General features: G+C 46.6%; 1 protein-coding gene and 1 long non-coding RNA gene across 2 annotated transcripts in view; one reads left to right on the forward strand and one right to left on the reverse strand.

The window, feature by feature from the left end:
• LOC310666249 overlaps positions 1–3,873 on the reverse strand; it is a 69,090-nt gene extending 65,217 nt beyond the window's left edge. The window contains exons 1-2 of the long non-coding RNA XR_014505806.1: positions 3,758–3,873; positions 1–51 (exon numbers count right to left, since the gene is read on the reverse strand). The exon at positions 1–51 is cut by the window's left edge and continues 956 nt beyond it. This is a non-coding gene — a long non-coding RNA (uncharacterized lncRNA). The remainder of the gene's footprint in view (positions 52–3,757) is intronic.
• Positions 3,874–48,679: 44,806 nt separating this feature from the next.
• LOC310666117 (uncharacterized protein) lies at positions 48,680–54,044 on the forward strand. The gene is made up of 2 exons (XM_083416738.1): positions 48,680–48,821; positions 51,762–54,044. The coding sequence occupies exon 2, from the start codon at positions 51,784–51,786 to the stop codon at positions 52,861–52,863; it is 1,080 nt and encodes a 359-aa protein (XP_083272864.1). The 5' UTR covers positions 48,680–48,821; positions 51,762–51,783; the 3' UTR covers positions 52,864–54,044.
• The last annotated feature ends 18,045 nt before the right edge of the window (positions 54,045–72,089 follow it).

A 72,089-nucleotide genomic window follows, 5' to 3' on the forward strand; every position in this document is an offset into this window, starting at 1 on the left:
GCTGCTCGTAGCAATACATCTTGGGGGGCTGGTGGTTCAACAACAGGCAACCTGGGAGAGAGAAAACAGGAGACGGTCAGAACATACAGTTGCAATTGGAATTATGCCCATTGCAAATCAGACTTATTATTAAAACGGGTGGACTTCTAGCTATTTGCAATGAGCAAATCAAACAAAAGCAATTGAAATAGCTCAACGCAATGGATGCTTCAAGTGGTTCCCTTGAGCTACATGCTTTGAGGCAATAATGATTCTAACTACCAGTTTCTGGTAGTTAGAAACTACCAGAATGGTAGTGGAGGAGAATGGTGCTGGAGGAGACTCTTGAGAGTCCCATGGACTGCAAGAAGATCCAACCTCTCCATTTTGAAGGAAATCAGCCCTGAGTGCTCACTGGAAGGACAGATCCTGAAGCTGAGGCTCCAAGACTTTGGCCACCTCATGAGAAGAGAAGACTCCCTGGGAAAGACCCTGATGTTGGGAAAGATGGAGGGCACAAGGAGAAGGGGACGACAGAGGACGAGATGGTGGGACAGTGTTCTTGAAGTTCCTAGCATGAGTTTGACCAAACTGCGGGAGGCAGTGGAAGACAGGAGTGCCTGGTGTGCTCTGGTCCAGGGGGTCGCGAAGAGGCGGACACGACTAAACGACTAAACAACAACAGGTCCCCAACCCCCCAGTGACTTCCCTCAACTTCCTTTTCTGTTTTTTTTTTTTTTATGAATTATCTCTCCCTGCTTATTGGTTATTTCTTATCCTTTAAGATTTTAAAAATAATTATTATTCTCTTATCATTCTAACATCATATTTCTATTTCTAGATTTGTTTTGTTAATTGCAAATCAAACCCTGAAAGTGAGTCCATTTCTTTACATTGATTCTGTAGATATATAACATAAATGGTTCCCAGTCTTTCTTAAAATCTCTATTGTCTTTATCTCAAAGCCTTTCCATTAATTTTGCTATTTCAGCGTATTCCATCAGTTTTCTTTGCCATTCTTCCTTAGTTGGTATTTCTGTACTCTTCCATCTTTGTCCTAGCAGAATCCTAGCCGCAGTTTTATGTTCTTATGAAGATTCCAGCTCAGTCCTCCTCTCAGCTTTGGGCAATGCTCCAACCATTGCAGCACACTTCTTCCTTTCCCTCTCTTCCTGTGTGGATTTCCACTTTTCCTCCATATCTGCATATATTCGCTTCCCTGTAGGGTTGGTGTGTACACCCCCTGCCTCTGCGAAGTGGAAGAAGTTGAACAAAGCCATGTGCATCACCGGCATGACAGTTCAGATGCTGAAACCCATTGTTCTATTGTTCTGGGAATGGGTGTCAAACCCTGCAAAGGAATGCAAAATGCCCACTCGTCCTATATCCTGTTTTGCTGACCCAGGCAAGCACTGAAGCTGGAGATTTGTGGCCTTAGTTTGCCTACCCATGGCTTAATGATTTGGAGATTCTCAGAAAGCATGAATAACTCTCCAATTTCTCCAAACCAGGTACATCCACAACCCTGCACCCTTAGCTGTCCTTTGAAAGACAGTGGGAAGAAAGTACAGTGGTACCTCGGGTTAAGTACTTAATTCATTCCGGAGGTCAGTTCTTAACCTGAAACTGTTCTTAACCTGAAGCACCACTTTAGCTAATGGGGCCTCCTGCTGCCGCTGCGCCGCCGCTGCACAATTTTTGTTCTCATCCTGAAGCAAAGTTGTTAACCTGAGGTACTATTTCTGGGTTAGCAGAGTCTGTAACTTGAAGCGTATGTAACCCGAGGTACCACTGTACAGTGGTCCCCTGGTTCTCAAACGCCTTGGTACTCAAACAACTTGGAAGCCAAACACTGCAAACCCAGAAGTGTTCCAGTTTGCAAACTTTTTTCAGAAGCTGAACGTGCTCCATTTTGAATGTTAAGCTTCCGATTCGAATGCCACACTTCCGATTTGAGTGTTATGCTGAGGTCTGTCTGTTTTTGCTATTTATTTTGCATTTTTGTGGCTCTCTTTTCTGTTGTTTTTGTGACTGTGTGGAACCCATTTCAGCTACCGATGGATTGTGTGACTGCAGTACATTGTTCATTGCTTTCATTAAAAGATCAATGGTTTCGTTAGATAGTAAAATTCATGTTAAATTGCTGTTTCGGGGGTTGTTTATAAAAGTCTGGAATGGCTTAATCCATTTTGCATTACTTTCTATGGAAATGTGCGCCCTGGTTTTGGAATGCTTTGGTTTTGGAGCGGACCTCCGGAACAGATTAAGTTTGGGAACCAAGGTGCCACTGTAGAATGATTAAAGATCTTCTAAGCTAGGAGCTATCCACCACATGGTGGCAAATTCCTATATTATTTTAATTTAAAGTTCTCTCTCTGCACCTTAATGGGGTTTCCGCCCCTAATATCCTCCATCAACTCTTTCCCAACCCACAAAACCCATCTGCCATTAAGTGGGGAAGGGCCACAGCTCAGTGGTAGAGGATCTGTCTTGCATGCAGAAGGTCCTAGGGTCAACCCCTCTCATGTCCAGGAAGGGCCAGGAGAGACTACCTGTCTGAAACCCTGAAGCGCTGCAACAGACAATGCAGAGGATGGTGATATAATAGCACAATGCAAAGTCACAGGAAAATATATCACCATGGACCACAATAAGCAGTATAGATAAGCAGACAAATATAGACATAGTCTTTTTCTTTACAATCTCTCGTGTATTTCATAGAAGGAACATCAACTTGTAAGTCAAGAACCTGGACGCTGTTCTAATAAACTCAGCATTTATTCCCACAAAGGGGCTTAAAAATCAAGTCTAAGCAGTAAACAAGCAATAGCTTAGAAAACTGGACCAATCTGTCTCTATATTAATATTTCCCAAGGGAAGAACAGAAAGAGGCTCTTCAGTCTTCCTAACAAATAGAGAGAGCCTTGAACGCCTTGGCTCCCAAACAAATTGGCTCCCAAACAATTGAAACCCAGAAGGGAGTGTTCCAGTTTTTGAACGATTTTCAGAAACTGAACGTCCAGCGTGGCTTCCGCGGCTTCCGATTGGCTGCAGGATGCTCCTGCAGCCAATCAGAAGCCACACTTGGGTTCTGTTCGAGAACAGAGGTACGACTGTATTTCAAATCTACCCTGAGAATTGCTTGATGGATAACACCCTAAATCATGAAGAAATATATTAATATAATTCCATTGGTTGGGTTAAATATATTATATGCTGGAGGGCAAGCATGAACGAGAGAGAGAGAGAGAGAGAGAGAGAACTATCAACATTCTGTCACACACCTATGTGACCAAGAAGCAAAACTCAGGCTATGTAGATGAAAGAGGAGATGCCATTTTTAATGCCTGAAGACGCCAAGGCCAGGGAGAAAACTTATTCCATCACCACCCATCCCCAAGATCATTTTGCAGCATCCAGCCCTTACACCAAACTCACCCTATTGACTTATCTATCTTATATATTTTCCAGGGTTTATATACAATCCATTATCATAAAAACTCAATTCGGTTTACAAGAACTTTTTGCCACTACCAATGCATAATCGGTTGGACAAGCTCATTTGCCTTGGGGCTACTCTCAGAGGAAGGAACCTCTGTCTAAGGCATGAGTGTGCATAAGGAAGCAGACCCATCTGATTGTGGCTCTCATTGCAACTCCAGACAGACATTACAAAGTCAAATGGAGCAGAAATATCATTTGGGCGGCTCCACGCCTGCATTCAACAGTCTGCCTGGCGCAGAAGAGCAATTAAGAGTAGAGGAAAGATCACACTTACCCTGCTCAGTGGAGAGAAAAGGAGGAGAGGAGAGCAGGACACACAGACCAGAACAGAGGAGCAAGGTGAAGGGGCAGAGAATTTATGCAGTTTCCTGCAACGGTCTTGTGGCCACGAGGCAGAGATGATTGCATGTGCAAATGGGATTCCTCTCAGCCTTACACAGACATTTTTACCTGCTGCTGTAGACCCAGTGACTCGCCAAGAGAGAACGTGGAGCCCAACTTGTGTTGTCGTTAATTATCATGTTACGGCTAATTGGCAGGTGCTGCGGAGGTCACACCCTGCAGCTGTTTAGCAAGAGGCAGGAGATCAAAGGCTTCCAGACAATGGGACTCCATAAACAGCCCAGACAAACATTGGCGGTTAATTTACTCATTTATCTATCAGAATTGATTGCTTTCATAGAATCATAGAATCATAGAGTTGGAAGAGACCACAAGGGCCATCGAGTCCAACCCCCTGCCAAGCAGGAAACACCATCAGAGCACTCCTGACATATGGTTGTCAAGCCTCTGCTTAAAGACCTCCAAAGAAGGAGACTCCACCACACTCCTTGGCAGCAAATTCCACTGTCGAACAGCTCTTACTGTCAGGAAGTTCTTCCTAATGTTTAGGTGGAATCTTCTTTCTTGTAGATTGGATCCATTGCTCCGTGTCCGCTTCTCTGGAGCAGCAGAAAACAACCTTTCTCCCTCCTCCATGTGACATCCTTTGATATATTTGAACATGGCTATCATATCAGCCCTTAACCTCCTCTTCTCCAGGCTAAACATGCCCAGCTCCCTTAGCCGTTCTTCATAAGGCATCTGCTTTCTGTAAGTCCTACTCAGAACAGACCCACTGGCATCAACGACCTTAAATTAGGGATGCCCATGGGTTTGACTGGGGTCAAACCTGAGTAGGACTTAACTGGAAAATATAACCCTAGAGGTGGTCTAGAGGTGGACACCAACCCTAGAGATAACCCTAGAGGTGGTCACCAACTTGGATGGCTTTAGAAAGAGGATAAGATAAATGCAAGAAAGATGGGGCAATCCATGGCTACTAATCCTGATAGCTAAGTTTTGCCTCCGCTGTCAGAGGCAGTAAGCTCCTGAATGCCCATTGCTGTGAAACACAGATGGGGAAAGCTTCTGTTGTACCCAAGTCATTCTTGTGGGCTTCCCATCAGCACCTGGTTCGCCACTATGAAAACAGGATGCTGGACTCAATGGGCCACTGGCCTGATCAAGCAGGAGTGTTGTTATTGTAAAAGGTAAAGGGACCCCTGACCATTAGGTCCAGTCATGGATGACTCTGGGGTTGCGGCGCTCATCTCGCTTTATTGGCCAAGGGAGCCGGCGTACAGCCTCCGGGTCACGTGGCCAGCAGGACTAAGCCGCTTCTGGCGAACCAGAGCAGCGCACGAAAACGCCATTTACCTTCCTGCTGGAGCGGTACCTATTTATCTACTGGCACATGACGTGCTTTCAAACTGCTAGGTTGGTAGGAGCAGGGACCGAGCAACGGGAGCTCACCCCGTCACAGGGATTCGAACTGCTGACCTTCTGATCAGCAAGCCCTAGGCTCTGTGATTTAACCCACAGCGCCATCTGTGTCCACTGTTATTGTAGACCTGATGAAATCAATGGACCTTTGTTTACTATGTTGATTGATTCCAGTGTGCCTACTTTGAGTAGATACAACCACTATGATGTGGTTGCAAGGGCCAGTGGGCAAATTTGGGGGGCAGTGGGCATATTTTGAGAAACTGCTCTGACCACCAGTGACAAAATAGCTCCCATGGGAGTGTAGTTGCCCAAGAGACTGCCTTATCCTTTATACACCCTGTAGATCACCGCTGTCTGCAAGAGAGCATCTCCTGCAGTTTCCAAAGATTTCAGAAGCCCGGTATGCAACAACTCACAGCAGGGCTTTTAGTGTGGCTGCCCCTGTTCTATGGAACAGCGTCCCTGTCAAGAGATAGCAGGCACTGACTATCTTTGTTTTCTGGAAATGATTAGAGATATTTTCTGTTACGACGGGCTTTCCCAGATGGATTAACAGAACTTAGAAGAAAGAGCAAACTGTCTCTCGTGCTATTTCCTGTGACCTTTCCCAGGACATTCTAGTGGGCACCTTGACTCCCATAGCTGACACATTGTCAACCCCTGGTTTATTGTGTTGCTGTTTTTTTTTAAAAAAAGTAGTTTAATTTGATAGATACCTTTGAATGGTTTGTATCCTGAAAGGCAGGATATTTGGTATTCTCACAACAGGGTAAATTTACAAGAAACATGTGCAAGCAAAAAGAGGGCATTCTTCTTCTTCTTCTTCTTCTTCTTCTTCTTCTTCTTCTTCTTCTTCTTCTTCTTCTTCTTCTTCTTCTTCTCCTCCTCTTCTTCTTCTTCCTCTTCTTCCTCTTCTTCTTCTTTGAATTTATATACCGCCCTATACCCAGAAGTCTCAGGATGGTTCATAGAATAAAATCAAAATATAAAACCACAAAATACAGTGGTGCCTCGCAAGACGAAATTAATTCGTTCTGCGAGTTTTTTCGACTTGTGAATTTTTTCGTCATGCGAAGCACCACTGTGCATTGACGGTTTCCCATAGGAATGCATTGGCAGTTTAAAAAAAAAAAGGCGCAAGACGTTTGCGTCTTGCGAAGCAAGCCCATAGGGAAATCCGTCTTGCGAAGCAACTCAGAAAACGAAAAACCCTTTCGTCTTGCGAGTTTTTTGTCTTCCGAGGCATTCGTCTTGCGAGGTACCACTGTACACAATCAAAATAAAATCAATAACCCAATAACCTCCTGTGCAAGAAAACCAACAACCCACATTTTAAAAGGGCCTAGGATGTCAATCAAATCAAGTAAAGGAACGTTGTTGCCTGGCACCTAAAGGTGTATAATGAAGGCGCCAGGCAGACTTCCCAGGGGAGTTCCCTACATAGAACACATTGCAATAAGCTAACCTTGAGGTTACCAGAGCATAGGCAACAGTAGTTAGGCTGCTCTCTTGTGCCACCTTGAAGAGACATTATTCCGTATGCTAAATTGGGGTTACAACTTGAGTTTCATGCCCTGGCAATTATGCGGGGACATCAATTTGTTGTGCTGCTGTGTGCCAACCATTTTTGGCACATTTCGCATTCAGATGTGAAGCAATTTTTCCAAGAAGGGGAATGAAAGCATGCTTGGCTTGCCGCCATCATTCCTTTGCTTCCCTGGAAAATTCCAGTCCACTGGGATCGTTTTGTGAAGTCTGCTGGGTTGATCAATGGCAGACTATGCCAAACCAATCCAGTAGCTGCCCTTTGTGCATCAAAGAGCAAGAAGTTTCAGAACTGTTATTTTGGTTGTAATACACTATAATGATAATAATAATAACCTAGAGCTTATTCACAATTTGAGGGTAGAGGGACTGTATTCCTTGTTGAGTGAGGGATGGCAAAGGCATCTGGATAATCCGACAGTTAAACGGCGTTGAAGTAAGTCATTGAGGAATGTGTTTGCTCTGGTCTTCTCCACATCTATATAGCATGGTTAGCCAACATGGTGATCTCCAGAAGTTAATGTAACATAAGAAAAGAGCTTGCTGGAACCGGTCCAATGACCCATCTAGTCCAGCGTCCTGGCCAAGCAGGAATGGGAAACTCTTGTGGTAAGAATTTTAAGGTCTTAGATGGATAATAAAGGTAAAGGTAAAGGTACCCCTGCCCGTACGGGCCAGTCTTGACAGACTCTAGGGTTGTGCGCCCATCTCACTCAAAGAGGCCGGGGGCCAGCGCTGTCCGAAGACACTTCCGGGTCACGTGGCCAGTGTGACATTGCTGCTCTGGCGAGCCAGAGCCGCACATGGAAACGCCGTTTACCTTCCCGCTAGTACACGGTCCCTATTTATCTACTTGCACCCAGGGGTGCTTTCGAACTGCTACGTTGGCAGGCGCTGGGACCGAACGATGGGAGCGCACCCCGCCCCGGGGATTCGAACCGCCGACCTTTCGATCGGCAAGCCCTAGGCGCTGAGGCTTTAACCCACAGCGCCACCCGCGTCCCCAGATGGATAATAGATGTTCATAAATGTACCAACCAAGCACGTACATAGATCAGCACAGGAAGACCGACCTGAAACCATTTTTGATTCCCAAACTGACCAAATGTTTTCTCCACAATGAGGGAGGGGGGTTAGGGAGCCTTCCCATTGTATCAGGAATTGAGTAATCAGCATTTTAATGGGTGAAAGACTATCAGGAAAGGCAATCAGGAAAGGCAGTCAGATAACCTGGCAAACAGGAAAAACAACATTCAAATTTCTGTTTTAGACCACCTTTTCTGCGATGTAGGTATGATGTTTGTTGGGGGGGGGTATTGGGTTACACCCCTTCTGTGTTGTATGTATGATGTATGGAGGGGTGGTCTTAAGCTCCAATGCAGGTAATTTAAAATGTCTATATAAGGGCAGGCACACCTTGGTTCTGGGTTCCTCCTCCCTCCTGCGTGTGGTGAGTGAGGACCCTGTTGCAACACATCAATAAAGATCAGGCTTACTAGTTGCTTTGCTTCTCAATAGTCTCTGCTTGGCCTCTGTTATTTTCTCCTACCAATAGGGAACCTACATAAGGACTCAATATGGGCTCTTGGATACCCCATAAGGGGAAAAGGGCAGATTTTTGTTTACAACACTCTCAAGCAGGACTCAAGCACAAAGGCACTCTGTCCCCTCCTGGTATTCCAGCCTGGACACCGAAGTTCAGCTCCGAGGGCCTTCTGGTGGTTCCCTCACTACGAGACATGAAGCTACAGGGGTCCGGCAGAGGGCCTTCTGGGTACTGGTGCCCACCCTGTGGAACGCCCTCCCATCAGACATCAAGGAGACAAACAACTATCTGACTTTTAGAGGACGTCTGAAGGCAGCCCTGCTCAGGGAAGTTTTTAATGGTTGGTGTTTTGTTATGTTTTTAATATTTTCTAGAGAGCCGTCCAGAGTGGCTGCGGCAACCCAGTCAAATGGGTGGCTTATTATTATTACAGTCGTACCTTGGAAGCCAAACAGAAGCCGTTCCAGAAATCTGTTCGACTTCCAAAACGTTCGACTTCCAAGGCACGGCTTCCGATTGGCTGCAGGAGCTTCCTGTAGCCAATTGGAAGCCGCGGAAGCCCCACCGGATGTTCGCTTCCAAAAGAACGTTTGCAAATGGGAACACTCACTTCCGGGTTTGTGGCATTCGGGAGCCAAAATGCTCAACTGCTAAGGCGTTCGTCAACCAAGGTACGACTGTATTATTATTATTATTAAGCATTACTGCCTCCAACCATGGAAGCAGAGTGTAGTCATTGTGACTGCTTGCCGTTGAAAGCCTAATCCTCCATGGATTTGCCTAATTACCTTTTAAAGTTGCTGGCCATCACTGCTTTCTGTGCGAATGAGTTCCATAGCTTAACGATGTGCTGCATGAAGGAGTACATTCTTCGTTTGACTGCAACTCCCAACATCCCTTACTTTTGACCACTTTGGATGTGGCTGATAGGAGTTCTAGTTCAACAACATCTGGCAGTCCAGAGGCTGCACTTTCATGCATTAGCGTCTGCCATGGGGCTGTTGTTGTACACCAGCCTGAAATCTTTTGATAAGGGAAAGTATAGAAATTGAAATAATAATAATAATAATAATAATAATAATAATAATAATAATGTCAGTGGCTGACTGAACTAGGCCAACACTACTATCTCTTAGAGGGGACGCGGGTGGTGCTGTGGGTTAAACCACAGAGCCTAGGACTTGCCGATCAGAAGGTCGGCGGTTGGAATCCCCGCGACGGGGTGAGCTCCCATTGCTCAGTCCCTGCTCCTGCCAACCTAGCAGTTCGAAAGCACGTCAAAGTGCAAGTAGATAAATAGGTACTGCTCCGGCGGGAAGGTAAACGGCGTTTCCGTGCGCTGCTCTGGTTCGCCAGAAGCGGCTCAGTCCTGCTGGCCACATGACCCGAAAGCTGTACGCCGGCTCCCTCGGCCAGTAAAGCGAGATCAGCCCCGCAACCCCAGAGTCAGTCATGACTGGACCTAATGGTCAGGAGTCCCTTTACCTTTGCTATCTCTTAGGAAATTCTACCACTCATCTCAAAAAAGGAATTTATAGTCCAGAACACATGTGGGGAGACCTTTGCTGCCCCCCACCGTCCAATGTTTTGGGTCCAACAAGCAACACCCCTGACCTTTGTCCATACTGACTGGAGCTGAAGGCATCCAACAACATCTGCAGGGCACTACTTAGACCACCACTGCTTTTACATGTGCAGGTGGAGGTGAGATCTGAAGAAGAACAGGAAGGAAGTGCTTGGCTGTTGACCCACAACCAACAGGCCGCTTCCTCCCTCCTCTTATTGATGCTATCTGAGTGGTATGGTTGCCATGTCCGTATGGCTTCATCCCAAGATGCTCTGGTTTGGAATGCAAGGGCCACGTGGCTCAGGAGCTGCCATTATCTCATGTCACGACGTGAGGCGCAAACCAAATCATTAGGTTGCATCAGCCGAGATTACAACACTGGCACATGGAGTATATTGCCAGTTAAGATCTGCAGCTCTTACACCAGCCTACTGATGAACCTGAGGGACATCTGGAGTTTGAGCCAGGAGCTGTTTCCCTTGTGTCCTGCTTGAGGGCTTCCAAAAGACATCTGGTTGGCCACTGTGGGAACAGGATGCTGGACTAAACAGGTCCTCTTTGACCTGAACCAGTGAGACTCTTCTGATGTTTTTAGGTGACAACAAAGGGATGGGATGGAGAGAACAAGAGAGAAGCAAAATAATGTGCAATTCCATTCAGTTCCACACATTTCAGCTTCTTGCCAGTAGATGACAAGGACACTGAAACAAAAAAAATGACTTTGGGCTCATCCAGAGTTCCTTTTCTGTTGCATTTCTAGACACAGATCCAAGCTTCAAAGCACTGTGACTGAGCACTCCCCACGCCAACACTTTCCCCATGGAAACCTGCTCTTTACTGGTGAATCAGAGCAAATTGCAAACTGCAGTAAACCGGAATTGCCATTTGTTCTGATCCAGTGTTAAACAGCAGGATTTTGCAGGGAAAGTGTTGTGGCAAAAAAGGGGGGGAGCACTTGGACACAGTGCTTTGCCTAGAATTGCAGTATACAAGGTAAGTGTAGATGAGCCCTCTGTTTGAGAGTTTCTTAGAGGCATCTGGTTGGTCACTGTAAGAACAGGATGGTGGATTAGATGGGCCATCAGCATGATCCACCAGTTTTCCCTTATGTTTTGATGGGTCTGTGACTTCTGTACACTGTGGAATGTGTACCACGCCCCAGCACCCTCTTCAGACACAAAAAGGGACAGAGATGTGAGAGACCAGCCCATGGGACAGGCAGATGGTGAGAGCTGCAGCTGCTGTGATCACTAGGAACATAGTCATGTAAAAGTTCAGGCCATTTATCCATATTGCCCAATTGCTTTTTCTTTCTCCGACTGAAAATTCATAGGAACATAGGAGGCTGCCTTAGTGAGTCAAACAACTGGTCCATCTAGCTCAGAGCTGTTGACACACTTGGAACACTGTGTCCAGTACTGGGCACCACAATTTAAGAAGGGTATTGGCAAGCTGGAACTTTTTGCAGAGGAGGGGGACCAAGATGACCAAGCGTCTAGAAACCAAGACTTATGAGGAACGGTTGAGGGAGCTGGGTATGTTCGGCTGGAAAAGAGGCGACTGAGAGGAGATATGATAGACATCTTCAAATAGCTAAAGGGCTGTCACATGGAAGATGGAGCCAGCTTCTTTTTTCCTGCCCTGGAGGCTAGAACATGAAACAATGGAAAGGAAGAACTTTCTGACAGTGAGAGCTGTCTGACAGTGGGAGATTGTGGACTCTCCTTCCTTGGAGGTGTTTAAGCAGAGGTTGGATGGCCATCTTTTATGTATGATTTAGCTAAGATTCCCGCATTGTAGGGGGTTGGACTTAGGTGACCCGTGGGGTCACTTCCAACTCTACAATTCTTTGGGTCTATGTTTCTATAAGTCTATGATTCCATGACGCTGACTTGCAGCTGCTTTCCAAGGTTCCAGAAGCAGTCCTAACCAGCCCTACCAGCCCGGGATTTTGGGATCTTCTGCATATAAAGAAGATGCTGTGCCACTGAGTGACAGCTCATGCCTGCAAATGTTTGCTTACACTGTGCCATTGCTAAATAAATTGCTCTATCCTTGATATGCCTGTTGTCTTTGTCCATGGAGTTTTCTTGGCAGGGATACTGGAGTGGCTTGCCGGTTCCTGCTCCAGGTGGATCACGTTTGGTCAAAACACTCCACTATGACCTGTCCATCTTGGGTGGCCCTGCAGTGCATAGCTCATAGCTTCTCTGAGTTACTCAAGCCCCTTCGCCACCACTGTTCAACCATCTCGTCCTCTGTCGTCCCTTTCTCCTTGTGCCCTGAATCTTTCCCAACATTAGGGTCTTTTCCAAGGAGTCTTCTCTTCTCATGAGGTGGCCAAAGTCTTGGAGCCTCAGCTTCAGGATCTGTCCTTCAGGACCTAAGTGCTCACTGGAAGGACAGATCCTGAAGCTGAGGCTCCAATACTTTGGCCAACTCATGAGAAGACTCCCTGGAAAAGACCCTGATGTTGGGAAAGATGGAGGGCACAAGCAGAAGGGGACGACAGACAATGAGATGGTGGGACAGTGTTCTCGAAGCTACCAGCATGAGTTTGACCAAACTGTGGGAGGCAGTGGAAGATAGGAGTGCCTGGTGTGCTCTGGTCCAGGGGGTCACAAAGAGTTGGACACGACTAAATGACTAAACAACAACAACAACAATCCTTGATATGCCACCCTTTCTGAACATAGCCACCTTACACCAAGTCAGACCAATGGTTCATCTAGCTGAGTGCTGCCTACACTGGTTGGGAGTGGCTCTCCAGGATTTCAGACAGAAAGCCTCTCCCAACCCTACCTGGAGATGGGAAGGATAGCACCTGAGACCTTCTGCATATAAAGCAAATCTCTACCACACAGCCACTCTCCACATCCAACCAGAAGTCTGCTTCATGTTTGGTCAGCAGTGTTGGCTATTTTTCTGAGTCATGCAAAGTAGTGATGCAGCAGTTTCACCCTCAAAGCCCTAGAGATGAAGTAGGCTCCACACACAAGATGTCGACGATGGCCCTTTACCTGCAGGATGGCAAACAGTATTATTTGTGCATATCAAGTCCGATGCAATGCGTTTCTCTCCCTTGAGCCCAAGAGAGGGTTTTCCTGCTTCTTGCTTCCAAAACTTCTTCAAAGCAGTCCATAAATTATAGCTTGTCTGTCCTCACCAACTACTCTGGGCAGCGTGTTGGAGTCGCCACACTCAGCAAAACAATGGCAAAAGAGAGCCAGTGTGGTGTAATGGTTAAGAGCGGTGGAGTCGTAATCTGGTGAACCGGGTTCATTTCCCCGCTCCTCCAAATTCTTCTTCTTTTTCTTCAAAAGAACAACCAGCCAACGTCTAACTCCCACCCCTCTTACCACTACCTATGACACATGCATGCTCACTTTTAAGAGAGCAAGCAAACTGACAATGCAATGATTCAGACTTTCTGTGTCCTTAATTAGAGTAACAAGATTTGCAGCTGTTACGTTACATAGGTTCTCTTTTACCCAGTACACTTTATTCTTTGCAAAGTACATTTTCTAACAAATACATTACCAGTACAAATACTAAGAAGCACGTTTCTACCAGCTGGGTAACTTGCAAAAGATTTGCTTCCAGCTCAAGATACCATCTGCAGTAACCCTACTGAGCATTAGGGACCACAGCTGTGGAGGCAGGAAGAAGGATGGAGTCCTGCAAGTCTTGGAGGTTGGAGTTCAGTGGTATGACATCTGCACAGCATGCAGAGGGTCAGAGGTTTAATTCCCAGCATCTCCAGGTATTCGCTACACTCAGTGGCACAGCCTCTCAAGGATTTCAGCCAGAGGTTTCTCCCAGCTCTATTTAGGGATGCCAGGATTGAGCCGGGGACATTCTTCACGGAAAGCGAAGGCTTTACTACTGAGCTTTGACCCTTCCCCATAGAGGGAACAATCCCTGTGCATTTTGTAGTTTTGTGGCATCTTTTTTTTGTGGCTGTGTGGAACCTGGCATGTTGAGATTTAGCCAGCAGTCACGAAATTAAAAGACAGCTGCTTCTTGGGAGAAAAGCAATGACAAACCTAGACAGCATCTTAAAAAGCAGAGACATCACCTTGCCGACAAAGGTCCGTATAGTTAAAGCTCTGGTTTTCCCAGTAGTGATGTATGGAAGTGAGCGCTGGACCATAAAGAAGGCTGATTGCTGAAGAATTGATGCTTTTGAATTATGGTGCTGGAGGAGACTCTTGAGAGTCCCATGGACTGCAAGAAGATCAAACCTCTCCATTCTGAAGGAAATCAGCTCTGAGTGCTCACTGGAAGGACAGATCCTGAAGCTGAGGATCCAAGACTTTGGCCACCTCATGAGAAGAGAAGACTCCATGGAAAAGACCCTGATGTTGGGAAAGACTGAGAGCACAAGGAGAAGGGGACGGTGGAGGATGAGATTGTGGGACAGTCTTCTCAAAGCTACCAGCATGAGGGAGGCAGTGGAAGACAGGAGTGCCTGGCGTGCTCTGGTCCAGGGGGTCATGAAGAGTCGGAAACAACTAAACGACTCAACAACAACAACAAGAGAAAAGGAGATCAGCCAGTGTAAGGCAGTTCAAAGCACAGCTGAGCTTCTGAGCAAACCATGAGAAGCAGAACTGTGAAAACGCCCCTGAGAGGGGAGTGACAGAAGGTGATGAGATGTCCTTCAAGATCTGAGAACATCAGCTGCCACCGCCCTTTTAATTGAGAAAAAGGGATCAGCAACTTTGGAGTAATTGAAAATTATGATGCAACCTCATAACCTTGGGAATCCGGATATCCCAGTCTGGCATCAACTACCAGGTCTGGAGAGAAGGTGGAGCCAAAGAACTTCAGTATTTAAAAAGTTCTTGTTCTTGTATTTGTTTAAAAACCAAATTTAAAAATGCAGTGTTTTTTTAAAAAAGATAAAAACAAGTAAGGATCCCAGCTCTGTGGTCCAATGGGAGTTGTTGGTTTAGACAAAAAGTAGGAGTTGATATGGTGGAAGATTATAAAAGTGATCCCTAGCCTGGAGAAAGTTCATAAATAAAAGGTTTTCTCCCTCTCCCACAACAATAAAATTTCTGGACATCCAATGAAGTTGAATGCTGGAAGATTTGAGACATATAAAAGAAAGGACTATGGAACTCACTGCCACAGCAGGTAGTAGTGGCCACAAACTTGGGATTAAAAAGAAAATTAGACAAATTCATGGCGAAAGCTATCAATAGCTACTGGCCATGATGACTATGATCTGCCTCCATGGTTGGAGGCAGTAAAGGTAAAAGGTAAAGGATGCCTGGACAGTCAAGTCCATCCAAAGGGGACTATGGGGTTGTGGTGGTCATCTCGCTTTCAGGCCAAGGGAGCTGGCATTTGTCCAGAAGACAGCTTTCCAGGTCATATGGCCAGCAGGACTGAACCACTTCTCATGCAACAGGACACCATGACAGAAGCCAGAATGCACGGAAACATGACAGAAGCCAGCATGACTAAGCCGCTTCTGGTGAACCAGAGCAGCGCACAGAAACGCTGTTTACCTTCCCGCCGGAGTGGCACCTATTTATCTACTTGCACTTTGACGTGCTTTTGAACTGCTAGGTTGGCAGGATCTGGGACAGAGCAACGGGAGCTCATCCCGTCGCGGGGATTCGAACCGCTGACCTTCCGATCGGCAAGCCCAAGAGGCAGTAATGCTTCTGAATACTAGTTGTTGGAAACCACAGGAGGGAAGAGTGCGCTTATGATCAGGTCTTGCTTGTAGGTTTCCCACAGGTATATATAATAATAATTTATTATAATAATTATAATAATAATTGGGTTTCCCCAGTCACACTGGGCGGCTTCCAAGGAAAGATTAAAAATACAATAAAACATCAGACATTAAAAACTTCCCTGTACAGGGCTGCCTTCAGATGTTTTCTAAAAGTCAGATAGTTGTTAATTTCCTTGACATCTAATGGGAGGGCGTTCCACAGGCAAGGCGCCACCACCAAGAAGGCCCTCTGCCTGGTTCCCTGTAACTTCACTTCTCGCAGGGAGGGAACTGCCAGAAGGCCCTCAGAGCTGGACCTCAGTGTCTGGGCAGAATGATGGGAGTGGAGACGCTCCTTCAGGTATACAGGACCGAGGCCGTTTAGGGCTTTAAAGGTCAGCACCAACACTTTGAATTGTGCTCGGAAACGTACTGGCAGCCAATGCAGATCTCTCAGAACCCGTGTTATGCGGTCTCGGCAGCCGCTCCCAGTCACCAGTCTAGCTGCCGCATTCTGGATTAGTTGTAGTTTCCGGGTCACCTTCAAAGGTAGCCCCACTTAGAGCGCATTGCAGTAGTCCAAGCGGGAGATAACCAGAGCATGCACCACTCTGGTGAGACAGTCTGCGGGCAGGTGGGGTCTCAGCCTGCGTACCAGATGGAGCTGGTAAACAGCTGCCCTGGACACAGAATGGGTGGGCACAGTAAGAATAGGATACTGGGTTAGCATGGCACCAGGTGACCAAGCAGACCTTTATCTCCTGATGCTCAAATGAAGCTGCCCCTGGGTATCGTCTCAGTTTGTGGGAGGGGAACATGAGCAAAACTGCCCCTTGAGTCCCAAGCTTTTGGCATGACCATGGCTTACAAAGCAATGACGTGCATCCAAAGAGAGACAGAAACAAAGTGATACTCTGATTTATTGATCATTCTTTCAGAAGGAAGGGTAGATTAAATTACAGAGTTTATGATTACGCTTATTGGAAGCAATAAATAACACTGGATGGGGGGAAAAGATGAAGGCACTGATGTAGTCATCATGTGTTCATCCTGAGATAACTTAGTAGAGTCGAGATACATCTGCAGACGGAACATCAGGGGTGGGTCAGAGTTGCGGTACTGAATTTTATGGAGGCAAGAATGATGCTAAAGTTCTCTATAGATCTCAGTGGAGCTAAATGGGGTCCACCTTGCGGATTGAACTTTCATCTGGGGGGAGGTGGACGGTTCAATCAGGCGTCATCTGAACCAGGAGTCACTGGAGGAGCGTGGGGGGAGCGCACCGCCCCAGGGACCATGATCCCAGTGGGCTGCCATTGCGGCTGCCCCCCCACCCACGCTGGATGCTCCGCCCCACAGGCAGCACACCACACCCTCAGGATGCATACCAGCCCTGCCCCACCTGCTCTCCACCCTCCGGTGCCAGCCCCCGCCACAGCCAGGAGTGTGTTGCTTCTTTGAGTATGGGGATTTGGGGTCTGTAGGAGTCAAAACCTTTCACCTGCATATTCCCTGCCCCATCAATGCTCCCCTTGTATGCTCACAACAGCCTACTTCATAAGTGAGTCTTTAAATCCTTCAGTTGCATCCAATTGGCTCTCCCACTGCACCTGGTTCCCAGGACCAAAAAGACTTGTGGGCTGCTGGATGGAATGGATTGTAGTTCCTTCCTCTGACCAGCAGGTAGAGCCAGGAGGACGTTCTCCTTGAAGTACAGGTTCCTCTGAGCACTTATTCCCAGTGTGTTGTGGGAGACAGAGAACTTACCTCATGGAAGTCTCTCCCATGTCACAATGGCGGTCTTTGGATCTAGCCAATGAGGGTGGTTGAAAATGGGGGTTCTACTAAGCATGTGAATGGATTTGGTCACCCGTGCAGATCAAAGATCACCTCCAAGCAACCACCAATCACACAGGCCACCAATGAAGGTGCGAGTGGATGAGCCACTAAATGATTTGTGGGACCAGTACCTTCAGGGAGTAGTTGCAAATTTGGGTTATATATCTACTGCTTCGTCTCAGGGCATTCCTATCTGTGAAGCAGGGATTCTTCTAGACCTGTGGTCCTCCAGATGTTGCTAGACTCCAGCTCCCATCTTCAGCTCCACCTGCTGATCAGAGGAGCAAAGGACAGCTGCTGCTCTGGGCTCCTTTGGGATATACATGTAATTAAAAAACAAATCTCCAAGAGTTGGCCAATCTGTCTGGGGCTGTTTGAGTCCAACAATAACTGCAGAGCCACAGAATTTCCTGTCCCCATTGTAGACCACACTTAGGATCATGAACCAGCATTTGCTAGGCCTCACTCTGGATCAATGGATTAATGGAGAGGATCTGGTGTGTGGCCTCTGTATTATGGGGGGTGGGGAGCTGGAGGAAGATGGTAGAGGGTGTTTTATGAAATTCTAAGAATCTGCTTGCTCCAGTTTAACAATTTGAAGCACTCTCTTATCATTGGCACTATCCATCAGTCTCAAGGAAGATGGGAGACATAGAGCAGAACCCTCTGGAGGCCCCTGGGCAAGTTTTCCAAAGGAATCCAGTTAGCCACCATGAGAAAAGGATGCCAGACTAAACGGGCCATTGGTTTCATCTGATGTTCTGATGCTCTGTCTCCCCTCCTGCACAGTGCAGAGTCTCGTGACAGGGAGGAGAAGGTGGCTACAGAGCTGGGGGAATAGGGGCAGGACACAGCCTGGTGCAACCTTTGTAGGTGAGATCAGATGCATCCGTCCAGATGGAGTGCATGTGTGTGTGTGTGTGTGTGTGTGTGTGTGTGTAGCAAGACCATAAGGCAAGAGAGTGAGCTCACCCTCAAAAACCTGGCTGGAGGGCTGTGTCAACTTGTTGGGACGTCTTCATAGCTTCTTTGCGGTGATGGACCTCTTGCCCTGCTCATGTTCCCTGGAATCTTGACTTCTGCATCTTGCACTTGCTGCTGATCCCATACTCCTATTAACCTGAAGATCTCTTCCTTACTTTCCAATTAAGAGTCATTGTGTGTTGAGAAAGGAGTGTGGCAGTTGATGGCACCAGAGCCAATGGCAGGCAGGGCCAACTAACTGTAGTTTTCCCCCCATCCTGCTCCTTTCCTCAGTGCTGAGTTCTGCCAAGGGCAACACTGAAACTACAGAGGAGGAAGGTGAGCAGCAGTGCCACCTCCTGGACTGGATGCAAGGCAGGAGGCAGGCAAGTGGGGTCTGGATGAGGGCAGACTGAGATTTGTGGGGCAGTGCCCCATTTGTCCTAACAGATCAGTCTCTGCTATACCCTCCAAATCATGGAGAGCTATTGCAACAGGAGTGAGGCAAAGCTAGCATGCTTGTACATCCCTCACACATTTATTTAATGCCTGGCAAGGGCTAAAGTCTATTCAATTTATATGCAAAGTTCAAGTACGTAACAGAGAAGCATAGCAGCCAATTGCAACAGCTGTAATTTGTGATAACAGATGTTTTCACTATTATTATTTTTTAATGTTATCACCACTGCTACTGCTACATTTGTAGTGTAACACCCCATAGAAGACATTCCTGATCTTGACTGAGTCCTAAAAATGAAACTTATTTAGGCCACAATTAAGAGTGGGAGGGGGGGGGACTGGTCTTGACCGAGCTCAAAATGAACACAATAAGTTATTTCCAGGCCACCACTGATCTGTCAGTCTTTCAGGTGCCCCAATACATTTGCTTGAATGGGATAAGTTTCAACAAGTAGATTCTGCTAATACAAATTTATCCACCATGGACACTAGAGGGAGATAACGCATCACACTCTGAACTGAACATCAGTGAGGTCAAGTCACACCTTGTTCATAGGTCTCTTCAAAATAGACTTACTTTGGTTGTTGGGTAGCCAGGTAGCAAAGCAATATCGGACTAGTTTTGGTGTAAAGTTTCCCTACTCAAGGAGTGTTTTGGAGAAGATCCTGTGAAAGAGCCCATTATGAGAGCTTTTGTAGTGTAGGAGAGGCAGTGTGGTGCAGGGGTTAGAGTGTTGAGACAAGGACCTGGGAGATCAGGGTTGAAATCCCCACTTGGCTACATGACGCCACCTGAGTAACCTTGGACCAGGCCCTGCCTCTCACTCTAACCTACCTCACAGGTTGTTGTGGGGGTTTAAATGAGGAAGGGAAAAACCATGTATACCACCTTGGGCACTTTGGGGAAAAAAGTGGGGGGGGGGGAGAAGAAGAAGTCATCAAATAGAGGGGGAGAATGTTCTCCACTTTGCTATGCCAAAGGTGGAATCTTGCATTTAGTATCAGATTCACACAACCCACTGGCTTGCATGGGTTTTCCTATGAGTCTCCTGCACTGGACAGCTCCATGAATGGTCTGTCCATGGAATCTCTTTCCCCATCCCCAGCTTCCAGAAATCCCACCCCACAGCACTGCCTTAAGAAGATGGCAATAACAGAAAAACAGTTGAAGGAACACCTAAGGAGAGGCAATCAACCATATCAGAAATCATAATGTGTGCATTGGATCTCTGTTGACTTTCCCTTGTAGGAGAACTACTTTGGGGGCCACTGGGATGCCTGCTTCTTCTGCTGGTGCTGGTGCTGGTGCTGTTCCACAGGAGGAGGAGGCTGGGTGTAGAGGTGGCCTTCAGCTTCTTTAGGAGAAGGGAGAGGAGGATGTGTTGGCTTCAGGGACTCTTGGCTCAGAGCACGGGGCAAAGCTGGAGTATCCTTGTGCTCCTGCTGAGTCTGGGGTGGAGCCTCCTTCTCCTTTCCTGATGGAGGTCCCTGCTTGGACTCTGGATTATCTTCCTTGACCATGTCAGATGTTGGAGGCTTGTCAGATGGCTCCTTCCTTTCTTGGGGCTCCTTCTCTCCCTGGAGCAGATCTTCTGGTTCTTTGGTTTCTGGGGGGTCACGTTCCTGGTCTTCTTCAGGTTTGTGGAGCAGTTCTGGTTCTAGGGTGGGTTCTGGAACCATCTTGCTCAGGGCACGGGGCAGGGCAGGGCTCTGCTTCCGCTGCTGATGACTTTGCTCTGCCGACATCTTCCAACTCTTATTTCAGCCTGGAAGAGGCAGCAACAACATTTCATAAATACTGGTAGTAAAAAATCTTGCCACAATGAGCAAGCAGGGCAGTGCAAATCATGGATAGCTGCACCAAATATTTTCCAAATCTGTTTTTTGAGGGGCTAAAAACTTGAAATATCAACATGGTGGTTTAGTTAGTTTAGTTTATTAAATGTGGACATCACTCCCACCATCGGCAACATACCCACAAAACATCTCTAAGTGATTTGCAACCAAGTGAAAATGCAATAATAAAATGACATCAGGATTGTTCTAAAAAAAGTATTTGAGCCTATTTCTTGCTTATCGTTTAATTTTTATTTATTTTTATTTTTTACTTACTAAATTTGTATATCACCCTATACCCGTAGATCAGTTGTGTTCTAGTACACACACACACACACACACTATAGTGTTGGGTTTCTTTTATACTCGGTTTCAATTTTTTATTTGATTTTATAAGTCACTTGGAGTCATGCCCCATGAAAAAGCAATTAAATAAAGTAAAAATAATAATGATAGATCTAATACAATGCTAGTCCCAGTTGGAGCTGATTGACTGAAATTAACAGACATGAATAATAGGTCAATTAGTTTTTATGCACACACTCCGAGTGGGATATGAAAGAATTAACAATTAGTAATCAATCATTAATAATGAATGGTTAATAATACTAAATGTCACAATACAACAACATGTCGTTGGTGCTGCCCACAAATCCTAGAAAGCAGAAATCTTTTTGCCCAGAGTCAAAATGACAAGCATGTCATGAGTGTGTGTGAACATGTGCTACTAACAGAGACTGTATCTCCTAACAAAATAACACACACATACATTTCTTTTATTTTTGTTTCCTTATATTTCTATCCTGCCCTTCTTCCATGCAAGTGCTTCCCAGGTGGTCTCCCATCCAGGCACTGACCAGACCCAGCCCAGTTTAACTTCAGCAAGAGGATAACCCCATCTGCCTTCAGACCAATACCTTAAGATATCTGAATATCCACCTGCCCACCCCTGAACCACCTCATCGGCCAAGTTGTTGAAACACTACATCTTCCTCTTTCCTAAATTAGTCACTTAAGTGATACCAACCAGTCAGGGATCCTAGAGCGAACAGGGTGATGTCACAGTGCCGTGCAACCAACTGGTTCGGCAGAGCAATGACATATCTAGAGGCGCTCAATCTGGATCAGCCCAAGCTGATCTCAGTTCCCCGTAAGAAGCTGATTTAACTGAGTCAGACTTTGGAAGGTGGTTCTGAAACTTAAGTTGCTGAGAAGCAGAGCTACCTGGATTATGGTTACCAGACGTCCCCATTTCCCGGGGAAAGTTCCCAGATTTACAAATCTGCCCCTGTACAAAATCCGTCCCCAGAAGGTCCCCAGATTTCATTTAATGTCCCCGGATTTATATTTTAAGTGTTGTAGATTTATTAGCAGGGAATGAATGTTGTGTGATTGGGTCAATGGCACAAGACACATTATATGGGGACTTCTGGTGAGGCAAAATGGGGGGTGCCACAGCAGTGGGCAGCTCCTGAAGCCAGCCAGAACCACCTGCGCTACCAGACTGGCTCCGGGCTGCTGAGACTGCTGCTTCTGAGGGGGAACCAGGGACGCCCAGCGCATCAACTGGGGGAACCACTGACAAACCCCCATGACCCAAATTGAGCTGGGAGCGAGAGCGCCCAGCCACCTGGCCGACTGCCCAGCGGCACTCCAGGGCCAGTAAAAACCCCGGAGCTGATGCAGGGAGAAGGAGGAAAGGAGAAGGAGAAGGAAGAGAGGAAGAGGAAGGAGAAAAAAGAGGGGAGCCCCGACCTTGCCACCACCACCGCTGAGGAAGAGAGGTAGGAGAGCACTGGGAGAGCAAGGACACGTGGCCAAGCCCAGGCCCACTCCACGGCAGATAGCGCTCCAAGAGATCGGGCCGGGACCCAGAGGAAGGCCGCGCGACAGAGGAGACCCAGAACAGAAGATATTACTTCTTAATTTTTTAAGGAAAAAAAATTAATAACTTTCCCCCCTCTTTTTCTCTCACACTTGTGCAGAACCGATTTCCAGTGTCACGGACATGAGAAGAAGCGATTTCTGGAGAAAAAATGGAATCAGAACCATGTGGTGATTTCTGGACCGTCCGCGGGCCGGATCCAGAACCCATTCAGGCCAGAACCGGCCCACGGGCCTTAGGTTGCCGACCTCTGCTCTAGCCCACCTCTCCAGAACCTGGTGTGCTCCTCACTGGACTACAACTCCCATCATCCCCAGCTATTCTAGTCAATGGTCAGGGATGGTGGGAGCTGTAGTCCATCATCATTTGGGGGACCCAAAGTTGAAGAGCGCTAGTCTAGTCCACCTTTCCACAACCCGCTGCCTTCCGAATGTCACTGGTCTACAACTCCCAGAATCTCTGAGTGTTGGACCGCTGGCAGGGGCTGGTGGAAGTCAAAGTCCAAGAATATATGGAAGGCACCAGGCTGCAATGACACACTGTTGGATTGCTCCCTTCTCCTCCCCATTTGGTTGTCCAAAGTTGACCTTAGAATAAATGGCAAAAGGTAGTATATAGCATCATACTTACCCAAACCCTCAAGTCAAACTGGGAGTCCTTTGTCGCTGCAAAGCTGTTTCTGGAGGGGAAGATAAGAGACTGGTCCTTTTTATATAGTTTGGGGTTTGGGGTGCCGTTGCAGTGAGTCAAACATACCCTTTTGCTTCGGAATGCATTGCAGCCCCATCAGCTCATTCAAATTATCAGTTTGGGCCATTCCAAGGACAGAAAACTCCCAAGTGTGGCATGTTTAGAAAACTTAAGTCTCTGAGTTGCACCTTTGAAAAACCTGCCTCGCCCCACCCAGTAGTTCCCCCACCACCACTAAAACAAAAACCACCACCCAACAGTCCTAGGTCTTCTTTGAAAACACACACATATTTTTAATTATTCAAAGAGGCTGGAAGGAATAAACAGTATAAAAATAAGTTGAGATTCTTGTCATGAGAACATCAGAGGAACACCCGCCACTCAAAGGTTTGCAGAGGTAGACCATCTCTAGCCATGGAGGTTCCATTTAACTAACATGACTTGCTTGTTTGTTTCATAAAGTTATTATACCATTGTTTTCCCAGTAGTGATGTATGTAAGCGAGAGCTGTACCATAAAGAAGACTGATTGCTGAAGAATGGATGCTTTTGAATTCTGGTTCTGGAGGAGACTCTTGAGAGTCCCATGCACTGCAAGAAGATCAAACCTCTCCGTTCTGAAGGAAATCAGCCCTAAGTGCTCACTGGAAGGACAGATCCTGAAGCTGAGGCTCCAATACTTTGGTCACCTCATGAAAGGGGAGGACTCCCTGGAAAAGACCCTGATACTGGGAAAGATGGAGGGTGCAAGGAGAAGGGGATGACAGAGGAGGAGATGGCTGGACAGTGTTCTCGAAGCTACCAGCATGAGGGAGGCAGTGGAAGACAGGAGTGCCTGGCGTGCTCTGGTTCATGGGGTCACAAAGAGTCGGACACGACTAAACAACTAAACAACAACAACACCATTGTAGAAAAAATGGGGAGGGACCTCAGTGGCAGTCCATGTAGCAGCCTCCAGATGTTGTTAACCTCCAACTTCCAACATGCTGGCTGGTGTTGATGGAAGTTGGAGTCTAAGAACAACATTTGGATGGCACCACATTGGCCACCTCTGGGGTAGACAGAGCGGAGTGGGGTGGTCCTGTGGACCAAGTCATTAGGAGTCAGCCGACTGTGTTCTTATGTTCTACCCCAACCCCAATAATCTCTTCTCTCCAGGGGTCAGCAAAGCTTTTCAGCAGGGGGCTGGTCCACTGTCCCTCAGGCCTTGTGGGGGACCAGACTATATTTTGAAGGGGGGGAAATGAACGAATTCCTATGCCCCACAAATAACTCAGAGATGCATTTTAAATAAAAGGACACATTCCACTCATGTAAAAACACACTGATTCCCAGACCACCCGTGGGCCGGATTTAGAAGGTGATTGGGCCGGATCTGGCCCCTGGGCCTTAGTTTGCCTACCCATGGTTTAGATAGCCTAAAAGGCCCCTTGCAACTCATTGAGTCCATGGCCACATTCACACCATACACCGGAAGCCCTATAATACCATGTTGAAGAGTCATGGCTTCCCTCAAAGAATTATGGGAATCATAGTTCATTAAAGCTGCTGAGAGTTGCATTAGGGCATCTGGTTGGCCATTGTGAGGGCAGGAGGCTGGACTAGATGGACCCAGCAGGCTCTTACGTTCTTAGGTAAAGGTAAAGTTAAAGGTAAAGGTAAAGGTACCCCTGCCCGTATGGGCCAGTCTTGACAGACTCTAGGGTTGTGCGCTCATCTCACTCTATAGGCCGGGGGCCAGCGCTGTCCGGAGACACTTCCAGGTCACGTAGCCAGTGTGACAAGCTGCATCTGGCGAGCCAGCGCAGCACACGGAAACACTGTTTACCTTCCCGCTAGTAAGCGGTCCCTATTTATCTACTTGTACCCGGAGGTGCTTTCGTACTGCTAGGTTGGCAGGCACTGGGACCGAACGACGGGAGCTCACCCCGCCACTGGGATTCCAACCGCCGACCATGCGATCGGCAAGTCCTAGGCGCCACCCGCATCCCTTAAATTGCTGCAAAAACCTATCTGCTCACAGAGCTGCAATTCCCTGTGTGGTTTAGCAATCAATCCCTCTTCACAGGGAACTCTGGGAATTGTAGTTTTCGGCGGGGGAATAAGGGTCTCATAACAACTTTCAACAAACTACACTTCCCAGAGTCTGTTGCAGGAAGCACAGAGAGACTTTGTATTTGTGGTCAACCTCAGGTGGAAGACATGATCTTCTGTTAGCTGCCCCTTATGTAGAGACCCAAGAGTTCTCTTTCTGAGGCCTCTGTCCACACAAAGCAAGCAAGCACACCCCAGCAGAAATACAGTGGTACCTTGGTTTAAGAACAGCTTAGTTTATGAACAACTTGGATTAAGAACGCTGCAAACCCAGAAGTAGGTGTTTTGGTTTGTGAACTTTGCCTTGGAAGCAGAACATGTTGAGTTTGTTCCATTTGTAAATGGAGTCCCCTGCTGCTATGGGAAAGCACACCTTAGTTTAAGAATGCTTTGGTTTAAGAACGGACTTCCAGAACAGATTAAGTTCGTAAACCAAGGTACCACTGTAGATTGGTTTCTTTTGAGTGACAATGATAACTTTGTAACACAGAGAGTTACCTTCTATGTACAGTGGTACCACAGGTTACAAACACCTCGGGTTACAGACTCCGCTAACCTGGAAGTAGTACCTCGGGTTAAGAACTTTACCTCGGGATGAGAACAGAAATCGTGCACCGGCGGCACAGAAGCAGCAGGAGGCCCCATTAGCTAAAGTGGTGCTTCAGGTTAAGAACGGTTTCAAGTTTAAGAACAGACCTCTGGAATGAATTAAGTTTGTAACCAGAGCTACCACTGTACTGGTTGGGGAAAAATCTGGAAAAGGGAGCTAGATAACGCTGCTTTCAATGGTTGTGGCGATTCAGAGGTTTAATCTGAAATGGAGCTGGATTTGCGTTTGTTGGCATCTCTGGAAACTTCTCTTACAGCATGGATGTTGGCAATTGGATTTTCAAAATGCAAAATAGTATCAGAATTGCAGCTGTCAGAGATGTGCCAGGGAAGCTGTGTTTTAAGACTCAAAGTCTTTGCAGGTTTTATATTATGGATGCAAGTTCTGTATTATTTTATTAATACCATTGCTTAATAGTGTTTATCTTGACCTTTGGCTAAAACAATAAACTTACGAACTGGGGGAGGGGAGCCTTTTAAAGTGGGATCACAGCACTTTAAATGTAGAGTGTGAATGTGATCTATGATTCTAGGATGTTGGGCCAGATCTGATCCTGGAAGGCTACTTTAGTGTTGATGCCGGGACTTGGGCAATCTCCCCACGATTCTGTGTGTCTGGTTCTTTCTACGCAACAATGCTAGACACCTTACGAAACAGCACCAAGCTTCTCCTGTGACATAACTCAAGTTGTCTTCCGGCCTCCACTTCCTTTCGGCCTTCTCACTCTTTCTCTGCAGACCTCTCCAGATCCGCGTTCCCTTAGGGAAGCCATGGACTGGGCAGGGAATGAGGTGCTCCCAGCCCTGGAATGAGCTTCCTTGTAACCATCTGGAGCTGTGGAACGAGATTTTCCAGGGCGCGCCTCACTCTAGATTACTTGATTATGGGTTGCCCTCTTCTCCTTTTTGTTATTATCCTTGACTTCTCCCCACCCTTTCTTGTCCTCATTTGTTCAACATGCCTTCAAGGTGCACACACCTGCATTCCACCTGTTGTGGCTCATCCTTTGGACCAGATTCCATTTCTCTCTGGCACTGTGTGCACCTAGCAAAACTAGACGGACCTGGCCATGAGGAAGCCACGTGCATTTTAATTAAGCTTCTGTGGCAGAGACCTTTCTTGGAGATTTGTCAGCCGTCTACTTCTGTGTCCTTGCCCACACATGACAACACACACATTAAGAGCAGAAGGAACTGGAAGTAATTGCTTTCTAAAATGAACTTTTGGAGCACTGGTGTGTATATATGAGAACAAAGGAAGAAGCTGCGGGATCCGACCAGTGGCCCATCTGGTCCAGCAACCTCTTCTTACAGTGGCCAAGCAGATGGGAAGACTGCAAACAGGCAAAACAGCAACTCTCTCTACCTGTGATTCCTAGCCATTGGTACTCAGAAGCATTCCAACAGTGGAGGTAGAACGTAGCAGTTCTCAAATTTAAACAAAAAATGCTTACAAAGATGCACGTATTAGTGGGAAGTTTTCATTAAAATGAATACCGTATTTTTCGCTCTATAAGACGCACCAGACCTTAAGACACACCTAGTTTTTGAAGGAGGAAAAAAAGAAAAAAAATATTCTTAATTTCAGAAGTCAGAACAACAAGAGGGATCGCTGCGCAGCGAAAGCAGCAATCCCTCTTGCTGTTCTGGCTTCTGGGATAGCTGCGCAGCCTGCATTTGCTCCATAAGATGCACACACATTTCCCCTTACTTTTTAGGAGGGAAAAAGTGAGTCTTATAGAGCAAAAAATATGGTATATTAGTGAAATTGGGATGCGGATGGCGCCGTGGGTTAAACCACAGAGCCTAGGACTTGCTGATCAGAAGGTCGGTGGTTCAAATCCCCATGATGGGGTGAGCTCCCGTTGCTCGGTCCCTGTTTCTGCCAACCTAGCAGTTCAAAAGCACGTCAAAGTAAGTAGATAAATAGGTACCGCTCCGGCGGGAAGGTAAACAGCGTTTCTGTGCACTGCTCTGGTTTCCACATGACCCGGAAGCTGTACGCCAGCTCCCTCAGCCAGTAAAGCGAGATGAGCGCCGCAACCCCAGAGTCGGCCACGACTGGGCCTAATGGTCAGGGGTCCTTTACCTTTACTATTAGTGAAATTAACATTCAGAACTTCAGAGCATGGGAAGTCACCCAAAAGATACATAATTTGGCATGGAATATTTGGCTTTTTTGTTGTATTATAATTTGGAATGTTTTAATGTGGTTTTATTGGATTGTTAAAATGGAAAATTTAATAAATATTTTTTAAAAAAGAAATTAACTTTCGGAAAATAATTGCATTATTGAAACCCTGCCCAAAATTCTGGAGAGTCACAGCTAGTGAGTGTAGACAATGCTAAGCCAGACTGAGAAATGGTCTGACTTCGATAAAGTCAGATTCCTATTTAAATCATACTTTTTTTTTTCAGAATCGTGAGATCTGGAATCTTGCTTTTTTAAAAAAAAGGGAGGGGGTGGTCTGACTCAGGATAAGGTAGCTACCTTTGATCCTGGGAAGAGCTGTAGCTCAGTGGCAGAAAGTCCCAGTATTTTGCATCTCCAGGCAGGGCTGGGAATGTCCCCTGTCTGAAACCCTAGAGCAGTGGTTCTCAACCTGTGGGTCCCCAGATGTTGTTGGACTACAACTCCCATCATCCCTGAGCTCTGGCCTTGCTAGCTAGGAGTGATGGGAGTTGTAGCTCAACAACCTCTGAGGACCCACAGGTTGAGAAAGGCTGCCCTAGAAAGCCACGGCTAGTCAAGGTAGACAATCCTGAGCCAGCAACCTTCTGACTCAGGATAAGGCCACTTTCTACTTCCCTGTACTTTTCCCACATTGGTAAGGTGTTCCACACCTAGAATTCAAGCACCTGGGAGATATTACGTTGTGATTGCAAAGAAACCAAACTTATCTCATAGAACTGTAGAGTTGGAAGGGGTAACAAGGGTCCTTTAGTCCAGCTCTCAGGAATCTCAACCAGGTCAAAACATGGCCTGTGTGGGTTTTATAAATACAGTACTGGCTTCCAAAAACCAGAGGGAGTGCTTGTCTGCAGAATGCATGACAGAACAAGCCCTATTGGCTGAGAGGGTATAATTACGGATGCCTCTGAGATGTTCTCCAAGGAAGAACCAGTCTGACTCTCACAACTTTCCATGATTGCTCAAGCTCAATGCCGTGTCAAAGCGTCTTTTGGAGATGGAAGGAATTCCAATGATCCCATTCTGAGTTTCCCAAATGGTGTACTGGGAGCACCTGTGGACCTCCGTGCTGCAACCCACCCAGAGCTTTCCCATTCTCCCACCCACCCACACTGATTATGACATGGCCTTTTGGCTGGATCAAAGCCTGCAACGGCATGGAGAGTAGGGACTGTCTTCTCTGTGTGGAAAAGACCAGAAGAGATCTTGAGGGAAATTAGAAAGAGAGAAAAACTATTTCTCTCCCTCCAGCCCCTTGTGTGTTTATTCCTTCACATAACTCCCCACTGCCATCCCTAAACACTCACCCCAATCACTGGTATTGTCTTTTAAACTAAACTCTCAGCTGAGAGAGGAAGGAAACCCACTCATTTGCAAACGAGATTCACTTTGAGCCTTTGTGTTGCCTAAATGGCTCACCCCCAGACTCGCCCCTCAAAAGGAAATTACCTGACTTAATTAGTTTCTAACACATGTTGATTCCAAGGGATTGGAGAGTTGTCTAATACACAGTTTAAGAAGTTTGCCTAGCTTGATCAGCCTTTCACACATGCTAATTCCAGAGGATTAAAAGCGGCTAACACACATCTTAATACACACGGGTCTTAGTTACATTCTAACACTTGGGGAGTCTGATACATGGTCTTAACGCTCAAGCCTTAATGAAATGCTAGCACCTAGAAACCTATAACATTATCAAGAAAGGCAATTGTTTCACTGTTCATGAATGATCTGATGACCTAAATAGATGGCTGCTGTTGCCTGATGCAACCTGGTGCAAGATCATGAATGTTATGCGTCTCCTCCTGGGGACCAGATTTGTCCAAGGAGAAGGTGAACGAGTTCAGTGTGTGAGACAGATGCAATCCTGTACACACCTCCTCAAGAGTAACCCCCATAGAAATCAGTGGATGTTGACTTCTGAGTAAGCACCAGCAGGGCTGGGCTTTAAGCTTTTCTGGGGATCTGGTTTCTCTGTTGCCGCGTGGGAGGGACAGGAGGAAGAGGAAGAAGTAGTGAAATCCGAAATGTTACTCATTTTTAAACAGTATTTATTGAGTCACCATAGAATCTCATGGCATGCTATCGTAAAGTCACAAAGTCATGGTTGGTTGGCTGGTTGGTTGGTTGGTTAGTTAGCTAGCTAGTTAGTTAGTTAGTTGCGTGTGTAGGTCCCCAGGCCACCCCTCAAATAACTTCACACATAACATGTAATTTAGTTTTGGTTTTGGGGCACTATTTTGGCCACAACTTTATTAAAATACAAAATCAGTGAGTAGTTGTTTAGACATTGGTTATGACTATCTGTCCCCCCGCCTGGGACAGAACTGACATCCCGAGGTCCGATCGGTAGCCAGTAGAAGGGAAAGTCAAACTTGGGGGTCATTTGAGCTAAGCGTCGGACCCACGCCACTCACCCCAGCAGCTCCCCGAAGGCTTGCCGGCCCGGTCCTATGACAAGGGTTCCCATGACAGGGATTGGGCAGCCCTGGTCCCATGACAGGGATTGGACGAAATCGTGGCAAGCCCCAGGATTCCTTTAGCGGAATTCCCTTCAGCGCAATAGGAGGGGCAGGCACAGCCTATCCTGACCCCTCCACCACCAGCATATTATAACCAATGCCTAACCGCAACCTTACAAGTTGTGACAAATTGCTGAGTAGTAGGCAAAAACCAAATGGCACAGCCAATCACCAAATGGCAAAATTCCTACTAGGCCCCTGCGCCAAGGCAGACGACCCCATGACAGGCAAAGCAAGGTCAACCGGAAAAGAGGGCGGGTGGGCGGGTGATCCGATGCACTCTGCAAAGAGAAAGAGAAACCAGAGTGCACCAATATTTAAAGACTATGGTCCCACCCACCCACCCAATTTGCATCATACAATTTGCCCCAGCAACCCGGTTATCCAATCACAATGCCAGGCAACAACTATTAACCTGCCTGGCAACAAGAGGCCTGGCCCGGTGGCCTACACCGCAACACGTGCTCTCATTTATTGGAGAACACGCTTTATTGCATCTATATCTCACCTTTTTCTCCAAGGAGCTCCAGGTGGCACACATGGTCTTCATTTATTCTCACAACAACCCTGTGAGGTAGGTTAGGCTGAGAGGCAGTGGCTGGCCAAAGGCCACCCAGTGACAGCTTCATGGCCAAGAGAGAGAAACCCAGCCAGATGGGCAGGGTATAATTATTATTATTATTATTATTATTAATCACATCCTGGTCTCCCAAGTACTAGTCTGATACTCTAACCACTACACCACACTGGTTATGACAGGGGTGAAAGAACTGGTCATCGTTCAGTTAAGGTTGTGTGCTTAGGAACATTGGGTTGTAGCCCACAGTCTTACTCAGAGCCAACCCACTGAAATGAATAGACAGGACTCATTTCAGCTAATTTCAATGGGTAGAACTTAGCTGGAGACAACTAAAGATTCCGTTCTTCATTGACGGACAAAATAAGCACAAACAGTGGTGCAGTGTTCAAGGGGAACAAGGGGTTGAAGACACGTTACGATATTATTATTATTATTATTATTATTATTATTATTATTATTATTAATCATAATAATAATAATAATTCAATTTATACACTGTGCTATACTAGGGGGTATATGTAGCAAGGTCCCTGTCTCCACTCTCTTACAGCCACCAGATCAGCGTGAAAAGGAACCTTTTTAGTCACTAAGAACTCTTCTCGCCCTTTGTGCCGAATAGAGCCCATTCAACTGAAAATAGTGGAATCAGTCACAAAGGATCGGCTCTGAGGGCCACTCTGGAGCAGGTGGAGGGGAAGAATAAAGCTGCTGAGGAACAGATTTTCTGTATTCTCCAAAGCTAAGCCTTTGGGAACAGCGGAAACTCAAGGTGCTTCAGCTTCAAGAGAAAGGCGTGCAAGTTCTGGAACGTCCACACAACTCTAGAAGTCACTCCAGAAGTCGATGTTGAAGAACTCCAAATTGTTTGCCCAGGAATGTGCAGAGAACATGGCAGATTTAGCAGAAAGGGAACACGAGGAGTTCTATATTGAGTGTTGCAATGCGTCCCCATTTGTTATTATTGTATAATAGCGTAATTATAAGATATAATCATATGATCTTGGAAGGTTAAATAATCTTAGAAGGGGTGTGTCAGATAGATAGATAGATAGATAGATAGATAGATAGATAGATAGACAAATAAATAAATAAATGTGTTTGTTTGTTTGTTGTATTTATATACCATCTCTTCCTCCAAAGAGCTCAAGGTGGCGTATGTGGTTCTCCCTCTTCTCATTTAAAGCCCCACAACAACCTTGTGGGGTAGGTTAGGCTAAGAGACAGCAGCAGCTGTCCCTTGAAGTCGCACACAGTTTCATGACTGAGAGGGGATTTGAAAAAGCAGAGACATCACCTTGCCAACAAAGGTCCGTTTAGTTCAAGCTCTGGTTTTCCCAGTAGTGATGTATGGAAGTGAGAGCTGGACCATAAAGAAAGCTGATGGATGCTTTTGAATTCTGGTGCTGGAGGAGACTCTTGAGAGTCCCATGGACTGCAAGAAGATCCAACCTCTCCATTCTGAAGGAAATCTGCCCTGAGTGCTCACTGGAAGGACAGATCCTGAAGCTGAGGCTCCAAGACTTTGGCCACCTCATGAGAAGAGAAGACTCCCTGGAAAAGACCCTGATGTTGGGAAAGACGGAGGGCACAAAGAGAAGGGGACGACAGAGGACGAGATGGTGGGACAGTGTTCTCGAAGAGATCAGCATGAGTTTGACCAAACTGCGGGAGGCAGTGGAAGACAGGGGTGCCTGGCATGCTCTGGTCCATGGGGCCACGAAGAGTCGGACACGACTAAATGACTAAACAACAACAACTCTGCCCAGGTCCTGGTCCAGCACTCTATCTACTACACCACACTGGTTCTCACCGGTTGCTGTTCTGAATGGTCCCTTCACTTCTAAATTTTCCACTTCTCCTCAGAGCCTGAATATTGTCTCTGGAGCAGCCGAGATTCAGCAAACACAGCAGCTGCTTGGCGCTGCCAGAAATTAATTGCCTTCACCCACTGCTGAGCAAAAAGTGTTTCCCCCCATTCTGGCATTCCCATTTCCCTAGGAAGCTGATGTCACTCAGTTGGAAGCTTGACCAGGCGCCCTTCACAGGGGTGGCCATGGCTGCCCCACCCAATTCATCTTGCCTGTCTTGTTTCACCGGTAGGTACATTTGCAAGTCACCTGAGAGTTTTCTGTATGCGCTGGCTTCAGGCCGAGCAATTGTGCAACAATGCATTAGTTCAGGGCAGGAATGAGTAACCCATCAAATAAATTACTCCATCAGGTTTCTCATAGGGCAGAACATTTACATTTACGGCTATGGTGGCGCACCTAACCTATGCATTGTCTGTGTTATCATACCATGGGCATGGGGACACAGGAGAAAATCATTCATTCATGGGTATATGAACCCTAGTCTCCTTGGTCCTAGTCCGGCACTGTAGCCACTCTACTACACTGCCTCAAAATTCACATATCAATGCATAAAAAAAGAGACAGAAGACGCTTATGAATAAACTGGCACACACACACTTTGATTGACGAACACATGAATTAGTCTCAACTGTTCAACCCAATTAGAACATTCCCTTTCATGGTTATCACAAAACGGTGTACATTTTGTCTGCGCTAGCAGTAATTCCCCATAAACCAACAAATGCTGACATTCATTCAATCAGTCTATCTCTTTATTGCAGCCAATGACCCATACCCAAACAGAACCTTTGAACCAGGCGTTTACCCAGGTTTGGGTTCCTTGGAATGAAGGTCAGTGGAGACGGTGGTGTCTTTAGAATATAGGGTTTTATTTACACATATATACAACCTGGATGGGACGCGGGTGGCACTATGGTCTAAACCACAGAGCCTAGGCCTTGCCGATCAGAAGGTCAGCGGTTCGATTCCCCGCGATGGGGTGAGCTCCCATTGCTCAGTCCCAGCTCATGTCAACCTAGCAGTTTGAAAGCACATCAGGTGCAAGTAGATAAATAGGTACCACTCTGGCGGGAAGGTAAATGGCGTTTCTGTGCGCTGCTCTGGTTCGCCAGAAGCTGCTTAGTCCTGCTTGCCACATGACCCAGAAGCTGTACGCCGGCTCCCTCAGCCAATAAAGCGAGATGAGCGCCGCAACCCCAGAGTCATCCGCAACTGGACCTAACGGTCAGGGGTCCTTTTACCTTTATATACAACCTGGGCATAGGGTGGTCTCACAGCCTTAACACCCCCAACGGATTTTGCTTCTTTTTTGGTCACAGCTTTGGGTGCAACACAGAACAAGCCCATCTCTGTGCCTCCGGCTTCCAGCCTGATTCCAGCTCAGTTCAGCCACGTGACTTGGCTATTATTCCACTACCTATCAGCTGAGCCATTAGGCTAGAGCAGCAATGTCCAACCGGTCGACTGCGATCAACAGGTAGATTCCCTGAAGATCGCGGTTGATCACTGCCGATCGCGGGCTAAATATTGATCTTGGGGGAATTGTTGAATTCCTGTCTCTGCCCCCGCCACCATCTCTTTGTCCTACCATCGCATAAATTGTGCACTATGTTGTCGTATGCTGCCGACGATTGTGGAAGCGTTAGTAGGCTTCAGCGCCTCCCTCCCCCAAAAGCTGAACAACTCTGCCCCCACCACAAGAAAACCTCAACAACTGTGGGCAGTTACAGCCAGGTTCTTTTATACTGGGAAGAGATCATCATCTCTTGAGAGTTGGATGTGCCTTGGCTAGAGGTAACCATCACTTAGTTGTACTTTCAGCAACCTGGCTCATTCTTTTGGGATGCTGATGAGGACATTGAAGTGGCCAGTTGAGATCATTGTCTTACAGAGAAACTTGTCTGACCCATTTGTCAACTTCCCCTATTAGATTCTAAACCTCTTTGAGCAGAGGACCCCAAGAATTGAAAGAGGGCTTCATCCAGACTGAACCCACAAACCCACAACAATAACACCAAACAAAGCAAAATAGGGAACCACTACAATAACGGGTGGCGCTGTGGTCTAAACCACAGAGCCTAGGGTTTGCTGATCAGAAGGTCGGCAGTTCGAATCCCCACGACGGGGTGAGCTCCTGTTGCTCGGTCCCTGCTCCTGCCAACCTAACAGTTCAAAAGCACGTCAAAGTGCAAGCAGATAAATAGGTACCGCTCCGGTGGGAAGGTAAATGGCATTTCCGAGAGCTGCTCTGGTTCGCTAGGAGCAGCTTAGTCCTGCTGGCCACATGACCCGGAAGCTGTACACCAGCTCCCTCGGCCAATAAAGCGAGATGAGCGCCGCCACCCCAGAGTCATCTGTGACTGGACCTAATGGTCAGGGGTCCCTTTACCTTTACAATAAAATGACTAAGAAGTGTTTCATGCTATAGAACATCAGACATGGAAAGTAAAATTATAAGTTTACTAAAATTAGTCCGTGGTGAGTTTTAAAGGTAGCAGTAGAACCTTTAGCCATCCTGGAGGAGATGTGTGTTTTGATCTGAAAGGAGTTTTTTAAAAAGCACAAAATGCATCCAGTCATTTTGGGAATTTCAATTAAAAATGAGTTCATTAAAAATCTTACGTATAACACGATAAAGAGAGCAATGTAGAAGAACAGAAGATATTGATTCTAACTCTCCAGATTCACAGAGGCATTTATGTTGATAATATGGAATTTTCCTTCACCGCCATTGTTGGAAGAACATTTAAATGTGCCAGAGTAAAGATTGTATCTGAACTGAGAGCAAATTAAGATTGTTTGCTGGTTTACAGGGCTTAAATGCCCTGTCAATTAGCATGTTGCTGGATGTTAAGCCTAGATCATATGGGCATTTAGCATCTGAATATTGCTCTGACCAATTCATTTCCCATAAGGAATGTTGACATGGTTATTTGAATATTTATGCTCCTCTTCCGCTTCTTACATTGATATTTACACTCCTCTTCCTCTAATGAGATCAAGAGAGTTTAAATGGCCCTTCCGTCTTTTAGCCTCACATCAATATTATGAGTTAGGATAGTCTACAAGAATTTTCCAATGTCTCTGAGTAAGCTTTGGTTTTTTTAGTAATTCCCTGAGCCTTGCTCTCCCTTCTCCTATGCTCTAGGGGCCATGTGATAATGCTTCATGCTTAAGAACATTAGGAGAGCTAGGCTGGATCAGGTCAATGGCCAGTCTAGTCTAGCAAGCATTCTGTTCTCACTGAAGCCAAACAGATTCATGCTTAATGCCTTTTCATTATTTTTTAGGGAAGCCAGTGGGAAATCTCAAAATTTACCAGTAAATCTCAAGACTAACTGAAAGCTCTTGGTTAACTCTCTGGTGATTTCAGAAACCCTATGAATTGACTGGCAATTCCTTAAAATATTTAGAAAGCTAATGTACCAACGCTTGGGTGTCAACCACAGCTTTAAATGAAACGGAGAAAAGCCACCATCTGAAAAAGAAATCAACAACCCTGGTTTGTAGACATTGTAAGTCCTACTCTGAGTAGGACCTTTGGAATTAATGAGCTTGCCTAGCTTAGGTTCATGATTTTCAATGGGTCTGCTCTGCCTAGGACTCAGTTGGAGACACCCCTCAGTGATAAAAACCTTGTCAGATTTCAAATACTTGTAGATGTTTGTTTTATATCACACGCATGAAGGCTAAAATCAGAAGTGGTTTCAGAGTAGCACAACTGGTTTGTCCACACTGGGCACCATGCTGCAGGGGGTGCCACAACAATGCCATAGAACAGAGTGCAAGAGGTGTAGGGGCACACAATTTTATCGTCAGACGGGGCACCGCTAAAATTTGAGAACCCAAAGTCCACCACTGCTAACAGCAGACAAACATTTTGGTGCTGTGGCACCAGCTCAAATGCTGTTACCCATCAAGGAAGGGGTTAAGTTTACTGCATGTACTGTATTAAAAGAAAATATTATGAAAATGATGTATAGATGGTACTTAACCCTGGTGAAATTAGCAAAGATGTATCATACAAATGATAATTTATGTTGGAAATGCAAAGAAAAAGAAGGTACTTTCTATCATATGTGGTGGATGTGTCCTAAAGTGAAAGACTTCTGGGAAAAGATAGATAATGTGTTTTTAAAAATGTTGAAAAATACATTTGTTAAGAAACCAGAAGCCTTTTTAATTGGAATAATAGGATTGGAATTGCCCAAAAAAGATGTTAGATTATTTTTGTATGCCACTACAGCGGCAAGACTGCTATTAGCGAAAAATTGGAAATCTCAAGAAATACCAATGGTAGAAGGATGGCAGATGAAGATGTTGGAGTTTTTGGAGCTGGCAGACCTGACTGGAAGAATCCGCGATCAGGAAGAAGAGGAATACCAAGAAGATTGGAAGAAATTTAAAGATTATCTAGCTTAGTAATATAAGATAGTTAGAAAATACTTGAAAGTATCTGATAGGCCTAGGACTGGAATATGAATGTTGTATAGTAATATGGATTTAAGTCAAAAAAGAAAGGAGATGAAGATAGTTAGTTGAAGGAGTTAACTGTATTAGAAAGAGGATTTTGGAGAACTGCTAAAAAGGAGATACAATGAAATTCAGTTAGGGGGGAATCGAGGAAGTCAGACTACAATGAAAGTTAACTTGGATTTCAGAAAGTAATGACTGTTTTTACTCTTTTTTCTTTTTTTCCCTTTTAGTATTGTAAGATGTTTTGTTTTATGTTTTTACATGTTAAATTTGTTATAAATGCGGAAAAGCAATAAAAAATTTGATTAAAAAAAAACATCAAATGCTGTTACCCATCAACATTTGACGCCTGAAGCCTAATGTTGGGGCCGGCCCTGAAAAGGCAAAATACCGTATTTTTCGTTCTATAGGACGCACATTTTCCCCTCCAAAAATTAAGGGGAAATGTGTGTGCGTCCTATAGAGCGAATGCAGGCTGTGCCGCTAAGCCCAAACCCAGAACAGGAAGACGGAGCACTGCGGAGCGCTCCGTCTCGCTGTTCTAGCTTGGGGATGGCTGCGCGCACAGCCTCTCCAGGGCAGCGGGGTGCCTTCACCCCGCTGTCCTGCAGAGGCTAGCAAGGCTGTTCCCAAGCCAGAACAGCAAGACGGAGGGCTCCGTCTCGCTGCTCTAGCTTGTGGGGATGGCTGTTCTAGCTTGGGGATGGCAGATTCCCCCACCGCCAGCCTCACAAGCTCTGGTGAATGTACCGTACCTTGAACGCACCTTGTTTTAGAGGGGGAAAACAAGAAAAAAAATTTTTTCCCTGTTTTCCCCCTCCTATGGTCCGGTGCGTCCTATGGTCCAGTGCGTCCAATGGAGTGAAAAATACAGTATTTTGTGGCCAACGCAATGCAGGTCAAGCTTGGGTTTCCAGATATTACCTAGGAAATCAGCTGCAGAACGTGAGTGTAAGTGCATTGGTAGAACACAGAGAAGTCCAATTCAAACATTATGTCCTCGCGTGATCACTAGTGGTGGGATTGGTGTGCTAGCTAGAGCTTCATTTTGTCCCCAGTCCCGAGGAACAGAACAATTGTAGACGATCTGTTCCAGTGCTAGGATTTTTAATCAGTTCAATCCATCATTGATTCCATTCTGGAAAGAAGTTTCAGGCAAATGATCCACAACCGTCAGCATTCAATAGACACCTGCTTCCTGTCTCTTCCTCTTGTTTTCCTAATTCAGAGTCTGGTACGTCCTGTCTGGGAGTTGATTCGGGCAAGGTAAATATCCTCACGCAAAAATGCCACAACGGATATTGTCGGCTGATTGGGAACACTGTTCAGCTGGGCTTAATTAATCATTGTGCAAACTCAGAGGCATAAGAAATGCGTCGTCTGCACCGACTTGCCTAAAGGGGACGGGTGATGTTGTTGACTCAGCACGAATCTGTGCTGCGCTCATGGGCTACGTGGGAAGCTGGTTGCAAAAGCTGAAGGAATGCATCTACAAGCAGATACGCGGCAAAACGCATTTCTGCCCTTATCGCCAGGTGAGGTCATTGTTTATCTCCTAGTATGGAAAAATGCAAAACACTCTTTGCAAACGACATTAATGAAGATGCATCCGGGTCGCGTGCCTGTAGCCATCCATATGAATATGTCACAGCGCTACAATTCCCATCACCCCAGACCATGTGACTATGGTGGCTGGGACTTATGGGAGCACAACAGTCTCTTGGAGGGGTTACATACTCCCCACCGCTTGAGATACAACAAGGAGAAAGCAAAGGGGGGGATTTTGGAATGACGACCAAACAGTAGCAATGGTAAACAATCGATCTCTTTATTACAGCCAATAACCAGTACTTGGAAATTAGTTTGAACTTGAAGATTCCTTCTCAAAGTGAGAGAGTTTGATGGAAGAGGGAAGCAGAATTCAGACTGGGTGGATGGCTGGATTGCACACACCTCAGTTATTTCACAGAATAATAGAATCACAGAATTGTGGAGTTGGAAGGGACCCTGAGGGTCATCTAGTCCAACCCCCTGCGATGCAGGAATCCTGACCACAGCTGTCCCTTGGTGGGCTCAAACCACCAACCTTCTGGTTAAGGGCCAGATTCACTGACCAATTGTGCCAATATAGAGAGAGAAAGAGCAAGAGAGAGAGAGAGAGATGAAAGTAGAGTCATACCTCATCTTATGTTTGCTTCATGTTACGTTGTTTCAGGTTACATCTCACGGTGACCCAGGAGTACCGGAAAGGGTTACTTCTGGGTCTCTCTGCTCGTGCTTCACGCATGCGTACACGTGCCAAATCGCGCCACGCACCTGCGCAGATACGGCGCTTCCGGTTGCGCTCTTTTCATGTGGCGAATGCGCCTCCAGAACGGATCCTGTTTATATATATATATATATGATATTTATTAAATTTTTCCAAAGATACAAAAAAAAGCACAAAAACTGCAAAACAAGTTATTCAAATACTGAATAAACAAAAAAGAGAAAAAAGAACAAAAGAAATAAAAAAAACAAAAACCCAAGAATGCATATAAAATACCCCCTTCCCCACCCCACCAACACAAAAATTAAACTAATCACAAAAACAAAAACATTCAAAACAAAACAAAGAGAAAATTCCATTTTTCAAATTCCATCTTTCATAACTTGGTTCTTCAGCCTCCTCCCACCTCCCTCTTTGTATTCCAGTTGTTAATCAAGTCAGCAAATTCCTTCCAACTTTCACTGCTTATTCGCTTATTCACTTTAACCCATTTAAGCCTTATTTCCGGAACGGATCCTGTTTGCAACCAGAGGTACCACTGTAATGAAAGCACCAGAAAGCACTGAGGTTAGTTTATTATTATTATTTATTATTTATTTGTTAAATACAGTCGTGCCTCGGCTCCCGAACGCCTTGGGAGCTGAACATTCCAGCTCCTGAATGATCAAAACCCAGAAATGATTGTTCCAGTTTTGCAAAAATTCTTTTGGAACCCGAACGTCCAACGGGGCTTCCGCAGCTTCCGATTGGCTGCAGGAGTTTCCTGCAGCCAATCAGAAGCCATGCTTTGGAATTTGAACAGACTTCCAGAACGGATTCTGTTTGACTTCTGAGGTACGACTGTAGATTTATAATCCATCTTCCATCCAAGGAGTTCAAGGTGACACACACCGTTCTCCTTCTCCTCATGCTATCCTTACAACAACTCTGCAAGGTAGCTTAAGGATCATAGAATCATAGAATCATAGAGTTGGAAGAGACCACAAGGGCCATCGAGTCCAACCCCCTGCCAAGCAGGAAACACCTTCAGAGCACTCCTGACATATTGTTGTCAAGCCTCTGCTTAAAGACCTCCAAAGAAGGAGACTCCACCACACTCCTTGGCAGCAAATTCCACTGTCGAACAGCTCTTACTGTCAGGAAGTTCTTCCTAATGTTTAGGTGGAATCTTCTTTCTTGTAGTTTTGATCCATTGCTCCGTGTCCGCTTCTCTGGAGCAGCAGAAAACAACCTTTCTCCCTCCTCTATGTGACATCCTTTTATATATTTGAACATGGCTATCATATCACCCCTTAACCTCCTCTTCTCCAGGCTAAACATGCCCAGCTCCCTTAGCCGTTCCTCATAAGGCATCGTTTCCAGGCCTTTGACCATTTGGGTTGCCCTCCTCCAAAATGGATGGGAGACTGTGACTGGCCCAATGAGTTTCATGGCTCAGTAAGGATTCCGACCCTGGTCTCCCAAGTCCTTTTCCAGCCCTCTAACCACTGCACCACACTGCCTCTGGAATGTACACACTGGACATATCAATACTGCATGGTCTCAACCTAGAGGACAGAATCATAGAATTGTAGAGTTTGAAGGGACCTTCTCAACTAAAGCAGCTTTGAATTGCATTCGTGTTTTTGGCTGCTGCTGCATTGCTTGGCCTCATTTAACGAAGGTGCATCTGAGCTCTTATATGAGAGCAAATGATGGCAGCAGAAGCCAAAGCTTTTTGGTGTAAGAATTTAAAATGGGGGAGGGGGTTGGACACTGTAATAAAGACATACACACCCTGTCCTTCACCAATACAGAAACAAGCAGGGCAGGATACAGCCCACATAATTAAAACAACCATTCCAATCATAGAATAAACAGCTCATACTAAAATAAACCATCAAACAAAGTAGCTAAAGAAACAACAGAGATTATGAAACAATAATCAAATTACAAAACTCAAAATGCCTGAGAAAATAAAAACATCTTCACCCAACACTGAAATTAGTAGTAGTAGTAATACTTATTAAACTTATTTGTCACTTTCTTACAAAAGCAGCTCAGAGTGACTCACAACAATAAATAAACACATAGATTTAGCCTTTAGAAAAATCTAAAAGCCATCCTATTTTTAAAAGGCAGGGTTTAAACACTCTGCATACTCAATGAGGGTGCAGGTAATTAAAAGCCAATGGCCTGGTGGGAAAGAAATGTTGTTGGGGTTTTTTTACTGATGCCTGAATTGATCTCTGTTTTTAATCTTCTTGTAAGGTTTTTATGGATTCATGATTTACTGCTATAAACTACATGTAACATAAAGGAACCCCTGACCATTAGGTCCAGTCATGGCCGACTCTGGGGTTGCGGCGCTCATCTCGCTTTACTGGCAGAGGGAGCCGGCGTACAGCTTCCGGGTCATGTGGTCAGCATGACTAAACCGCTTCTGGCGAACCACAGCAGCGCACGGAAATGCCGTTTACCTTCTCGCCAGAGCGGTACCTATTTATTTACTTGCACTGGTGTGCTTTCGAACTGCTAGGTTGGCAGGACATGTGACATAGTGCTATTTAAATATTTGTATAAATAAATAAATGTAATGATGGTGCCAGGCAAGTCTGCCTGGGAAGAGCATTTCACAAGCAGGGAGTCATCAATTGCCACCTCTAAGACCTCCCATGGAGCGAGGCTCTCAGATAACAATCAAAACAACTCCATTTGAGCCCATTGCACATGTAAAATACCCTTTTCTAACCTCTGGTGTCCAACCTCTAGGCATCAACTCCCATCATCCTTGACTGTTCACCGGGCTGGCTGGGGGCTGATGGGACTTGGAGTCCAGCAACAACATCTGGAAGGAAACATGAGGTTGAGGGAGGCTGGAATAAGGAGAGGGCATTTCACTGGTTATGTGTCCAGATCCAGGTTGGGTCAAGCCCTGGGATCACCCCAGATTGGACTGGGGCAAATTTGAACTATTAGTGCATTGTGATCTTGTGGTTACTAGGTTACGAAACTAAAGTTTGACAGGCTGAGATGGTGGTTTTCTACAGGTAGGCAAAAGGTATTCCACATAGGTCATCTTAGGACAGTCATACCTCATGTTACATCCGCTTCATGTTACATTCTTTCAGGTTACATCCCACGGCCACCCAGAAGTACCGGAAAGGGTTACTTCCAGGTTTTGCCACTCGCGCATGCACAGAAGCGCAAAATGATGTCACGCGCATGCACAGAAGTGGTGGATCGCAACCCGCACGTGCGCAGACGCACCACTGTGGGTTGCGCTCTTTTCATGTTGCGAACAGGCCTCTGCAATCAGAGGTACCACTGTACAGTTGCTTAGCAGTTACAACAAGACCTGGGAGGCCATAATTCAAATCCCCACTCAGCCATGAAGCTCCTTAGGTGTCCCCGTCTCTCTTGCCCTTACCTTTCTCACACGGTTGTTGTGGGGAGGAAATGTTGAGTGGGGAGAACTATATGTGCCCCTTAAACTCCTTGGGGGAAATGGGGGTGTAAGTATAATTAATTAATTAATGAACAAAACACTCAGACCTGTCACAAATCTTCCGTGACCCTATTTTCCAGGGACTGATTTACAGAAGCCATCACGGTTTCCAATTTGATCCTGGAATGTCCCTCTTTTCTTTAGGATGTCCCTATTTTCAAAGAAGAAATGTTGGAGGGTAGGGAGTTTTGTGACTCCCGAGCCAAAGAGTTAAGGAACTATGCAACCTATAGAAGATATCTGAAGGTAGCCCTGTATAGAGAAGGTTTTTTAAAAAAATGTTTAATGTTTTATTATATTTTTACATATGTTGGAAGCTTCCCAGTCAGATGGGCAAGGTAGAAATAAATTATTATTATTATTATTATTATTATTATTATTAGTCAGAGTGAGTGGAGGGAGAAGGACCTCACTGGGGACTCAGACAGATGTTGTTTTTGTCAAGATGGGGGGCCTCCATTGCCCCCCCCCAATCCTGTGGGCAGCTGCCCACCTGCTGCTCCAGGAATGTGCTGGCTCCACCTTGCGCTCGCTGTGCTACTTCTTCATAGCTGTAGATGCAGGTGCCACTGTGGTCTAAACCACTGAGCCTCTTGGGCTTGCCGATCAGAAGGTTGGCAGTTTGAATCCCCATGATGGGGTGAGCTTCCGTTGCTCGGTCCCAGCTCCTGCCAACTGAGCAGTTCGAAAGCACATCAAAGTGCAAGTAGATAAATAGGAACTGCTGTGGCAGGAAGGTAAACGGTGTTTCTGTGTGCTCTGGTTTCTGTTACGGTGCCCCGTTGTGCCCCAAGGAGAGGGACCGCTACTGGTGCCACGTGGAGCATGACAGCCCAAAGGAGCATCTGGACATGGCCTGGGAGGAACCGGTCAACCTGGGGCTCATTGTGGGAGCCATTTTGGGTGTTGTGGCTGCCATCCTGCTGGCATCTGGGATCATCTTTTGCACCTGCTGGAAGTGGAGTGAGAAAGCAGCCTACAAAGCCGCCTCAATAAGCGACCAGGGGTTTGCCAGCTCTGCCAGGGCTTCATACCAGTCTGGTGTGTGGGATGAGACCAGAAGGAGCCTGCCCAAAGTTTGCTGTGAATTACAATTGTTCAGAGCTCGTACTGTCCTTTCATGCTGCTTATGATGTTCCTTAACTCTGGCCCTCGCCCATCCATTCTGACTCCAGACGTAACTTGAATTTGAGGATAATCATGTTTTTCTGATGGATTTTGGCCAATTTTTCTTTCCAGCTGATTTTCAGAAATGTGCTTGTATTAATCAGAAATGTGACAGATATACGCAGCTAAAAGCTTTTAAAAGAGATGAGGAGATTGAGCATGACTTGCAGTGATTTTGATGGTATCCTGGCTGTCTCTGAGTGCAGATCAAGGTCATTGAGCCTGAGCTTCCATGGCCATTGCCCAGAAGATATGTTCTATGCTTATGATCATATTTTAGTCTCTTGCTAACTATGCTGTTTTAAATGTGCATTTTATACTTGACTTCCTTGTTTTCCTTTGATTTCTTTTGTTACCTTTTCTGTGTTAAATGTGCATTCTGTAGTTGACCTCCTTTGCAATGTTTGGTTTTGAAATCTTTGAGATAATATTTTAGTTTCCTGCTAATTACCGGTATGTTACCTTGAATGTATATGTTGATGTTTAATGTGCTGTTAACCGCTTTGAGATTTTTTTCATAAAAATATAAAGTGGTATAAACATGAAATGAATGAAAACCAATTAAGATTTATATTTATTTATTTATTATTATTATTATTATTATTATTATTATTATTATTGAATAGGACATCCCTGTTTTCATCAGAGAAATGTTGGAGGGCACGTTGTCATTCTCCAAACATACTCATGAATGTCGCTCTGTTCACTAGATGCAAAGAGACTTCAAAACTATGTTCTTCTGCCTCTCTTTGGAGAGATTACATGCTTTGGATCTGTCACAGCCTCAAGACATGAGCAGGCTCCTATAGAGAGAGATGCTCTTTCAGGTAGTTGGGTCCCAAGCCATTAAGGATTGACAGTTCATCCAGTTAAACCAGGCTGGTAGCGTTTTGGTATATTGCTGCGCGGAAGACATTAACACAGAAGCCACAAAATGCCCATATCAGATCAGATCAGAGTCAACTGTTCTCCTTCAAAGAGCAGCTGGCCCCAATCCCTGTGACAGGTCAGAAAAAGGACATGGGAGAAAGGTTCAGCCCTTTTTTTTGTTTGACCTGAAGTAACAAATGTTGCATTTAGCTTCTGTGACTAAGACCTGCTGAATGCCCTACCCTTTCATGGATTGATAAAAACCTCCTTAAAGCCATCTGAGCTCATGGTTGTCACCATACCTTGTAGCAATGAAACCCTTAAGTTCATGAGAACATAAGAGCCCTCCTAGACCAGGCCAATGGCCCATCTAGTCCAGCATCCTATTCCCATGGTGGCCAAGCAGATGCCTGTGAAAAAACCCCCAAAAAGACCACAGCACAAGAGCCCTCTCACCTTCCATGGCTTCCAGAAGCTGCTATTCAGAACCATTACTGCCTCCACCTGAATAAAATAAAATGCACATCCCAGAATAATTAGGACCCAAATGGAAGTAGTGTCGCAAACCATTTTGCCTATGACTCCACAAAATTGTCCTACCTGAAGATGCACAAATCATCTTGCCTGGAGCTTGAAGAACCATTGGGCTTGGAGCTCCACAAGCCATCTTCCCCGGAGCTCTATGGTTTCTTGGTGGGTGCTCCATACAGCGGTACCTCGAGTTACAAACGCCTCAGGTTACAAACTCCACTAACCTGGAAGAGTTACCTCGAGTTGAAAAGTTTGCCCCAGGATGAGAACGGAAATCGTGTGTCGGCGGTGTAGCGGCAGCAAGAGGCCCCATTAGTGAAAGCATGCCTCTAGTTAAGAACAGTTTCAGGTTAAGAACGAACCTCCGGAACGATCTGTGTTCGTAACTAGAGGTACCACTGTAACTGGAAAATTACATTGATAGGCTTTGAGACCTATCACAGGGTTTACCTACAAAAATAATGAACAGGTGGTTCAGGTTAACTGGGAAAGACAACTGACTTCTGATGGCATTTGACCATCTGAACCCAAAGTGTACTCATTAATGGTTCCTCATAACCCTGGGAAAAAATGACAAGTGAGGTGCCGCAGGGTTCTGTCCTGGGCCTGTTGTTGTTCAATGTCTTTATAAACGACTGGGGTGAAGGAATTGAGGGGATGTTCATCAATTTGCAGAAGACACCAAACTGGGAGGGGTAGCCAGTGCTGCAAAAGACAGAATCAGGATTCAAAATGACTGTAACAGATTGGAGAACTGGGCCCAAATTAACATCATCATCATCATTATCATCATCAATTTATTATTTATACCCTGCCCATCTGGCTGGGTTTCCCCAGCCACTCTGGGCAGCTTCCAACAGAATATTAAGACACAATAATCTATTAAACATTAAAAGCTTCCCTAAACAGGGCTGCCTTCAGATGTCTTTTAAAAGTCTGGTAGTTGTTTTTCTCTTTGACATATGACGGGAGGGCGTTCCACAGAGTGGGTGCCACTACCGAGAAGGCCCTCTGCCTGTTTCCCTGTAATTTGGCTTCTGGCAGCGAGGGAACCACCAGAAGGCCCTCAGATCTGGACCTCAGGTAGAACGATGGTGGTGGAGACGTTCCTTCAGGTCTACTGAGCCGAGGCCGTTTAGGGCTTTAAACGTCAGCATCAACACTTTAAATTGTGATCGGAAACGTACTGGGAGCCAGTGTAGGTCTCTCAAGACCGGTGTTATGTGGTCTCGGTGGCTGCTCCCAGTCCCCAGTCTGGCTGCCGCATTCTGGATTAGTTGTAGTTTCTGGGTCACCTTCAAAGGTAGCCCCACGTAGAGCGCATTGCAGTAGTCCAAATGGGAGATAACCAGAGCATGAACCACTCTGGCGAGACAGTCTGTGGGCAGGCAGGCAGGGTGTCAGCCATGAGGGTGGGTGACCTCGCCGCGCCACCCCCCACCCCCGCTCACTGCACAGGTGGCGCTCCCAGATGCTTGCCGCGCGGGCGGTTAGCCCCACCTCTGCGTCGCTCTGGTTGTCGGGGCAGGTAGCTCCGCCCCGGCAGTGGCGTAGCGTGGGGGTGCAGGGGGGGGCGGCCGCACCGGGCGCAACATCTGGGGGTTAGGGTTAGGGGGCACAAATCCACGGGTTAGGGGGCGCAAATCCATGGGTTAGGGGGGGCAAATTACTTGCCTTGCCCCAGGTGCTGACAACCCACACTATGCCACTGCGCCCCGGGTCTGTCACGTGGAAGGAACAAGCTTTTCTCCTACTCTGGAGGGTAGGACTCAAACCAATGGTTTCAAGTTACAAGAAAGTTGATTCCAACTAAATGTCAGGAAGATCTACTCATTCCCAACCCAATGCTCAAAGTCTAGTTGGGATGGAGAGAGACCAGCCACTTCATCTTCTGTGATTGTCCCATTATCTGCTCTTTTTAGATGGCAATTGGGATGTGATTTGACCAAAATTAATAAGTGGGTTTATTTAACAGCCCCCACCATCCAATTTCTCCCAAATAAAATTGAGCAGTGCCCCCAACTCTGTGATGGAGCCCAGCAATGTTTCATTAAGGACAAGCAAAATAAAAGCCAAATACATGAAGTTACATAAAGACCAACTACATTAAATTAAATGATGGATAGATTTGATCCAAGGTGGGAAGAGTGCACCCAATTATTCTCTCCCAATTATTCTGTCTCCCTCTGCTTCTGAACACATTGTGAACAAGGGGTGTGACTCTTCCACCTCCAATTCTCCAACTGGGAGAAGCTGGTCTGCCATAGAATGCATCCCCCAGTCCTTGTCTTCAGACCATTCCTTGACACTGGGGAACTCTGGGAACTGTAGCTCTCTAATGGAAATAGGAGTCGCCTAACAACCCTCAGCCCCCTTAACAAACCACACCTCCCAGGATTCTTTGGGGGAAGCCACAACTGTTTAAAGTGACATGACATTGTTCTAAATGTATCACGCAGAGGGGGGTCTAATTTAGGTCCACTGATTTCAATGGGTCTGATTAGGACTTAGTTGGACACCACCCAGACTCAGCTGACACATCCGTGAAGATTGTGACCTCTCGGGGATTGGGGTGTCTATTTTTAGAACATTGGCCACGTATCTTAGTCAAGGAGGAGATTGGCATGAAATTGCCCGCAGCCATCGCAGAAGCAGAGTCTAAGAAAGGAGTGGCATGGGGGAAATGTAGAAATGCATGATGAGCCTACTCCATTGTGTAAGGATGGAGTCATCCAGATTTACACACTGTATCCGGAGGCTGGGCTTCAGTAGAGGATAAAAAGCACTTGCTGTTCCTGGAGCCACTTAATTCCTTCCAGCAGCGTCTCAGTGACCAATTGGGTAAGTTTCTTTCAGCTGACACTAAGGAAATGCATGGTGGTGGTTGTAACTAGTCAAAGCAGTAGTAGATATATCTTTCATGCTTTGGGCAAATCTGTTTTAGATAAGACTGTAATAGTAGCGTAATACCAGCAAGGCTATTTCCAAAAGCCTTTTTTTCTGCTAACCATAAAATGTAGGGCTGGTGTTTCTCCTCAGCCTCATAGTACTCTACTACTCCTAGTTGTACTGCTACTACTAGTAATGTTAGTGTTAATGGGCTGTATCCAATGCTGTTTCTATGTGTAGACCCACTGAAAGCAATGGACTTTGATCCATTGGTTTCAATGGGTCTACTCTAGCATTGGAGATGCAAGCCAACATTTCAGCCGTTCCTATGGTAGTAGGAGACAATGATTTTTATTGTTTCTCAATTAATTAGAAATATTGTGTTTCTTGAGATCCACCCCTCAAGCTCCGAAAGTTCTTTCCTGGCCCCCTGCAGATTATCTGAATACAGCTGGCTGGTGCCATTCAAATTATCCTAGGAATATAATGACAGGGTGAATAGGAACTTGGATGAGGTGCAGAAGATGGGGAAGGGCTCATAACTGAAATTGCATAAAGTGGAGAGCATCCTCTAAAAGGTCTCCAAATGCCCGCTTTCTTCTCCTCTCCTGCTCTCTCCCCAGTCCAGACCAAAATACCTGGAGCTGAAGCTCTGGGTTGTCTGAAGGTTGGAGGACACAGGGAATATGTGCTACTGCTGCTGCGCTACCCTGTACATCAGCTGTTAGGCGGGGAGGCTGAGCAGCCTAAACAAAACCCCACTGCACCTCAGGTCTCTTCAGGGCTTCCTCCACCCTCACTGACGCCCTCTTTGGGCTCCAGGGAGGGTCTCCTCGTGAGCCACGGGGACTCTCCAGCTCCCTCCTGCCATTTCTGGGTTTGAATTAAATTATTTCTCAGCACTTCACACATATGCGGTCATGTGTGAGTTGACCATACGTAATTTGGGAGTCACCTGTATAATGCTGTCTGGATTCTGACTAAATACCATGAAGAACTTTCTGACAGTAAGTGGTGTTAGATAGTGGAACCGACCCCCTCAGGAGGTTGTGGACTCTCCTTCCTTGGAGGTTTTTAAGCAGAGATTGGATGTTCATCTGTCACAGATACTTTAGTCAAGATTCCTGCATTGCAGGGGGTCGAACAAGATGACCCTCATAGTCCCATCCAACTCTGCAATTCTATGATTCTATGTATTATTGAATTTACTGCTGGCTTTTCACCAGTGGATCCCAGGGCAGGTTACAACCATTGAAAAATGAGAAATTAAAAGCAGCTAAAGCAGACCCCAGTCACAGGAATAATAATAATAATAATAATAATAATAATAATAATAATAATAATTTATACCCCGCTCTTCCCGGTTCAAAAACCAGGCTCAGGGCGGCTAACAACAAATTTAAAACACTTAATTGATGCAATAAAAAAAGCATAAAATACAGTACAAAACGTGAATAACAATAAATTCAGAATTCAAAAACCAATTTAGGGGGGAAATCCATCAATAAACATTAGATGATCACCAGGGCTAGCTGGCTAAATTCGTCCGATTTGAGCCAGCGAGGAGACCAGGGGAAAATTAGCAGTGGGATCCCAGAGCGGGTAGTCTTAACAAAAAGGGGAGGGGGAGGGAAGGAAGGATAGGGGGGTGGGCCCCGAAAACACACAACCGAGTGGTCAAAGGTCGGGGCAAAGAGGTGTGTCTTCAGCATTCACCAAAAGCTGAACTGAAGGTGCCCTTCTTTGGGGAGGGAATTCCCCAACCTAGGAGCTGCCACAGAGAAGGCCCTCTCCAGGGTCACCAACACCCTGAATTTCTGAGAGTGGTAGAACTATGAGATGGAGCCCTCTATTGATTTTAACAACGTGGAGGGTTTGAGTAGGTGTTGGCTTTGGACTGCGCTGGAGATGTCAAAATACCTGGGGCGTTGCTCCTCAAAGTAGCTTGCCATTACGTCAGTGTTGTGAATTTGTCAATGCCCCTTGTCCCTTGTGTAAGTCTTGCTAATTGCTCATCCTCCCACAGTCGCTAGTTATCAGGAACAGTCCCAATTTACATATTCAATGTATTGGGTGGAACATGTTCTTCCTTTTCCTTCCATGGGAAGAATGATTGGGGGAAATAGCAGGAAGAACTTAACATGTTTCCTAGTTCCGGTGGCTAAAGCTGCCATTTCCCAGGTCTTTTCCCCACCCCTCCAGATCTTTAGGAGTTAAATTCTGGGGGTGGGGTGGGGGGAAAACACTGGGTTGTATCTAACATTAGGAACACTACTTGTGGACCCCTTGAAATTAATGGACATGATTACTGAGGTCCATTGATTTCAATTAGTTTTATCCAGTGTTAGGTCTACTGAGAGTAGAGCCATTGAACAGGATGGACATGACTAGCTTAAGTCAATTAATTTCAATGGGTCTATCATGTAGTTGGATGAAACTCATTATTCCCTTGAAATACATCATTGATGTACAAAAGAGAGGACCTTCTTTGTGCTGGCTCCCAGATTCTGAAATATCCTCCTGGGGGGGGGGATGCCTGTTGCCAATACTATGCTCCTTTCAGCACCAGGTTAAAACTTTTTAAAATTTCTCAGTCATTTTAGATTATGCTTTTATTAGTTGATAAGATAGTTTTATTCAACCTGAGTTTTATTGTTTCGATGTTATTATTTGCATGACTAACTTAGACCCATTAAATTCAATGGGTTGTATCCAATGTTAGTTGTACTCAGCATAGACTCTTTGAAATCAATGGATGGACCTTTGTCTTAAATCTTTGGAGAAACTTTGTCAATAATTGTAGACATACAAGAAGCAAGGCAAATGGTTTAGATGTGTGTGTGTGATGGTATTTCTGAATGACAGGTGAAATCCATTCCTTCTTACCTGCAGGCTTTCTGGAACATCAGTAGAAATGGCATCATTCAACAACCAGCAGCAGTGCAAACAGGCAACCACCTTGCCACCTGCACTGTGCAAAACAGCACCAGAACTGTTGCCATGTCCTCAGCCAACACCATGTCCTCAGGAGAAGCCTCCATGCAAGGAGACACCAGTAGTGGTCGTCCCAACTCCTTGCCCTCAGCCAACACCGTGTCCTCAACAAAAACAGCCATGTAAGGAGCCACCAGTAGTGATTTGTCCAACTCCATGCCCTCAGCCAACACCATGTGAAGAGAAGCCTCCATGCAAGGAGACACCAGTAGTGGTCGTCCCAACTCCTTGCCCTCAGCCAACACCATGTCAAGAGAAGCCTCCATGCAAGGAGCCACCAGTAGTGGTCGTTCCAACTCCTTGCCCTCAGCCAACACCATGTGAAGAGAAGCCTCCATGCAAGGAGCCACCAGTAGTGGTCGTTCCAACTCCTTGCCCTCAGCCAACACCGTGTCCTCAACAAAAGCAGCCATGCAAAGAGCCACCAGTAGTGATTTGTCCTCAGCCAACACCATGCCCTCAGGAAAAGCCTCCCTGCAAGGAGACACCAGTAGTGGTCGTCCCAACTCCATGCCCTCAGCCAACACCATGTCAAGAGAAGCCTCCATGCAAGGAGCCACCAGTAGTAGTTGTTCCAACTCCTTGCCCTCAGCCAACACCGTGTCCTCAGCAAAAGCAGCCATGTAAGGAGCCACCAGCAGTGATTTGTCCAACTCCATGTCCTCAGCCATGTGAAGAGAAGCCTGCCTGCAAGGAGACACCAGTAGTAGTCGTCCCAACTCCTTGCCCTCAGCCAACACCATGTCAAGAGAAGCCTCCCTGCAAGGAGCCACCAGTAGTCGTTGTCCCAACTCCATGCCCTCAGCCAACACCATGTCAAGAGAAGCCTGCCTGCAAGGAGACACCAGTAGTGGTTGTCCCAACTCCATGCCCAGAGAATCAGCCTCCCTGCAAGGAGCCAACCACTGTCCCATGTTGCCCACCTGAGGCAAAATGCCCACCCCCTTGTGATCAACAGCAGAAGAAGCAACCTTGCCATTGGCCTCACCAGCAGAAGTAAGCAAGCATGAGAAACAACAACAACGGCGCAGGAATTCAGTATGATCAACACGTCCAGCTCACAACCTGCAGCTTTCAATATACCTCATCCTTTTTGTTTATTTAAATTCCTTTAAAAACCCTTCTGTTATTATATTTGCTATGTTGTTCTCCATATGATAATAGTAGTAAGCAGCATAATTGCCACCAGCAAGTTACATTTACATTGCTTCAAGAGGAAGTGTTTTGGAATTAGGCTGTCAAATTTGGCTTTTGGTGGCGATGCAATGATGTCTTAGTTTCTTCCTTCTTGGGGCTGGCCCTGGTGGACGCCTCAGATGGCAAAAATTCCTCCCATTTCCCCTGATTTACCCAATGTAGCATGGTGCTCTCTTCTGTGATGGAGGACATTGTCCTGTTGTCAGTACTGAAGTAAAATTCAACTGTTAGTTTGGTTGGATTCTGTACAAAGGATAGGAGAAGCCATCTCATCCTTTCCTGGGTATCCCTGTTTCTTCAATATTTATTATTGCTTAATGATTATTTTGTTGATCATCCAGTTCTTAACATAGGGAAGACCCCTGCCGCATAAGTCTCATCCCACCTTGAATGGTGAAATGAATACCAGTTGCTGGAGAATAGGTGTGGAAGAGGGATGTTGAACTCATGCCCAATTGTTGGCTTCCCTAAGGGATTTGATTGACTAGTGTGGGAATCAGGGGGCTATACTAGGTTTGATCCAGCGAGGTTTTCCTTACATTCGTGAGCAATCCCATTTCCTGCATGTACTTTTCCTTATCCACCCACCCCAAATGAATAGTAGGCAAATAGCGAGGACTGTTTCTATCTTCATTAAATACATCCTTATTGAGATGTTGGCAGAGAACGTAATAATCAGAGCTTCTCATCTGAGGCGACAGAGCTTCTCATCTGAGGCGACACAAAAGAAATTGTTCCCAGTGATGCCCGAGTATTATTTTACTGTGAATTTAATTAAGGTAATTGACACAAAAGGAAGCAGATTTTATTGGATGGCTTTTGTGCCATGATTGCGAAGGAGTGATCATGGCCTCACCAGGAAGCTGATGACATGTCCCAAATCTTACTGTTTATTATGCATCCGTCTGTATATTCTTCTGGGATTAAATGGATTGTTCCTAAATCTCTGAACTTCCGAAATACAAATAAAAAGCCTCAACATGATTTTGAATCTGGAGATTTGTTTTTGGTGGGGAATATGACTGTATGAAGGGCAGTATAAAAATGCCTAAATAAAATAAATTAAGAATGTGCAAAGAAGGCCTTCCTCAATCCCTCCAACAGATTCCAACTTGGGCAAAACTTTTTTCTCCCTTTTGTTTTAAGAAAAGCTCAATTTTTCACTTCTTGACATATGACAACCCCACTGTTTGGACAAGGTCACAATCATTGGTATAATAATTGGTTTAGCACCGCACTGATGCCAGCAAACATTAGAGGGGAGGGCTGTAACTGAGTTACAGTCTGTTTTGCATGCAAACGGCTCCAGGTTCAATCCTTGGCAACTCCAGGTAAGGGCTGAAAAGGGCACCCTGCCTGAAACCCTGGAGAGGCCCTGCTAGTCAGAGTAAACAATATTGGGTTAGATGGAGCAGTCCCTACTTCAGTATTATGCAGTTTCCCATGTCCCAATCAACCCCAGCCAGTATAGCCAATGGTCAGGGATGGTGGGAGTCCTTGTGAAAGGGGAGAATCTGCAAAATGGAAATTTCACCTACATGTTTCCTTGGTCACTTCATGATGCAGCTTTGCTGGCACCAAAGCTTGCACATCACCATGCGGGGATAAGCATAGTCAACAGCATAGGGAAGTGTGGAGAAGCAAGGTGGGTAGCAAGGTGATATCCCTCTTTATCACTACCCTAAGGAGTCTCAAAGTGGCTCACATTCTGCTTTCCCTTCCTCCCCCACAACTAACACTCTGTGAGGTGAGTGGGGCTGAGAGACTTCAAAGAAGTGTGACTGGCCCAAGGTCACCCAGCAGCTGCATGTGGAGGAGCGGCGAAGCAAGCCCAGTTCACCAGATTACGAGTCCACTGCTCTTAACCACTAAACCATGCATAGGTGTGTTGTGTAGATCAAATAGTATGCCTCTCACCTATGCTTACCTAAGCTTCTTGGAGGAAGAAAAATCTCTCCCTCTCTCTCTCTCTCTCTCTCTCTCTCTCTCTCTCTCTCTCTCTCTCTCTCTGTCTGTCTCTCTCTCCCCCCCCCCAACTCTGTCTCTCTCTCTGTGTACATATGAGTGTCTTACTAATTGCTCCCCTCCCCCAGCCCCCTAATAACAGCTCACACTTTTGAATACGACGGTTCCCATTTCTCTGCCCCATCCATCTTGGGTTCAAGGAGGGGAATTGCTGCTCATGGACAGATAAGGTTATTGGGTTGCTTCCATCAAAGACTTGTTTCCCTTTTCCTCCATGATATGGTTACATACAAGAACAAAATAAAAGTTGGTTATAGACAACACAATACAGACAATACGCTGGTAGGGTGCTTCTTCCGTGGTACACCTCTAAGCAAGCAGAGAATCCTGTTATCCCCTGCATCTTACTTTAGCTGCATCCAGCAAATTGGGGAATTGGTGCTGATGGCCTTTTCTTATAAGAATTGGTCTAAACTTCCATCAGCATAGGCCAGAAATACGGGCATTCCTTCAGTCTTGTTATATGTGGTCTGAAAAACAGCAGTGTGAGGTTGCTCCGTACTGCAGCCCTACCTAATACCCATTACATTCCTCCTCCTATGCTGTTTCCTTATTTTTATAAAATATCATAGTTTAGAAAGATTTAAGAGACTCGGAGCAACTGTGTCAGTGTCAAAAGGAACCAAGAGATGTTGTATTGCGTGTCAAGGCCCCCAAGCCACCCTCAGGAGAATAAAGACACAAGGACACAGAATTTTAGGTTAATGGGCAAAATTTAGGCCACAGCTTTATTGGTTACAGAATGTGAGTGGTATTGGCTTAGGCATTGGCATCAACAGACTATATCTGACTCCTGCCCGCCTTGCAAGAAGTCTGGTAAGGGTAAACCACCAGTAGGGAGAGCCCCACCAATGCAGATTGACTAGAACACCCCTGGGTTCCCGATGGGGTCATGGCATGGCCCTAGCTCCTCCCCGGGCTTCGGACGAGATCCACACCCCCAGATTCCTTTAATTGTTGTTGTTTAGTCGTTCAGTCGTGTCCCACTCTTCGTGACCCCATGGACCAGAGCACGCCAGGCACTCCTGTCTTCCACTGCCACCCGCAGTTTGGTCAGACTCATGTTTGTAGCTTCGAGAACACTGTCTAACCATCTTGCCCTCTGTCGTCCCCTTCTCCTTGTGCCCTCCATCTTTCCCAGCATCAGGGTCTTTTCCAGGGAGTCTTCTCTTCTCATGAGGTGGCCAAAGTCTTGGAGTCTCAGCTTCACAATCTGTCCTTCCAGTGATCACTCAGGGCTGATTTCCTTAAGAATGGATGCGTTTGATCTTCTTGCAGTCCATGGGACTCTCAAGAGTCTCCTCCAGCACCAGAATTCAAAAGCATCAATTGTTCGGCGATCAGCCTTCTTGATGGTCCAGCTCTCACTTCCATACATCACTACTGGGAAAGATTCCTTTAATGGAATACCCTTAATCTTGGAGGGGCAGGTGATGGCCGTACCTCCCCTCCCCCACACAACGCTATTCCAATGCCTAACCGCCAAACCTTACAAAGTTGTGGCGATTGCTACGAGGTAGGCGAAAACCAAGTGGCCAGTGCCGATTTGCCAAGTGGAAAAAGGCCAACGGCGACCAACCAAAGTCCATAGCAAGGCCAAAGACGCTACCTGAAGAAAGGGTGAGAGGGTGGGAGATCTGTGGTGTGAGCCTGAAAGGGAAGCCTCAGAGTCGCACCCTGGCTTAAATCAGCCCCGGCCACGTCCCCAAGCGACCTGATTGGCCGCCTGGTGACATGACATGGCCAGGGTCTCTCCCAACAGGACGTGGGACACTGTCCCACCCCCACGCTGAGGCGGGAGGAGGCTAGGTGGCCCGACCGCAACCCGGCCCCAGCCGGAAGTGGACCCAATTTATTACTCCAGTCCTGGATTTCTATCAACTCCTATCATCTCTTACTCTCCTGATGAAAACCGGGAGGCGAGAGTGTGGTGGCAAAGGAAGAAAGCTGACAACTGGCTTCTTCGCTTGTGCTGGGCTCCAGGAAGACTCCGCCGAACTACCCAAACCTGCTCAACCACTAGATCTTCCAAATTCTTAATTGCATCTCCCTGTCTTTCTAAGAACGGGCAAGTATGGACAACGATTCTTACATTTTGGCTTGAGAGATGCCTAGCCTCTTAAGCATTAAGCATAGCAGTATTAATTGCTTTGCACAGCATCGTTAATGGATATAGGCCAGGAGTTCTCAAACTGGGCAATAGAGCCCCAGGGTGGCTGCGGGGTTACCTGAGGGAGGTACTAAGAGGGCAGCAGGGGATGCCGGAATTAATAATAATAATAATAATAATAATAATAATAATAATAATAATTGTCAGAGGTTCAGGAGCAGAGGCACAAGAAAGGGAGGAAATAGAGAGTGAGGGGGAGGAGTCCAAAGGAAATGTTAGCGATGACAGCGGTCCGAGGTCTCTGAGTCTTTCCAGCGAATCGGAAGATTCACAGAAAGGGGCGCCCATGGTCAGAGCAAGGGGGGGTGCCTAGGGGGGCACCCCAGGAAGAAGGGGCCAGAGGGGACTCAGAGAGCAGCAGTCGGAAATCAGGACCAGCGTCCACACCAGAGTGCAGTAGGGGGGAGGAGTCCCAGGCATCGGGATCAGGCGGCGCACTGCCAGCGGGAGGACATGAGTCAGGATTGGCCACGCCTCCATCGGGGAGCGAGGAAACGGTCGAGAGGAAGGTTGAAGGCTGGGCGCGCGCGCCAAGTTCAAATGTACAGGAGGGCGGCGCAGTTGGCAGCCCGGATAGGGAGCCAGGTCCCAAAGCCCGCCGAAGAGAGCGGGAGGAGTCAGGGGGATCAACGTCAGCGTCAGAAGAATCCAGGAAGGAAGGGACCCCGGGGGGTAGCAGGACCCAGAGGAGAAAGGAGAGACGGAGGAGGTGGAGTAAGGCTAGAATCTTAAACTGGTGTACAGGGGGCGGAGATTCAGATGGAGCTTCGCCGGTCTAAACCCTAGACGTAGAGCTGGGGCGCTCCGGCTTGAAAATGGAAACTGTACTTCAATAAAGACCTTTGTACATTACTACCGGCTAGCGTTGGTCCTCTGTGAGCTGGGACCTGGAGCCAGCTCTGACAATAATAATAATAATAATTTATTATTTATACTCCACCCATCTGGCTGGGCTTCTGCAGCCACTCTGGACGGCTTTCAACAAAATTTTAAAATACCGTAATGCATCAAACATTAAAAGCTTCCCTAAACAGGGCTGCCTTCAGATGTCTTCGAAAAGTCTGGTAGTTGTTGTTCTCATCTGGTGGGAGGGCGTTCCACAGGGCGGGCGCCACCACCAAGAAGGCCCTCTGCCTGGTTCCCTGTAACCTCACTTCTCGCAGTGAAGGAACCGCCAGAAGGCCCTCAGAGCTGGACCTCAGTGTCCGGGCAGAACGATGGGGGTGGAGACGCTCCTTCAGGTATACTGGACCGAGGCCGTTTAGGGCTTTAAAGGTCAGCACCAACACTTTGAATTGTGCTCGGAGATGTAATTGACTACCAGACTTTGAAAAGCTGCTTTGAAAAGCTGCTGGATCAAGTTCATATTTTATTATTTTTTAATTAATTAAACTGAGTAGTTTTCACTGGATTTTGAAACAATGTGCAATTAGTTGCTACTGTTAGGAATTTGCGTTATTATATTCTTTAGTGGGTCATGCAAGCTGCTATTCTGGGTAGGGGAAGATGCACCAGAGATGAGTTGGGCAATGGCCAGAGGCCCTTGGCAGAGTAATACCAGCAACAAAATGTCCTCCCGGGATCAAATGACCAGCAGATTGAATTGTTAAGATCACAGAAGGGAAGGTTATCCCTAGCAAAGATTTGGTTTTTTGCTCTGGTATAAAGACGTATATATCCTTCAGAATACAGTGGTACCTCGGGTAAAGTACTTAATTCATTCTGGAGGTCCGTTCTTAACCTAAAACTGTTCTTAACCTGAAGCACCAATTTAGCTAATGGGGCCTCCTGCTGCCGCTGCGCCACCGGAACACGATTTCTGTTCTCATCCTGAAGCAAAGTTCTTAACCTGAAGCACTATTTCTGGGTTAGCGGAGTCTGTAACCTGAAGTGTATGTAACCTGAAGCGTATGTACCCTGAAGCGTATGTAACCTGAGGTACCACTGTATCTAGATTTATTGCTAAGCTTCTATAAATCCGTGCTATGAAACTTCAAGTGGGTTTGGGAAATGATATATCCAGTGTTTTTTTCTGGGGGGACGCAGGGGATCCTGGTACTTTTGTGAATATTGGTACTTTTGTCCATATACTGTATTTATTTTTCCCAATTTGAGCTATAAAATGGTGGTTTTCTTGATTAAAAATGAGAGTACCCCTAAACGTGTGTTTTTTTAGGGAAAAAAGCACTGGATTTAATCATTAAAGATTAAGGAGCAGAAATGTAAATCTCTATTATTGTTATTGTTGTTGGTGTTATCTGCTAAAACACAATAAACTAACTGACTGACTGACTGAAATGATGTCTGTGCTCTATGGAGCTTACAGAATTTTCATAGGCAATTTTTGCTTTTTGGAAGAGTGAGGAAGTGTTTAGGTACCCTGGATGTATCTCCACGGACACCACCCTGCGCCATAAGTGTACCTTCTTTCCTCCAGGGTGTCTATAATTTATCATCTGCTTGGGCACCAAATTTGGCACATAGCTGTAAATTTCCTGCATTTGCAAGGGCTGTGGGTTAAACAACAGAGCCCAGGACTTGCCGATCAGAAGGTTGGCGGTTTGAATCCCCGCGACGGGGTGAGCTCCCGTTGCTCAGTCCCTGCTCCTGCCAACCTAGCAGTTCGGAAGAACTAAATGCAAGTAGATAACTAGGTACCACTCCGGTGGGAAGGTAAACGGCGTTTCCCTGCTGCTCTGGTTCGCCAGAAGGGGCTTAGTCCTGCTGGCCACATGACCCGGAAGCTGTACACCAGCTCCCTCCGCCAATAGAGTGAGATGAGCGCCGCAACCCCAGAGGCGGCCACGACTGGACCTAACGGTCAGGGGTCCCTTTAGCTTTACCTTTAGACCAGATGACCGCTGAGGCATCTATGATTCTAGGATCACTGACTGCACATCATTGGGTGCTGGGATATGAGGAATGTGTGAAATGGATGGAACATGTGTAAAAGGTAAAGGTAAAGGACCCCTGGATGGTTGAGTCGAGTCAAAGGTGACTCTGGGGTTGTGGTGCTCAGCTCGCTTTCAGGCCAAGTGAGCTGGCGTTTGTCCACAGACAGCTTTCTGGGTTATGTGGCCAGCAGGACTAAACCGCTTCTGGTGCAACGGAACACTGTGACAGAAGCCAGAGCACACAGAAATGCCATTTACCTTCCCGCCACAGTGGTACCTATTTATCTACTTGCACTTTTGAACTGCTGGATTGGCAGGACCTGAGACAAAGCAACGGGAGCTCACTCTGTTGTGGGGATTCGAACTGTTAACCTTCCAATCGGCAAGCCCAAGAGGTTCAGTGGTTTAGACCACAGCGCCGCCCGTGTCCGGAGCATGTGTAGTACCTGATCCTTCACATAATAGGGGAGAGTGGGAGAACGGTATAGAGTTGAAGTCTAGCTAAGGCCACATTCACACCATGCATTTAAAGCACGATGATACCTCTTGAAGCTGTCATGGCTTCCCACAATCAATGAGAAATATAGTTTGCTAAGCATGCTGAGAGGTACTAGGAATCTCATATTCCTCTTCCAGTGCTACAATTCCCAAAGATTCCTCTGAAGAGGGATTGGCTGTTAAGCCACCCTGGGCATTGGGCTGGCATTGCAAGGCTGCAATGGCAATATAGGAATTTGCCTTATACAGTGGTGCCCCACAAGACGAATGCCTCGCAAGACGGAAAACCCGCTAGACAAAAGGGTTTTCCGTTTTGGAGGTGCTTCACAAAACGAATTTGCTATGGGCTTGCTTCGCAAGACGAAAATGTCTTGCGATTCCTGGGTTTTTTTTCTCCCTCCCCCCCTTTTCCCCAAGCCCCTAAGCCGCTTAACAGCTGATCGCTAAGCTGCTTAACAGCTGATCTAAGCCACTTATCAGCTTATCTAAGCCGCTAATAGCCTTTTAGCAGCTAATCCGCTAATCCCTTAAGCCTTTAATAGCCGCTAATAGCCGCTAAACCGCTAATAGCGCTAATAGCACTAATCCGCTAATGGGCTTGCTTCGCAAGACGAAAAAAACCGCAAGACGAAGAGACTCGCGGAACGGATTCTTTTCGTCTTGCGAGGCACCACTGTACTAAGTCAGACCATTGGTTCAGTTGCCTTCACTGACTGGCAGGGGCTGCCCAGGGTTTCAGACCTAGAGATGCCAGGGATTGTGGCCTGAGACTTTCTGCATGCAAGGGAGATGTTCTACAGCTGAGCCACAGCCCTTTCCTAACGTTGGTCTAATCCAACAAGGCTCTAATGTTGTTGCTTTTTCTTAAAATAATAATAATAATGAATAAATCAAGTAAAACTTCTTAGCAAGTCTCCACATATTGCTACCAGCTGAAACCTCTAATGGTTCAAAAGGTCTGAAATACCTTTAAATCGCAGACACTTAACATCAGTTCAGTCAGCGACCTAGCTTTGTTACGAATGCTGACGGAGTGGATCAGAATCAGAGGAACTGTGGGATTGGGTGTGAGTGTTGACAAATAAGATGTAAAGATCCTTCTGGGTCTGGGGTGCCCTTAAGTCCTTTGGCGTGCTTAGAGTAGCTCTTTTGATGTGGCTAAAGCTTCCTTTTGGTGTGGTGAAAGCCACCATTGGGTGCATCTAGAACAGTCCTTTGGTGTGGCTACAGTATCCCTTTGGTGTGCCTAGCATAGCTGTTTGGTATGGCTAGAGAAGCACTCTGGTATGTTTAGAACAGCCCTATAATGTTTCTAGAACAGTGCTTTGTTGTGCTTAGAACAGCCCCTTTGTTGTATCTAGAACAGCCCTTTGGTGTGCTTAAAAGAGTCCTTTGGTGTGTCTGCAGTGTTAGAATTCCTGTTCCATGACTGCAGTCATGGGATTGTTGTCTTTCACATGACAGTATATATTTTGACTCCACAGAGTGGGAAGTGACGGAGACGGGATGTTTGTATTACTGTGTTTTGTGAAGTGGGACTATTGTCCTCTTTTTCTCTTTGCTGTCTGATGCTAGAGAGAGAGAGAGGGAGCCATGTTGCAGTGCTCCGTGTGTGTTTATATGTAAATAAAGTAGATTAGCCAAAATTCTGAGTTGCTGAGGTCTGTCACGCAAGTTGTGAAGACTCTGTGGATCCCTAAGTGTGCCGGTGTCTGTTGGCATCGGTTGCTGTGATGTTCGGGCTGAAGAAAGCTTTTGAAGCTCCCGAACGATCGACCAGGAGGGAGGGAACATGCCAGTCGGGCATGTGTCTCTGCCAGTGTCCTACTCGAGTGTAGGATGAGCCCCTGAAATTCAGAAGCCCTTTGGGTTCCACACACATGAAACCATACCATACCATATAACATGCACATGAAATCAACCTAGCAGAAGGAAAATAGGTCTGTGCTGAATGCAAAGAATGACACAGAGAGCGAAGAGACACAGATGTGGGCAGCTGACTGCAGGAAGCATTTTATTGATATGCTTTCATTTCTGGAAGACTGCATTGGCTATGAGGGATAGAATCATAGAATCGTAGAGCTGAGACGGACCCAAAGTCCAACCACCCTCAATGCAGGAACCACAGCTTCAGCACTGTTTCCCTTGTTGGCTGTCTTGATGGTGCTGGTGGTGCTGGTGATGAGAGCCGCCATCCTTGGCTGACTGGCAGTGGCCTTGGCTTCCACCACCGGACCCGTGGCAGAAGCTCTGTGAATCCACCTGCCCTTGGCATGGATTCCCAGGGCACTGAGGTTCAACCTGCCCCTGGCACGGGTTCCCAGGGCACTGAGGTTCAACCTGCCCCTGGCACGCTGGCACTTGGACCGTCTTCCCGCATCCTGAAGAGGGAGCCCCGCAGGAGATCGGTGGGCAGGAAGGAGGCTGCTTGCACTGCTGTGACATCTTCTTCTGCTGATTTCGGGAGACCTGAAATGAAACCAGGCTGTAAGTTCCAGCAGCGCTCAGTCACAGGCAGTGATCTATGTCTTGACATAAGTCACCTTGGAACTAAGGGTCTCCTTGAGGAAATGAGTGAGCCCGGGTTATTTTGCAACGGGCCCCAGATCTCCTGCTTACTCCCCCTTGGGGAAAGAAATTAAATTCTCTTTGTTTACAGTGACCCCCCCCCCAGCCACGCACTTGTAAAGGGCCATAGCTCAGCAGAAAATCATCTGCCAAAGCTGCAGAGGCCCAAGGGTGGAACAGGGGGCCTTCTCATGGAAAGCTGGTCTCCATCAGCAAGCTATGGTCTTTCCCTGAAAAATAAAGCTCACCCACACTTCCACTTGCCCCACCACTTTCCTTATGAAAACATGCTCTTTACCGCTGAATCGGAGCAAACAACAGTCAAGTTTTCTGCGGAATGATGTTTGCTCCAGTCCAACAGCAAAGAGTGAGGTTTTCCAAGCAGAGTGACAGGGCACATAGAAAAGCTCTTGGAGCCCTAAATTAGGTTCTAATCCTCAAGGTTCTGAAAAAAGGAGCTGATTTAAATAGGAAGGCAGGGCTGTCTTAAGCATATGTGGTGCCGGGGTGCTAAGATCTGCCAGGTGCTCCCCCCCAGTCCCAGGCACACAGGAGGGCAGAGCTGGCCGGCTGCCTCAGCATCTCGCTGGATTGGTCACCCCCGAACTCGCGATGCAGAGCCACCCGCAGCAGAAGAGCCCGCCACCGCGCTCCGACCAACTGGCGGACTCTTCCTCGGACTCAAATCTCGGGCCCCAGATTCTTGGCCTGGCGTCCCTGAGAGCCTGGCACCCGGGTGCCCCGCACCCCTAGCACCTATGGGTAAGACAGCCCTGTAGGAAACTGCCATATACCAAGATAGAGCAGTGTGCCGTCTAGCTCAGCATCAGCCACACGGATTGGCAGCAACTCTCCAAGATTTCAAGCCAAGGGTCTTTCCCAGGCATTGCTGGGGACTCCACAAGTTGAACCGGGACCTTTTGCATGCAAAGTAGATGCTGTACGTTGGGTTACTGTGTTCTGTGCAAAATTCAGAACTTCCGAATCAAACAAGCGAAAAGGACAGTGGTGGGTTTGCAATGTAGCAGCACAGCTTCAGAAACCAATTCTAGGGATGGGGGGGGGGTTGGAGAAGTGGAATTGCTTATTAAACCAGAAGGAATCCAACCTTTACAATTCATGCATTTCTGAATTTTGCAATGCCAAGATCTCCAACAGCAAAATGCGCACAAAAACATAAATAAATGTACACAAGGAAAGTATTTTGGTAAAAATAGGATATGAAAAAACATTACATTGGCAGAAAATGCTTGCAAATACCTACATACAAAAATTGACATATTAAGAAAAATGCACACCGGAAAGTGTAGGGATTTTCATGTGATTTAAACGAAACGAAATTTCAAACTGGTGCAGAAAAAGTGGTGGGGGGGGGATGAGAAACAGAGAAACCAAAATCAAATATTCATCTATCCCTAAGCCATTGTGTTTCAACTATGCAATGCCTTTTGAGAACTTTTCTATTCCAACCGGCCTATGCAGACAAGTGAGAAGACATCTGAGCTCATTTCTGCTTCTTCTACTTCTATGAAATAGCAGTATATCTATTTTTAAAAATAAATAAATAAACCCAGGGAGAAATTCGGGAGGAGGAGAATTACAGACACATTATTACTCAAAAGTAAATGCTCTATTTTAGGAGTAACCACAGCTTAGTAAAGTGGTATTGTTCTCTCTCCTGAGATTAAGATTCAGAAAGTCATAAGTTTCAGAAACTTGCATGGTGCCTCCAACTCTGGCCATGCTCTCTTTTCCTCCATGAAATGGCAGGAAGACGCAGACACAAAGTTTCCCTTTCCTTATCAGCACAGGGAAGTTAAAGCCAAGAACCAACTTACCCGACAATATGCCAACACAGGTGAGTTGAGAAGGAGAGCTGGGTGCTTTTCCGAGTGAGAAAAAGAAGGGCTTTATATAGGCCCTGTAAGCACCGTCTCATCAGGAAATGAGGATGACACTGGTCCTACAAGTCAATTGAGATTGACACATGGAGAATCCACCCTTCTGACATTGTCAGGGCCTTTTTCACCCGATTCTCTACTTTTTCCAAGAAGAAAAGAATAACGAGGGGCACCACCCTTTGCAAGAACAACATGTCCAATTTAATTCATGTCTTGAAAGATCCCTGAAGAAAGGGCACATGTAGGATTTACAACCCCGCCATCCTGTCTGGCACAGGACTCATGGGCAGAAGAACCATCCCAGTGCTGTCAGAAGAAGGAACTTGATACATTCAACTGGACTACTCCCAAAGTGTGTGGCTTGCGGTGGGGTGCGGAATAAGGGATGAAATCAGCACTAGTCCTGCTCAGAGTAGACCTGATGAATCCGAGGTTCATGAACTTCAGTGGGCCTAGTCTAAGCAGAACCTAGCTGGAGACTACCCTGAGAGAGTATAGCTGCTGGGTGCTCTCTGGGGCAAACGTTGTCCCATTTCAGAGTGCTTGAGTTAGGGAAGACATCTTCAGTTTGCCCAAGCTTGGGAAGCAGAGGTCAGAATAAAACTGCCTGTCTTCTCATGCATTTATACATAAATCTATGACGCAGTCTGTTGGAAGTGGTGGAAGTGCTCCAGGGAGCAAATGAATTGTTTAAGAACTTAAGAGTACCAAGTTTTGCAGTATTCAGACATTTTTAGTTCAGAAAAGGATTTGAGAACCTTTCGTGTTCTTATGCCCTGGTGGTAGTAATAAGCAGGATTAAAGCCCAAAATGGTGAAGAATAAAAGTAAGGAGGACCGATCCTTCCTTCCTCCTTCCTTCCTTCCTTCCTTCCTTCCTTCCTTCCTTCCTTCCTTCCTTCCTTCCTTCCCTCCCTCCCTCCTTCCTTCCTTCCTTCCCTCCCTCCCTCCTTCCTTCCTTCCTTCCTTCCTTCCTTCCTTCCTTCCTTCCTTCCTTCCTTCCTTCCTTCCTTCCTTCCTCCCTCTCTGTTTTCTCTCCTCTCTTCTCTCTCTCTCTCCCCTTCCTTCCTTCCTTCTTCATCTCTCTCTCTCCTTCCTTCCTCCCTCCCTCCCTCCCTCTCTCTGTCTTCTCTCCTCTCTTCTCTCTCTCTCACCATTTCTCCCTCCGCCACCCCTTTCTCTCTATGTGTCACCCATTTCCTTTTTCTCTTCCTGCAACCCCTTCTCTCTCCACCACCACCCCCAACCCTGCAGAATGACTGCCAGTGACAATACTGAGCTAGATGGTCTGGCTCAAGAGCATATAAGGAGAGCCCTGCTGGATGGGCCAGAGGTTCAGCTAGTCCAGCAGGCTGTTCTCACAGTGGCCAGCCAGATACCCCTGGGAAGCCTGCAAGCACAATCTGAGATGCAACAGTGCTCTGCCCACCTGTAGTGTCCAGTCACAACAACTGGAATTCAGAAGCATCACTGCCTCTAACTGTGGAGGCAGAGTATAGTCATCATGGCTAGCAGCCTTTGATGGCCTTGCCTTCCATGAATTTGTCTAATCCTCTTTCAAAGCCATCCAAGTTGGTGGTCCTCATGTGTTCTATAAAAAAATGACTTACTTTTATCTGTTCTGAATCTTCCAAGGTTCAGCTTCACTGAATGTCCATGGGTTCTCACTCCATGGCACACATGGTTTCATTAGTTCCTATCATGTTACATCTTACTTGCCTTTAAAAGGTAAAGGTAAAGGGACCCCTGACCATTAGGCCCAGTCGTGGCCGACTCTGGGGTTGCGGCGCTCATCTCGCTTTATTGGCCGAGGGAGCCGGCGTACAGCTTCCGGGTCATGTGGCCAGCATGACTAAGCCACTTCTGGCGAACCAGAGCAGCGCACGGAAACGCCGTTTACCTTCCCGCCAGAGTGGTACCTATTTATCTACTTGCACTTTGAGGTGCTTTCGAACTGCTAGGTTGGCAGGATCAGGGACCGAGCAACAGGAGCTCACTCTGTCATGGGGATTCAAATCCCCAACCTTCTGCAAGCCCTAGGCTCTGTGATTTGGACCACAGCTGCACCTGAGTCCTTTCTACAAAGTGGATAAAGGTAAAGGTAAAGGGACCCCTGACCGTTAGGTCCAGTCATGGACGACACTAGGGTTGCTGGGACCGAGCAACGGGAGCTCACCCCATTGTGGGGATTCGAACCACCGACCTTCTGATCAGCAAGTCCTAGGCTCTGTGGTTTAACCCACAGCGCCACCCGCATCCTACTTGCCTTTACTCTAAACTAAAAAGTCCCAAATGATGTGACCTTTCCTCATCAGGGAGTCATTGGTAATTTCTTTTCCCAACTCTACAATATCATTTCTGAGGGCCCAGGGAGATGGTACTATGTCCGTTCAGTGGCATATCAAGTTTTAAAAGGATCTCAGCTAGCCAGCACTGGAGAAGACCTCTGCCAGGTGGGCATCCTTTAGCAGATAACCATGTGGGGACAAGACTCCCAATATTTCCGATACCAGCAAAAGTCAGCCATGACAGTTTGCTGCAGCATTATCACCTGACATGACCAGACCCCGTCCTCATCCGTTGTCCTCTCCCAAGCAGGTTCTGCTCTCTCATAAAATTGGGAACATTCTCATAGAAAAGGGTGTTTGCTACAGGAAAGGGAACATATCCTTCTCATAAAACTCTATCAGTGACAACGGGGTGGATATGAGCTTAAATCACTGGAGAGTCACATCACGTCAGACTTAAATCACTGGAGACTCACATCTCTTTCCTTCAGTGGTCAAGAGACCTATAAAAGATCTTCCCTTCCCAGCTTTCACCAACAAGTCTTCTGCTTCTGCCTTCTTCGATCCTTCTCAGTGGACCGTGTTGGGTAAGTGGACTACTGTTTCTATTGCTAAGAGATTCTTGATGGCTGCCATCAGTAGAGGGCTGGCATATCTTGCTGGGAATACCTACCAGCTTAGACAATGCTAACAGAGGAGTCGGCAGGTTCATGGAGGAGAAGGAAGAGGAGATGTCTCTCATCTCTTAACCATGATGCTTAAAGATCAACTCCATGTCATGTATACCACTCAGTTCCAGAATCTGGGTGTATCCCTTGTGGAGAGGACTGCCAACTTCATGTCTCTCAGGGTTCAGCCCTTACAGAGACCTGGAAGCTGAGGTCACTCCCTCCAAGAGTGGGAGTGTTGGGTGCAAATATCCCTTCCTCAGGACTGGAGGTTGCGTCACCAGCTGATTGGGTATGGAGAAAGTGGATAGGTATATGTTTTTCTCTCTACAGTGGTACCTCGGGTTACATACGCTTCAGGTTACAGCCTCCGCTAACCCAGAAATAGTGCTTCAGGTTAAGAACTTTGCTTCAGGATGGGAACCGAAATCATGCTCCGGTGGCGCGGCAGCAGCAGGAGGCCCCATTAGCTAAAGTGGTGCTTCAGGTTAAGAATAGTTTCAGGTTAAGTACGGACCTCCGTAACGAATTAAGTACTTAACCCGAGGTACCACTGCATCTCATGGATATACAATGAAGCTGAATGTTGGAAGATTCAGGATAGACAAAGGGAAGGCCTTCTTCACCCAGTGCATGCTTGAAGTTCTCTCCCACCAGAGGTAGTGTTGGCCACCAACTTGGATGGCTCTGAAAAAGGATTGGACACATTCCTGGAGGAGATCTGTCAGTGGCTATCAGTGACTCCCTCCATGGTTGATTGGGTTTAAAAGAGGATTGGACAAATTCATTGAGCAAAGGGCTATCAGCTATGATGGCTATATTCTCCATTCACTGTTGGAGACAGGATGCCTCAGAAAAATTCCAGTTGTTGGGAATCACTAGTGAGGAGAGTGCTTTTCCACTCAGGCCACTGTAAGGACAGAATGTGGGACTTGATGGACTATTGGGCTGATCCAGCATGGTTCTTCTTATGTTCTTATGGAATCCCCAAGTCCAGAGGCAGTCTATCTAGATTCCTAGGATCATAGGGTTATGTGGCCACTGTGAGAACAGGATGCTGCAGAGATCTTTGGTTCCTGTGGAGGCACATCACTGATCATTGTGGTCTATAGGGCACTGGATTAGATGAAGTCTACTGTCTTGCAACCAGTCCAAAGTGGTTGCCCAGACTATCAGCTTCTTAGCCTCAGTGTTGACTTTGTTGAACGCATCAGGGAGGTGGATGGGGACAATATTAGAATTAGCTGGTGCGGCCTGTCATTGGCTCTCTGGTGCTCCCTACTGTTGGGCTCCCTGCCTTCCACCCTACAAGCCCCAGTGGGCCCCTGCCACCACAGGGCCCAGGGATTAAAGAGATATATGCTTTTAAAAGTCCAGCTGAAAAAAGTTGCAAGTTGCTTTGCGGCATTAATGGTAGTCACTGGAATAATTGCAATCAAGACACAGAGAGAGAGAGGGGGGGGGAGGAAGGAAGGAAGGAAGGAAGGAAGGAAGGAAGGAAGGAAGGAAGGAAGGAAGAAGGAAAGACTTTTGGTTCCACCTGCCATTGGCTTTCTGACTCCCCCTACTGTCTCCCTAAAGGGACGTAGGTGGCACCGTGGGTTAAACCACAGAGCCTAGGACTTGCCGATCAGAAGGTTGGTGGTTCGAATCCCCACGACGGGGTGAGCTCCTGTTGCTCTGTCCCTGCTCCTGCCAACCTAGCAGTTCGGAAGCACGTCAAAGTGCAAATAGATAAATAGGTACCACTCTGGCAGGAAGGTAAACGGCGTTTCCGTGCGCTGCTCTGGTTCGCCAGAAGCGGCTTAGTCATGCTGGCCACATGACCCGGAAGCTGTACGCCGGCTCCCTCGGCCAATAAAGCAAGATAAGCGCCGCAACCCCAGAGTCAGTCACGACTGGACCTCAGGGTCAGGGGTCCCTTTACCTTACTGTCTCCCTGCTTTATACCCCACCTGTCATAATGGGCACTAGCCACTATTGGCTTAGCTTCAATGTTGTCCTTGTAGAACTGAACAGGGAGGATGGGGACAAAACTAGGACTTCCTTGGTTCTCATTGACTCTGGTTACCCCAATTCTTTGGGCTCCCTGCCTTCCACCCCACCAGTCCCAGTAGGCACCAGTCACTACGGGTCAACATGGAAGCAGCGAATGATTGCTTCAGTTCTGCATGCTTAGCTTAGATAAAGTCTGAAGCCAGCGGGAATGGAACACAGATGCTTTATATCAAATCCATCTACCTAGGAATATAAAATGAGCCTGCTGGATCAGGTCAAAGACTCAGGTACCCAGTGTTTTTTTCTTCTAGAAAAAGAGCTGCCGGCACTCACCATGAAGCTGTTACAGTAACTACCACACTTTTCAATAACAAAATAGGTGCGGGCACCACGTGCCCTTGAGTATCTCCTGGGGGGAAAGCACTACAGGTACCCAACTATCATGTTCTCTCAACACCTCAGTTTTGTCTACATTGATGGTCAGCTGTCCTCTAGACTACCTGGAGATACTGGGGTTGAAAATGGTACCTTCTGCATACAAAGTAGGTGCTCTGCGGCTAAGCTACAGCCCTTGCCCTGTAAAGAGTAATATTCCAGTCCTCATGGTTCATCATCATCATCATCATCATTTATTGATACCCCGCCCATCTGGCTGAGTTTCCCCAGCCACTCTGGGCGGCTTCCAATCGAGTGTTAAAAACAATACAGCATTAAATATTATAAACTTCCCTAAACAGGGCTGCCTTCAGATGTCTTTTAAAGATAAGATAGCTACTTATTTCCTTGATATCTGGTGGGAGGGTGTTCCACAGGGTGGGTGTCACTACCGAGAAGGCCTCTGTCTGGTTCCCGGCAACCTCACTTCTTGCAATGAGGGAACCGCCAGAAGGTTGGACCTCATTGTCTGGGCTGAACAATGGGGGTGGAGATGCTCCTTCAGGTATAAAGGTCCACTTTAAATATGGATATAGGAAGCTGCCTTGCACCAGCTTAAACCATTGGTACAGCTGGCTTGACATTGTCTGCATTGACTAGCAGGGTTTCAGACAGGGCCATTCCCAGCTCACCTGGAGATGTTGGGGATTGAACATGGGACAGGTGCTCTACCCATTCAGCTCTAGGTACCCAACCAAGGCCTCAGGCACAGGTCTTTCCTCTCTCAACTTCAGATGAACCTGAGACCTTGCATGCCACAACATGTACTCTCCCACAGCAAGCTGCTAGGCCCTCCCTAGCTCATTTTTGTCCTTGCTTGGATGAGCTTAGGCAGGAATTCAGGTCCCTGGGCTCCAGAGATAATGGGCATGCCCCAATTTATGGATGTACCATTAACTGGGAGTGGCTAAACTTAGGGCATGCCATGAGGTTAGGTTGCTTCCAAAGATTCCAGGATTAATTCTGCAAAGCAGTACATCATTGTGATGGGGCGAGGGAGTTCCAATGCAGTTTCTTCTTCGTCTTCTTCCAGGTCAGCCTACAGTCAAAGACAATGTCTCATCAACACAAGCAACAGTGCAAACAGACCCCTGTGTGCCCACCAGGGCCCTGTGGGAATCCTGCAAAGGCCAATGAGCCTCAGTGGCATGGGTCAACTGGCTATCACTGTCACAGCTCAACTGGATCTTACGGCCAAGGGTCAGGTGGATATGACTGTCACAACTCAACTGGATCTTATTGCCAAGGGTCAGGTGGATATGACTGTCACAGCTCAACTGGATCTCATTGGCAGGGGTCAGGTGGATCTCTGAGCCAAGAGCCAGGGCAATGGCCATCTGGGAAAGATTGTGACGACCAAGTTCCAGCCTGTCACCCTCATGGCACCCAGTCATACTAAGTTACCTTCACAGAGTCAGCCATCAAGAGGTAGAAGGCACCACAACTCCTGAAGTCAACATCATGACCTCCTGTTCTACTTCATTAGCCACAGAACTCTATTATTTCCTATGAAGCTGATTTCATGCATATATTTATCCTGGCAAGTCACAAAGGCTACTTCAGACCACACAGCTATGAGAGGTGG

This window comes from Podarcis tiliguerta (assembly GCF_965153285.1).
Source record: "Podarcis tiliguerta genome assembly, chromosome: 16".
NCBI lineage: Eukaryota > Metazoa > Chordata > Lepidosauria > Squamata > Lacertidae > Podarcis > Podarcis tiliguerta.

Bases quoted from the DNA above. Each gene is read 5' to 3' on its own strand.
- LOC310666117 (XM_083416738.1), top strand. From the start codon at position 51,784: ATGGCATCATTCAACAACCAGCAGCAGTGCAAACAGGCAACCACCTTG.